The sequence below is a fragment of the Calidris pugnax genome, unplaced genomic scaffold (genome assembly GCF_001431845.1).
Source record: "Calidris pugnax isolate Ruff unplaced genomic scaffold, ASM143184v1 scaffold103, whole genome shotgun sequence".
NCBI lineage: Eukaryota > Metazoa > Chordata > Aves > Charadriiformes > Scolopacidae > Calidris > Calidris pugnax.
The window spans coordinates 5,956,166-6,028,254 of record NW_015090990.1 but is presented as its reverse complement, the minus strand read 5'-3'; the positions used below and the strand labels follow the sequence as shown (position 1 = coordinate 6,028,254).

The 72,089-nt window shown below is 36.9% G+C and overlaps 1 protein-coding gene across 2 annotated transcripts; it reads left to right on the top strand.

The window, feature by feature from the left end:
• Positions 1-32,246: 32,246 nt before the first annotated feature.
• Positions 32,247-59,472, top strand: SLC38A11 (solute carrier family 38 member 11). 2 transcript variants are annotated; one of them, XM_014954227.1, is made up of 12 exons: positions 32,247-32,483; positions 34,979-35,096; positions 36,231-36,305; positions 38,576-38,710; positions 40,123-40,188; positions 41,914-42,020; positions 42,553-42,632; positions 50,796-50,866; positions 51,850-52,011; positions 53,734-53,846; positions 54,492-54,623; positions 57,159-59,472. In XM_014954227.1, exons 1-12 carry the CDS (start codon positions 32,436-32,438, stop codon positions 57,402-57,404), a joined length of 1,353 nt encoding a protein of 450 aa, XP_014809713.1. In that variant the 5' UTR covers positions 32,247-32,435; the 3' UTR covers positions 57,405-59,472. The 2 variants fall into 2 exon arrangements, with proteins under 2 accessions (XP_014809713.1, XP_014809714.1); XM_014954228.1 differs by lacking the exon at positions 51,850-52,011.
• The last annotated feature ends 12,617 nt before the right edge of the window (positions 59,473-72,089 follow it).

Sequence of the window (72,089 nt, the reverse complement as noted above, 5' to 3'; positions counted from 1 at the left end):
TGTGAAAAAAAACAGTTATGCATTAACTAACATGCAATAAGTCACATCAGAAATCAAAATAACAGAGGATAATTAACAGTCGTATTCTTTGAGAATAAAACAAATCCCAGACAGATACTAAAATGTATGCAGAAATCCACAAGAACAGTGGAGGTAAACATTTCAGGGGACTTGGTTGAGTAATTCCTTTCAAATCATAAATCACATAAAGGAAGTATAATTCCTCAGAACATTCTTCAAGTAAGAAATAAGCTCTGAGCTGACGAACAAAGTGACCTGTATGAAATTTGGTATGGAATTCCTTAAAAATCCAGGCACTCAACTTGGAACAGAAAAATGCTTCATATGAAAAGTGATTTTTAAGCATCAGTAAGCACTTATATAGACAAACATTTTTCTCTTTTCTTCTATTTGTAATTTTTTTTTCATTGCACTTGCATCTGTTATTATTTAATATTCATTTCAGGATGGATTAACTGTTTTATTGAACATGTTACTTATTACAAGTGATTACACAAACCAAAACAATTTCCCTTCCAAAGAGCTTTTAAACCAGATAAACACAGGGAAACAAAGGAAAACCTGTCAAAGGAAGGGGCATTACAGCACCCTTTTTTCAAGGAAGCTAAAGAATCAAAGTCATTTATAGCTCTTTGGTGTCCTGAAAAACTTTCTGAATGACAGAGGTGCCAAAACTTATTGTATGTTAGTTATACTAACAAACTGAGTAAATTCAGCTCCATCCCTGTCACTGCTCCAAAGGATGGCTTTTTAGTTGAAGCACAAATGCTGAAGTCAAAAGACCTATATTCTGTTACCAGCTCCTCCACAGAACTGCAGACTTTTGGCCAAGACTGTTACATATTTTCTTTACTTCATTCTGCATGAAGAGTCCAAATGCCACCATTTATACAAACGTACTTTAACATCTACCTAAACAAGTGTTCTAGACTTTTCCCATTAAACTACTTTTTTAGGTAAGGCATACAAACTGTTTTGATGACAAAATCTGGTATCCTACAGACAAATGCACAATAATATGAATGCTTAAGATTTCTGCTCCCACAGACTATGGCATTCATAAAAGAAATAATGGATAAATTAAAGATAAAGGATGGGAAATCGAGTAATCACAGGAAATGAATTCTCCTCTAAAATTAAGTATACATTGCCATTCTTTGTGAACTTACATTTAAAAGCTCAAATACTATTCAACATATAAATAAATTATCCGATTATATAAACAGCTTATCTCAGGTGCATTAAAGGAACATAGAAGAATAGAGGCTGAGGTTGCCATTAGTGCAGAAATGTCAATATTAGTATTTCCACATTGTACATTTATGAACATTCCGTTCCTTATATTTGTCTTAAATTCACTCTTTTAATTGTCCCGATTTCTTTATTTTTAATTACAAAACTCTTTGGCCTTTTTCTCTTACTAATACAAAGTATTTTCGAAGGACAAACGAGAAAAGCATGTAAATATATGCTGGTTACTTCGACACTAGTCCTGGGTAAAATAGAATGGAAAATAAAGACTGCAATCAGTTTAGAATTAGAGATGCCACAATAACTGATGAGCACCAGAACAGCTTTAGAACTAAGTTTTGCCAAACGCTGCTTTTTTCTGAATACAGGTTTATTTGATTAAAGTAACTGTATTGACATTAAATGCCTTGCAGAAGCCTGTTAGTAGGCTTATATGACATTCTGAGAAAGAAAAAAAAAAAACCAGTACTATGAAAAAAAAACCCGTATAGGGTCTGAAAACTATTGTATCTACATAAGTTACAGGTATCCATAGGTAAATGTAAATGAGATCCTACTAATGCAAGGGAGCATTCCCATGTAGCTCCTATGTGGCTGGTTTTGGCCAACAGTAACACAGGCATTTTTATCGTAGACTAGAATATGGTCTTGCATCACATTCTGCCATACTCACTTGAGAAGAAAAGGAAAAAGTTGACAAACTGAAAGTTAGCAGAAAAAAAAAAAAAAAAAAGAGTCAAGGAACAATTTTATACCTTAAATAATGATAAGTGAAAACTGTACTTCACATAATACTTTATCCAACTGAATACTGAAGCAATGTGATTATCATCTACATATTCTTACATGCAGAAGAGATTCCTTTTACGTTTTTAAGATGTAAAGTGTTATGAGATCATCGGATTTGCACACTCTTCTATTCAGTATCATAATCTAGTAATAGATGGAAAGCCTAATACAGAATCTTGGAATTCTTGTAGAATACTTGCAAAAATCACCCCTTTCCTTCAAGTATGATTTAAATAACTTCTTGTACTCTCACAAGGAGCTATTAGAATTATTCCTAGAATATTAGATAAAATACTACAATCAAACCCCCTTCAAGAAATAGCAAAACCTAAGAATTAGAAAGAAAACCTACAAAATTCCCCTTGCATTCGCTATATTATCATGCACCTGATATTACACACATTGGAATTCAAACTGCCCGATTCCAGTATCATTTTCACCATTAGTACAGCTTTATATCTTAAAAAGATTTTTTTTAATCAAATACATCTTGTTACTGAAGAACTCTGCCTTAGTGTGACTTATGTTTGGATTTCTTCTTTCTACCATTCCCTCATTCTCTTAGGTAATTCATTTGCTTTCTGTACCATCTAAGAAAAGATTACAGGTTAGCAACCTGGAACCTATTAGCCAGGGGACTGTTTCCCTTCTAGGAGAGCACCTCTGGGCAGGCGGTCTGGCAGGCCAGTTCACTCCATCCTGATTCTCCCCAGACAGGGAGACAAGCGATTCATCCCTCCTGGCAGATAAGCTGCTGACATTTCCATCTCTGTTTACTGGGTTAGCTGACAGATTGTTGACATGATCCTTTAATTTCCTCCCTATTCTCTTTACATTAGAGCTGAGAACTTTAGCAGGTGAACACTCACTTTCTGCTGCGGTCTGGAGACACCACATTACCCGTAGTTTCATTTTCAGAGTATAGAAGTTAAGCACGGGTATTACAAACCTACATTGCAAAACCTAGTTTGACAAAAAATTAGAAGGTCCTGAGAAAAAAAAAAACGGTACTGCAAGTCATATGACACATATTAATTTCACACACAGATGTTATTTATCAAGGAAAGCAAAGACTTTGCAAAGATTTCTGAAGGCACTGTAAAAACAGATCTTGCTCCATAAAAAAATTAAATCAGACCTCTTTTTTAATTTAAATGACATGCAAAGAATCAAAGAAAGCTAAAGAATTTTAAATTCAGAATTTCCAAAAGGAAATGCACCTTTTTAAAGCAAACAAGTGACTTAAGTAACTTCAGAAGTGTAAGAGTCAGATTGAAAAGTTCTATCTAGCTATAAAGAAAGGATATATTACTCATTTTAATAATGCTTGGCAGATCCATAAATTTTAAGCAAATTAATCTTGAGGCTGCTCAACTGTAGAACACACAAGAAACTTACTTATATAGAGCATTACACAAATAAATCTTCCTAGACTGGAAGCTTATAAATCCTACAGGATATGGAGAAAGAGAGGACAGGCTTAGCAGAATAAAATTGGACCACTGGTGCTCTAACAAGCAGGGAAATCGATAACTAACCACTCTAAAACATGGACCTATAAACTTCCAACACCAGTAGACCTCTTAATATGGCCCACAAAAACATGGAAAGCCATTTGTTTAGTCATTGTTTACTAAAAAGTCACTAAATTGTGATTCTGTTTTAATAGCAAAGAAAAAAAAAAAACCCTAAAAAGTTTTGCATCATGATTTATTATTTCTAAGTTATTAGGACACATTAGAAAGGTAAAAGCTGACAGGATATTTAGCTCTGGATTCTTGCTTCTTTGCCCTTTGCCACCACCAGCTATGCTTTTATCTTTGAGCTCTGCCCTCTGCTTTTTTGCTGTTGCCTCTCTTGCAGAAACACAATTGCACTTTTTTTTTTCTTAATGTTTATGTGGTGTGCTTCTTTAAAATTGCTAAACTGGAATATTTACATGTAGAAATAAACACTAAGTACCTCTGAGGCTGAATAACTATTTGGTCACATTCCCCGGCATCCAGGGTGCTTACTGCTGTAACATTTTTGCTGAATAGCTTCAAAGTACATAGAAACTAATTCTAACGCCTGTGTTTTGGATTTGAGTGATACCTGTAATCAATCCTGATAAAGAAGAAAAATACCCTAAGGAGCACACAAATTATACTTTCACTGGAGTCCAAATCTCCAAGTATTTTATTTTTGGCTTATAAATAAGAAATTAGACTATACAAATAATTATTGTATCAACGTTGATCAAACATTTCTTGTGCCTTTAAATGATACATTAAACTGTTTTTTTTCCTAATTCAAGAACCTGTAGTTGCCGAAGAAACAATTCAAATATGACCTATGTCAAATACCTTTTTCCTATTCACTATTAGTGATTTAAATCTCCTACTAGCTTCTGAAATGTCTGAGACACACGAAAAAAATATCTTCAGATAATCATAACAGAGAATGGAAATAACTCTTATCAGCATGTTTTCAGTGATAGTAAGAGTGATGCTGAAAATCTGCCTCTCTTTCGCCCAGTTTTCTGGACAATAATGTGGAAGTCACTATATAGATGGGAAACATTTAAAAGGGAATCTGATTAAGCATTTCTTTTCCAAGTCTGTAGGACAGGAATTATTTAAAATGGGAAGATTTATAAACATAGAAATTAGCATTAGACAAAAAAAGATCAGGGGACACCCCAGAAAACTGGAAGAAGACTAATGTCACCCCCATCTACAAGAAGGGCTTAAAGGACGATCCACAAAATTATAGGCCCATCAGTCATAATTGGGAAAAGCCAGCATGGATTCACCAAGGGTAAATCATGCTTGACAACCCTGATCACTTTCTACGACAAACTAACCTGCTCAGTTGATGAGGGGCAAATGGTGGACATTGTCTACCTGGATTTCTCCAAGGCTTTTGACATGGTTCCCCACAGCCTCTTCCTAGAGGAACAATGCATTATGGTCTGGACATGTGGTCTTTGTGGTGGGTGGGGAACTGGCTGAAAGACCACATACAGAGGGTGGTGGTAAATAGCTCCTTCTCAAACTGGCATTCTGTCATAAGTGGGGTTCCCCAGGGATCAATATTAGGTCCAATGCTGTTCAATATCTTCATAAGGGATCTGGATGATGGAATCAAGCATACCCTGACAAAGTTTGCCAGAGACACTAAACTCAGTGGGGAAGTGGACATTTCAGAAAGGAGAGCCACTCTGCAGGAAGATCTGGATAGGCCAGAAAAGTGGGATAAAAAGAACATTATGAAGTTCAACACAGAAAAATGTAAGGTTTTGCACCTGGAAAAACATAATCCAGGAGTGCTGGGATCCACCTGGCTGAAGAACAGCTCTGTGGAAAGGGACCAGGGGGTCCCAGTGGACAGCAAGCTCAATATGAGCAAGAGTGTGCTGCAGTGGCCAAGAAAGCCAACAGGATGCTGGGTTGCACCAACAAGGGGATCACCAGCAGAAATAATAAGTTATTTAGTTAATAAAGTTAAGAAATAAAGTCGTTATCTCACTCTACTGAGCTCTTGTCAGGCCAGAACTAGATAGAATACTGTGTCAGTCTGGTCCCCGCTATACAGAAAAGATGTGGACAGGCTGGAGATGGTCTGTGGAAGGGACACCAAGATGATAAAGGACTGGGAAGTCTGCCATATGGTGAAAGGCTGAGAGAATTGGCTTTCTTCAGCCTTGAGAAAAAAAAGGCTTAGGGGAGACCTCATCAGTATTTAAAGGGTAGCTACAAAGAAGATGGAGACTCTCTTTTTACAAGGAGTCATACGGAAAAGATGAGGGGTAATGGGTACAAATTGCTGCTGGGGAGATTTCAATTGGACACAAGAGGAAAATTTTCCACAGTGAGAATGATCTCCCCAGGGAAGGGGTGGATTCCCCATCACTGGACACTTTTAAGATTCAGCTGGACGGGGGTGCTGGGCCATCTTGTCTAGACTGTGCTTTTGCCAAGAAAGATTGGACAAGATGTTCCTTGAGGTCCCTTCCAATCTGGTATTTTATGATTCTATAGAAAAGCACACTGCTAAAGAGATTAAAAAGCAACAATAAAACAGAGCGCACAATATATATAACACCAGCATCAGAGCTCTAAAACTTTGGGTATATACTTATTTTTAATGATTTAGAGAACATTTCTGAAAAGGTATCAGCTAAACAAACAGATAGAAGATTTAGCTAAAAATTACCTCTACAGCTCCCAAAGAGATAAGTCTTGAAAGAAAGATTCATTTATCTGTTCAGGGCTTTCGTTCTTATCATTTATTGCTTTTCATTCAGCAGAAAACAGTATTTTTTATAAGTTTCCCTTGAAAACCACTTTGGATACATCTATGATGAAGTACACTTGGCAAAGTATGTCCTTGAGTCGCACTGATTTATCTGAATCTGAGTTAAGTTAGACTCAGACTGCTGTAAATACAGTATATTGGAAAATGGAACTATGGAAAAAAATTACAAAAAGATTCAAGTTTTGCAAGATCTCAGTAAGAGTCCTGAAGTGAGCTGGAATAGTATCATAATGTTATTAGAAGTATATTCTCCTTTGCCATCATGAAGAAGCTGGAATAAATAATATTGTCTCCTGAAGTGGAGAACTACAAAAAAAGTTTGAAGGATTTCTCCATCTTATCATCCATGGTTTAGCATTACAGGGAAAATCTTTGAAAAGTCTAACTGACTTGGTATTATAGAATATCTTAGTATCAGGAAAAAAATTCTGAATCAACAAGACTTCAAAAAGCTGTGTTTCTTATTATTATAGCATCTCTGAATAATAAAATAAAAATGAAGTAGAAGTTGTCATAGCTCTGTTAAATATTTCCTCCCAATATTCCTAAATCACACAAGGAAAAAAAAAATCCCTTATTTTCCAGGTAGATTAAATTACTTCATTCGAAGGTGAGAAAACACCTAAAACCAAAACACAATTCAAAAATCTATGTTGATACTCTTTGGCAAAGAGTCAAGGAACAATTTTATACCTTAAATAATGATAAGTGAAAACTGTACTTCACATAATACTTTATCCAACTGAATACTGAAGCAATGTGATTATCATCTACATATTCTTACATGCAGAAGAGATTCCTTTTACGTTTTTAAGATGTAAAGTGTTATGAGATCATCGGATTTGCACACTCTTCTATTCAGTATCATAATCTAGTAATAGATGGAAAGCCTAATACAGAATCTTGGAATTCTTGTAGAATACTTGCAAAAATCACCCCTTTCCTTCAAGTATGATTTAAATAACTTCTTGTACTCTCACAAGGAGCTATTAGAATTATTCCTAGAATATTAGATAAAATACTACAATCAAACCCCCTTCAAGAAATAGCAAAACCTAAGAATTAGAAAGAAAACCTACAAAATTCCCCTTGCATTCGCTATATTATCATGCACCTGATATTACACACATTGGAATTCAAACTGCCCGATTCCAGTATCATTTTCACCATTAGTACAGCTTTATATCTTAAAAAGATTTTTTTTAATCAAATACATCTTGTTACTGAAGAACTCTGCCTTAGTGTGACTTATGTTTGGATTTCTTCTTTCTACCATTCCCTCATTCTCTTAGGTAATTCATTTGCTTTCTGTACCATCTAAGAAAAGATTACAGGTTAGCAACCTGGAACCTATTAGCCAGGGGACTGTTTCCCTTCTAGGAGAGCACCTCTGGGCAGGCGGTCTGGCAGGCCAGTTCACTCCATCCTGATTCTCCCCAGACAGGGAGACAAGCGATTCATCCCTCCTGGCAGATAAGCTGCTGACATTTCCATCTCTGTTTACTGGGTTAGCTGACAGATTGTTGACATGATCCTTTAATTTCCTCCCTATTCTCTTTACATTAGAGCTGAGAACTTTAGCAGGTGAACACTCACTTTCTGCTGCGGTCTGGAGACACCACATTACCCGTAGTTTCATTTTCAGAGTATAGAAGTTAAGCACGGGTATTACAAACCTACATTGCAAAACCTAGTTTGACAAAAAATTAGAAGGTCCTGAGAAAAAAAAAAACGGTACTGCAAGTCATATGACACATATTAATTTCACACACAGATGTTATTTATCAAGGAAAGCAAAGACTTTGCAAAGATTTCTGAAGGCACTGTAAAAACAGATCTTGCTCCATAAAAAAATTAAATCAGACCTCTTTTTTAATTTAAATGACATGCAAAGAATCAAAGAAAGCTAAAGAATTTTAAATTCAGAATTTCCAAAAGGAAATGCACCTTTTTAAAGCAAACAAGTGACTTAAGTAACTTCAGAAGTGTAAGAGTCAGATTGAAAAGTTCTATCTAGCTATAAAGAAAGGATATATTACTCATTTTAATAATGCTTGGCAGATCCATAAATTTTAAGCAAATTAATCTTGAGGCTGCTCAACTGTAGAACACACAAGAAACTTACTTATATAGAGCATTACACAAATAAATCTTCCTAGACTGGAAGCTTATAAATCCTACAGGATATGGAGAAAGAGAGGACAGGCTTAGCAGAATAAAATTGGACCACTGGTGCTCTAACAAGCAGGGAAATCGATAACTAACCACTCTAAAACATGGACCTATAAACTTCCAACACCAGTAGACCTCTTAATATGGCCCACAAAAACATGGAAAGCCATTTGTTTAGTCATTGTTTACTAAAAAGTCACTAAATTGTGATTCTGTTTTAATAGCAAAGAAAAAAAAAAAACCCTAAAAAGTTTTGCATCATGATTTATTATTTCTAAGTTATTAGGACACATTAGAAAGGTAAAAGCTGACAGGATATTTAGCTCTGGATTCTTGCTTCTTTGCCCTTTGCCACCACCAGCTATGCTTTTATCTTTGAGCTCTGCCCTCTGCTTTTTTGCTGTTGCCTCTCTTGCAGAAACACAATTGCACTTTTTTTTTTCTTAATGTTTATGTGGTGTGCTTCTTTAAAATTGCTAAACTGGAATATTTACATGTAGAAATAAACACTAAGTACCTCTGAGGCTGAATAACTATTTGGTCACATTCCCCGGCATCCAGGGTGCTTACTGCTGTAACATTTTTGCTGAATAGCTTCAAAGTACATAGAAACTAATTCTAACGCCTGTGTTTTGGATTTGAGTGATACCTGTAATCAATCCTGATAAAGAAGAAAAATACCCTAAGGAGCACACAAATTATACTTTCACTGGAGTCCAAATCTCCAAGTATTTTATTTTTGGCTTATAAATAAGAAATTAGACTATACAAATAATTATTGTATCAACGTTGATCAAACATTTCTTGTGCCTTTAAATGATACATTAAACTGTTTTTTTTCCTAATTCAAGAACCTGTAGTTGCCGAAGAAACAATTCAAATATGACCTATGTCAAATACCTTTTTCCTATTCACTATTAGTGATTTAAATCTCCTACTAGCTTCTGAAATGTCTGAGACACACGAAAAAAATATCTTCAGATAATCATAACAGAGAATGGAAATAACTCTTATCAGCATGTTTTCAGTGATAGTAAGAGTGATGCTGAAAATCTGCCTCTCTTTCGCCCAGTTTTCTGGACAATAATGTGGAAGTCACTATATAGATGGGAAACATTTAAAAGGGAATCTGATTAAGCATTTCTTTTCCAAGTCTGTAGGACAGGAATTATTTAAAATGGGAAGATTTATAAACATAGAAATTAGCATTAGACAAAAAAAGATCAGGGGACACCCCAGAAAACTGGAAGAAGACTAATGTCACCCCCATCTACAAGAAGGGCTTAAAGGACGATCCACAAAATTATAGGCCCATCAGTCATAATTGGGAAAAGCCAGCATGGATTCACCAAGGGTAAATCATGCTTGACAACCCTGATCACTTTCTACGACAAACTAACCTGCTCAGTTGATGAGGGGCAAATGGTGGACATTGTCTACCTGGATTTCTCCAAGGCTTTTGACATGGTTCCCCACAGCCTCTTCCTAGAGGAACAATGCATTATGGTCTGGACATGTGGTCTTTGTGGTGGGTGGGGAACTGGCTGAAAGACCACATACAGAGGGTGGTGGTAAATAGCTCCTTCTCAAACTGGCATTCTGTCATAAGTGGGGTTCCCCAGGGATCAATATTAGGTCCAATGCTGTTCAATATCTTCATAAGGGATCTGGATGATGGAATCAAGCATACCCTGACAAAGTTTGCCAGAGACACTAAACTCAGTGGGGAAGTGGACATTTCAGAAAGGAGAGCCACTCTGCAGGAAGATCTGGATAGGCCAGAAAAGTGGGATAAAAAGAACATTATGAAGTTCAACACAGAAAAATGTAAGGTTTTGCACCTGGAAAAACATAATCCAGGAGTGCTGGGATCCACCTGGCTGAAGAACAGCTCTGTGGAAAGGGACCAGGGGGTCCCAGTGGACAGCAAGCTCAATATGAGCAAGAGTGTGCTGCAGTGGCCAAGAAAGCCAACAGGATGCTGGGTTGCACCAACAAGGGGATCACCAGCAGAAATAATAAGTTATTTAGTTAATAAAGTTAAGAAATAAAGTCGTTATCTCACTCTACTGAGCTCTTGTCAGGCCAGAACTAGATAGAATACTGTGTCAGTCTGGTCCCCGCTATACAGAAAAGATGTGGACAGGCTGGAGATGGTCTGTGGAAGGGACACCAAGATGATAAAGGACTGGGAAGTCTGCCATATGGTGAAAGGCTGAGAGAATTGGCTTTCTTCAGCCTTGAGAAAAAAAAGGCTTAGGGGAGACCTCATCAGTATTTAAAGGGTAGCTACAAAGAAGATGGAGACTCTCTTTTTACAAGGAGTCATACGGAAAAGATGAGGGGTAATGGGTACAAATTGCTGCTGGGGAGATTTCAATTGGACACAAGAGGAAAATTTTCCACAGTGAGAATGATCTCCCCAGGGAAGGGGTGGATTCCCCATCACTGGACACTTTTAAGATTCAGCTGGACGGGGGTGCTGGGCCATCTTGTCTAGACTGTGCTTTTGCCAAGAAAGATTGGACAAGATGTTCCTTGAGGTCCCTTCCAATCTGGTATTTTATGATTCTATAGAAAAGCACACTGCTAAAGAGATTAAAAAGCAACAATAAAACAGAGCGCACAATATATATAACACCAGCATCAGAGCTCTAAAACTTTGGGTATATACTTATTTTTAATGATTTAGAGAACATTTCTGAAAAGGTATCAGCTAAACAAACAGATAGAAGATTTAGCTAAAAATTACCTCTACAGCTCCCAAAGAGATAAGTCTTGAAAGAAAGATTCATTTATCTGTTCAGGGCTTTCGTTCTTATCATTTATTGCTTTTCATTCAGCAGAAAACAGTATTTTTTATAAGTTTCCCTTGAAAACCACTTTGGATACATCTATGATGAAGTACACTTGGCAAAGTATGTCCTTGAGTCGCACTGATTTATCTGAATCTGAGTTAAGTTAGACTCAGACTGCTGTAAATACAGTATATTGGAAAATGGAACTATGGAAAAAAATTACAAAAAGATTCAAGTTTTGCAAGATCTCAGTAAGAGTCCTGAAGTGAGCTGGAATAGTATCATAATGTTATTAGAAGTATATTCTCCTTTGCCATCATGAAGAAGCTGGAATAAATAATATTGTCTCCTGAAGTGGAGAACTACAAAAAAAGTTTGAAGGATTTCTCCATCTTATCATCCATGGTTTAGCATTACAGGGAAAATCTTTGAAAAGTCTAACTGACTTGGTATTATAGAATATCTTAGTATCAGGAAAAAAATTCTGAATCAACAAGACTTCAAAAAGCTGTGTTTCTTATTATTATAGCATCTCTGAATAATAAAATAAAAATGAAGTAGAAGTTGTCATAGCTCTGTTAAATATTTCCTCCCAATATTCCTAAATCACACAAGGAAAAAAAAAATCCCTTATTTTCCAGGTAGATTAAATTACTTCATTCGAAGGTGAGAAAACACCTAAAACCAAAACACAATTCAAAAATCTATGTTGATACTCTTTGGCCTTGTATGTTTGAATAATTTGAATACAGAAGTTCTACAGAGATTTCAAATCTAATTGTCTCCTTCCCAACTTTAACACTAACAATGCACTTTTTTTTAACATATAATATTTATATTATCATCAAATACAACTTTATAGTACTTCTGATATTTTATAAAACCTTTATATTATTTGGCCACTATTTAAGATGCATTTATTTTCAGAATTTTGTGTACATAAATTTTAGTACTTTTAAAAAATATTTAAATTCTTGTTTGCCATGGGGACATTTGCAAAAATAAAATACTGTGTTACATTCTTGTTCTGGATTTTTATGTTTTGTGTATCAAAAATGCTACTCCCCTTTAAGAAATGGGAGGGTCCGCAAATTTAGTAATTTATAGCAGGAACACATTTAGTTAATTACTGAATTAAACAATAACCTATCTGAAATGTTTTCAGATGACATCATCTACAAAATAATTGAACTAACATGGAAAGACATTACTATCATTGAATGTTGAAAAATCCTTACAATTTCTGTTTCCCGGTATGCCCTTAACTTCCTAGTTAGTTATTCTAGCGCAGCAAACAGAACAAAGCTATACTGATACCAGTGTTTCATTCCTGTTACATCTAAAGGCTGTTTCCTGGAAGAAGAAACTTTACCCGCTGTAAATTGGTTCACGAGATGTATTCACTCAATGTATTTATATGAACTCAACACTGAAAAGGGAAACAGTTTCTTCACAAAATTTTCTGACTGCTTATATACTTGACCTCCTCCAGGGTAAGTGCCTTTTCCCTTCATTTTATTTACATGAATATACAGCCAACCATTTTAAGATTTTGCATACATACGTACCCGCAGGAAGCATGCTCTGTCTGATGACTTACTGAAAGGGCAGCTAGGCCATTTTACAGTGAAGAACAAATCACCGTTAAAAACAATAAATTGGTTTTTTCCAAAGAATAAAGTATCATCATCAAAAAGCACCATTTTGCATACAGATTTGTCTGACAAGGATGGTTAAAAAACCAAAACATTCTGCAGCATCCTAATACAAGATAAAACTCACTGCCTAAATTTTAACATACTCCTGCATACACTGCATAAATTTTAACAGAAATTCACAGAATTCTGATGTGGTCACTTCCTACTCTGTAGGCTAACAGTCCCTTTTTTCTGTTTCTTAGACCTAACAAGTGCTGCATGCGCGGTTTAAAAAGTGTCTGTAAAAAATGTTATTCGCAATACCCTCTGAAAATAAACCAAAATCAACTTACTCTGCTGAAGCACTTCATGAGCTGCATTGTTTCTATGCATCCTCTCTTCTTTTCTCAGTACATTTATTCCTTGTCAGTTTTAATAGAGACGGTGGTGAACGGCACTCAGCCCTGGGCCCACCAGAACTTCACTGTTCATCATACAGCACCTCATGGGACAGTAGAAGAGAGACAGAATAATTTAATAAAAAAAAAAAAAAAAAAGGGCAGGAGAATTATCTTGCAAAACAAAAGCAATTTTTTATTCCCAACAACTTCTAGGTTTTAATTCTACCTGTTTGTGAACACAGACTATTTGTGGTGAAATTGAAAGATTAATTCACAACACGTTTGAGAATTACCTGTACTGAAATGGGACACAACTATTGAAGGGTAAACTACATGAGTGAAATCTTACTAAGATTATAGAAGAGTTTAAAGATTTGAATCTAGTTAAATTCCATATTGAGCAAAATTATGAACATGAATTTATTACTAAGCAGTCCACTGAGTTTCTAGTTTCTGAAAGTCTTGCTTATCACTGCTGGTAAATTTAGAATCAACAAGAATGTTGATCCCAGTAAACTAAAGACCTGGCTACACCAAGATATGCAGGGAATTTGACACATGTAGGACCTTCTTTTAAGTCTGCAGAGGTGGATATTCCATTGCACTATAAATGATTATTTGCAGATGCTTACATGAACAAAGCTGATTTCTTCGTTTTTATAGCATATCATGGTTTTCCACTTAAAAACAATGCTACAGATCCCTCCCTGCTCACTCCCACCCTGCCCACCCCACCACCCCTGCCAAGGATTCATCTCCCATATTTTACCTCATTTTTTGACAGGAAATCAAGAAGGATTTTTCAGATTCAAAATGCCTTTCAGCTTATCTTAAGAAGAGAGACTTTAAAACACAAAACTGAATTTGGCAGAAACAGAACATCTTTTTATATTTTATAAAATGGAGAGCTGCAAGTAAATTCAATTTGTGGTCAAAAGAGACACAATGTTTCCTTCAAACGCATGGTAGGATAGCTCAAAGTGCCTGTAAAATGTGCTCACTGATGCAAATGCTTGAAACATTATCTACTGCCAGTAGCTGCACCACTGGCAGTAGATTACAACTGCAGAAAATTTCTATCTACTATAGCAGAAAACTGACACTTTATGCATGTTTACAACTAGGCAGAAAAGCTTAGCAAAAAGAATTAAAGCATTTTTAATAATATAATGATAAAAATAAGGTTTTAGATAAAAAATTTCATACACTATAAAACCTTATTTCATTGCGTTGGTGCTGAGGAATAAAAACATTTAACAAAATTATGGTTACTCTAGGTTTTTACCTATGTCTGTAAGAATGGGCCTTTAAAATCTGAAAAAGAGACAACCTGAGATCTATAGGCTTGAAAGCCAAGAAAGCAAGTTATAGAATCATAGAATAGAATCATAGAATAGAATCATAGAATGGTTAGAATTGGAATGGACCTTAAAGATCATCTAGTTCCAACCCTCTGCCATGAGCAGGGACACCTCCCACTGGACCAGGTTGCTCAAAGCCCCATCCAGACTGGCCTTGAACACCTCCAGGGATGGGGCATCCACAACTTCCCTGGGCAACCTATTTCAGTGCCTCACCACCCTCACTGTAAAGAATTTCTTTCTGATATCTAACCTAAATCTCCTCTCTTCACATTTAAAACCTTGTCCTTGTCCTGTCACTACACTTCCTGACAAAGAGTCCCTCTCTGGCTCTCCTGTAGGCTCCCTTCAGATATTGGTAGGCTGCTACAAGGTCTTCTTGGAGCCTTCCCTTCTCCAGGTTGAACAACCCCAGCTCTCTCAGCCTGTCCTCATAGGAGAGGTGCTCCAGCCCTCTGATCATCTTCGTGGCCCTCCACTGGTTCCGTTCCAATAGGTCCACATCCTTGCTGTGTTAAGGACTACAAAGCAAGACACAGCACTCCAGGTGGGGTCCCACGAGCGCAGAGTAGAGGGGCAGAATCACATCCTGTGACCTGCTGGCCACGCTTCTTTTGATGCAGCCCAGGATGTGGTTGGCTTTCTGGGTTGCCAGTGCACACTGCCGGTTCATGTTCAGCTTCTCATCCACAAGCACTTCCAAGTCCTTCTCCTCAGGGCTGCTCTCCTGTCATTCTCTGTCCAACCTGTATTTGTGTCTGGGATTGCCACGTCCCAGGTGCAGGACCCTGCACTCGGCTTGGCTGAACTTCATGTGATTTGTATGACCTGTCCAGGTCCCTCTGGATGGCATCCCTTCCCTCCAGCATGTTGACAGCGCCACCGAGCTTGATGTCGTCGGCAAACTTGCTGAGGGTGCACTCTATCCCACTGTCCATGTCTCCAACAAAGATGTTGAACAGCACTGGTCCCAGTACCAACTCCTGAGGAACAGCACTCGTCACTGGCCACCAATGGACATTGAGCCCTTGACCACAACCCTTTGAGTGCAGCCATCCAGCCAGTTCCTTATCCACCAAGTGGTCCATCCATCGAATCCATGACTTCCTCATTTTTAGACCAGGATGTCATGTGGGACAGTGTCAAATGCTTTGCATAAGTCCAGGTAGATGACATGTGTTGCTCTGCCCTTGTCCACCAAATTTGTGGCAGTATTGTAAAAGGCCACAAAATTTGTCAGGCACAATTTGCCCTTATAGTGGCCACCTAGCTGTTTTGACTAGTATAGTTCTTAGTTTTGAATTCCCCAATGCATTAAATCTCAGATTGTCTGTAAACGTTTCCATTAAAGCTGCTTATACTAAGTGAAAATTATGTTGTGCGAAAATTTTATTAGGCCATTCTTTCTTTTTACTGTCACCCCTTAGTGCCAGATGAACACTTCCCATCAACTACTGACAGACTGGACCTATGAAAGCTGAAACTGGAAATTTCTTTTCATGGGTCTGTACAGAGCAGTAAAGTCCTGGTGGGAAAGATACCAGAACCCACCGGTCCAAGCACAATTGAATAAGTTTATGGGGAAGCACACGAGCACAGGATGCACTACTGCTCCAGTGATGGATTTCACTGCAGCTTCTTTCCACATTTCATTGCATCGAACACACCCACCTGATAGTCATGCACATACACAGATAGTGATATTTTTTTTGTTCACCATATTATCTAAAGGTAAGAGAAATCACAGAATCATTTAGGTTCAAAGGGACCTCTTGAGATCATCTAGTCCAACCCACTTGTGCACACAGGGTCACACAGAAAAGGTTGTGCAGGACCATGTTCAGACAGCTTTTGAATATCTCCGCAGATAAGATGGAGACTCCACAACCTATCTTGGCAATCCATGCTAATGTTTGACCATCCTCACAGTAAAAAAGGTTTTCATTTTGTTCAGAGGGAATTTCAAGTGGTTTAATCTGTGCCCACTGCATCTCATCCTATCAGTAGGCACTGCTGACAAAACTCTAGGTCCCTCTTCTTCATTCTCTCCCAGCAGGTACTTATACACATAACAAGATCCCTGCTGAGCCTTCTCTTCTCCAAACTGAAAGTTCCAGTTTTCTCAGCCTCTCTTCATATGACAGATGCTCCAGTCCCTTCATGGTCTTTGTGGTCCTTCTATGGACTCACTCCAGGAAGTGCACATTTTTCTCAGAGAGCTCAGCAGTCGAGATGATATATTACTCCATATCTGACTCATCAATGTTGAATACAGAGGAAAAGGATCACCTGCCTCAACCTGCTGGGAGTGCTCTTCCTAATGCAGACCAGGATGCTCTGATTTCTTTGCTGTGAGGGTACATTGCCAGGTCTTCTTCAACTTGTTGTCCACCAGAACCCCGAAATCCCACTCTGCAGAACTGACTTCCAGCCGGTTGCCCCCCAGCGTGTACTTGCAGGACTTGGCACTGTCTTTTGTTGAACATCATGAGATTCCTCTCTGCCCAATTCTCCAATCTTTCCAGGTCCATCTGAATGGCAGCACAACCACTTGGCGTGTAGTATTGTGTAGTAACTCCTCAACATTTTTGCATTGTCTGAAAATTTCCTGCGTGCGTTTGCACTCTGCCTCATCACCAGGTTATTAATAAAGAGGTTGAACAGTACTGGCCCCAGTATCAGCCCCTGGTGTACACACCAATTAGTGACTTGCCTTTAATTGAACTTTGTACTATAATGTTATTCTTCAGCAATTAACATAAGAACTTCGGTTTGTTTGCTTCAAATTCATTATTTATATTTTTTTATTGGTTCAACAAATTCCATTAATATTAATACACATGCTATCAATTAAATAACTTGAGTACAGTTTTTCTATTTGACCATCTGCAGCAAAATGGAGAGGAAATCTAAGTACTACAAAGCCTAAGAGGACATGGATTTAAAACAGACACTATCTAAAGACAGGTTTAAGTCACTGTGTCCTCAATCTGTGGCACCAATTTCTAAAGATGTTTTTATACTGTGTTGTCTTTGTAATATTAACAATACTATGCATATTTTATCACCATTTCCCTTTTGACAGAACTAGGTCTCCATAAACACATACAGATCTGGAAGCAGAGAAAAAGTGTTTGAAAGCAAGCATCCCAAATGTTGGGTAGCATATAAAAGCTACAACATTATCATTCCTTTTACCATTATCAGCCTTCTATTATACAAGGAGGTTATGCTGGATTTTCTTTTTGATATTAGTACCACAACAGGAAGCCAAAATTATAAGACCTTTTTTTCTGAAATCAAAATTGCTGTTAAATTCTGTCACAAGCCACTTTTTCCACTTAGAACTGGTAGTAAAGCACGTGGGGAACATCCTTGAATTCAGACTCCATAGGCTACGGGACCTTTGACATGAGACCAAAGAGTCTTACTATTCATAATCCCACATTTTAATTCATTTAGTTACACACAGTCCTGATTTCTTTAAGTCACTGATTTATCAAGATCATTATCCAGAGGAATACTTGAAGTTTTTGATAACACGTTTCTGGTATCAGGATTATTTTCTTCAGCTAAATTCAGATGCTCCAACACCATCAAGGTCTACTAGAGTTTCAACTCCATTAAGCGCCCTTTAGACCAAGAAAATCTAAAGGTAAACTCAATTAAAAAACAAGCCAAAACAAACCAAACACCACCACAAACAATCACAAACACCCTCACTGGTCCTTCAGGTTGGGGATATGAAGGAGAAATTAAGTAACAAGCCAAGAAATATTCTTGTAAAGGAAGAACCAAACTCAGAGACTGGATTATGCTTGGTCAGCTCCTACAATACTAAGCAGACTTCTTCTATGAAGGCTGTATTACTCAAAAGGTCCTCTCAATACAGAGAATTTCATTCCATTGAGTCCAATGTATGCAATCAGCAGGGTGAAAGTAGTGTGTGAGCTATACTTCTGGAGTCAAGGTTGCCCAATAACTAGATCCATATTGTATAAACTGATTCCTTGCTATACATAAATGTTAAGTGCTTTGATCAATACTGAACCATGCATTTAGCCCATGTGTCTAGCTGGGTGTTATTCTCTGCCCACTCAGAGTATTTATATCTATCTATGTTGCCGTACTTCAGTAAATTACTTAACACTTTAAAATGCTGTACATAAAAAAGCTACTGTTATTTTAAAGGAAATAAAATTATCAGAAACAGCTATTCAAAACAAAGCCATCAAGAAAGTGTTTTTAAAATTTGTCATGTTAAATACTTGCTTTGTAGATTATTTACTTACATTATTAAACATCAGTTAAAATGTACTGCAATGGAATGTATTGAAGCACACAGATAGGTGCAAAATATGTATGGAAATTATGACTGAAATATCTTACAATTTGAGAAGAAAGAAAGGAATAAAGTAACTTACTTTTAAAAAGATTGTATACAATACGTGCACAAAACACAAATTAAGTGACAGGTAAAAAAAAAAGAAACACTGAAGAACTTTGCTCATGTATAATATCTACTGAGAAAGTTTTAAATAGGTTTCTCATTATTTGTAAAGAAACTGTTGAGGCTCTTGCACCTAAAATTAGACTTACTATATCAGTTATGTTTCAATTCTTGGCTGCGACATTCTTTCCGCCTGCCCTTACACTGCACTCTTGTGAGCTAGTGTGGTAGTGCAGCAGCTGAAGCTGACTTGTATCAAGGGTCTGCGGTTCCTGCACTACAGGGATGCACAATGGGAAAGGAATGATCTAGCAGCTGCACGCATGGGAAAACCCCTTGGCCTTAATTTATTGCTGTTGGAAAATTCAGCAAGAAGAACATTTTTAAGACACCTGCAAGCATTCTGTAGACCACTCTAGGTACTGTAGATCAGGACTACTAAATATTTATTTTGCAGATAAAACTGACAGAAAAGAAAGCAGTCAGACAAGCTTTTAATATTACGATTTAAAAATAATTATTCGTGAAATAATCATGAGAAAAAAAGTAATTGATTTTAAGTGGAAATAACCTGCTGCAACTCATTATGCAATCCCACGTCTTAGCTGTAACAGGAATCAAGATATTCAACTCCATAGGAAGGCGTGTTTCTTAGCTTTAGGCATACCCGTGCTTATCCTGCCTGTAATGACTGTGACTACACTAACACACTTCTGAATCAAATCTGGTGAACTGTACCAATAACCTGCTGCCCCTACCTGGGTCATGCAGATGTTTCCAGTTTTATAATCAGTTGTGCTTATGTTTTTAAGGTAACATCAGTAATCTTAAAATCATCTTTAGAAGCATTTAAATAATATGATATTTCTGTCAGGAAATCAACAATTGGAAAGGAATTAATGGAGGATCATCTTAAATAGCTAGAACCACAATAGCACTAATCCATAACTATAACAATGGAAACTCTAGCTGCAGTCCTTTCTGCAATGTCACTAATGGTTGCTGTGGAAATAATAATGTCATTAATCCAAAACTGAAAGCAGGGAGTGCCTGGAAACTCAAAGCCCAGCCTGCAGCATCTCCAGTGTTAAATTTCTAATGTTAAAATTTATTTACAGGATTGTATTTCTCACCCATAAATCATATTCTCTCAATCCTCTTTTCTGCCTCCCACCCAGCTGCACCTCCACCCACCCTTCTTCAAGGCTGTACTGTTTGTGCAAGGTAACGTTCATCACTGCATATAGTAAAATGATTCTACCTTCTGTTACCCAACAGTGCTTCTTTTTCACTCCATATCATTAATAGTTAGTCATAAGCTATTATTCATTCTCTGAACTCCTAAAATGAGATACCACTGATAGATTTATATCCTTAGCAACCGCACATAATATGGAGAACTGTATTTTGCTCAGCTGTATCATCACATGTTCCTATTTCTGCTTGCAAACAGACTCTTGTTGTTGTTGAAGAATGTGTGTCAACAACAGGCTTCAACAAGATATTTCATACCAGTTAATATTTAAAACATGTTTTTATATCCCCAGTAATGTTACTAGTTTCAGTTACTGCAGTCTTTCAGCCCAAAAGTAGATCTCTCTGTCAGCTAGTACTAAGCCAGGTACCTACTAAACCTCGGTTCCAGTATAAAAATATACATATGCATATGTATCTATGCATTATGTAGCTAGCCTTAAATAATACTGCCTCTTGATACATAACAGCATGGCAGATATGTTAAATTGCACTAAATTTTCACTAAAACAGTGGCAATTATTCCCATAAACATAGATGCTGCTTTTTATTTTAAGACTTCATATTTACTATCTTTTACTCAAATCTGTCTCCACATACACAGCTAGGAGTGCCCCAAATAGAAGATGTAAGACTGTGAAACTCTTGAGAGCAAATGAAATTCTTTCAACTATCACAATCAAATTTTATAATCATTAGAAAAAAGTGCAGGATATGTAAGGACTTTAAAAAATAATTTATCTAACTTTAGACACATGTTTGCATTAGCATACTTTCATATAATAAAGGAAGGTGTGTTGGAAGACCACCTTTTGTTATGCTAAGCATGAACTGGATTCAGTGAAGTCAGCTGGTCTTTCAACATAGACCCAACCTGAACAGACCCTCTATCATCTGCAATTTACCCCTTTCTTAAGACAGTAACAATGTTCAGAAATGAGGAAAGTTACAAGGTCAGAGAATATACTACAACAGCAGGAATATTTTAAAGGTGATATGTCATAAATTCTCCATTCAATAAGGAAAATACATCTACTGTTCAAATCCCATGTCTTGTTTCTTTGTTCATGTAGTACTATAGCAACATCTTCTTCCATGCACAGAGACGGCAGGTATGACCTGCTTCACTTTTCCATATACACAACCATGTTAAAAAAACCACACACACCCCAAAAAAAACTCCACTTTAAAAATAATTTATGCAGCCACGCATTACAAAATACTACCAGTTTTCCTCATTTGGCCCTCTTTTTGTTATTCTTTTGCCAGAGCCTCACTTTCTAAAATCCTTCCAACAACATTCAGAGCCACTGCCTCTTAGTCACAAATACTTTACACCCAAACTGGACAGAAAGTATGATTTGAATTTTGAATAAGGGAAAAGAAAACTTCAGGGACCACTGTTGTTCCCTCAGGCTCCAAAGACAACCAGAAAAGCCCATTACCCACTTTCTCCAAGGGTATTATCAACTCAGACTCAAGGAGGTTTTCAGTTCCACTATGAAGTAACCTGTTCCTTCTGAGGTCCGACCACGTTTCTGCTTACCTTGCTATGGAAAAATAACTACTGTTCAACAATTTTGTATTTCTCCATGTAAGTTCACAGTTCCTTCAGCAGAAGGCAGGCAGAATTGAAGGAGCACGTAAAACACTGTTTCTTGAGGAGTGGAGGATAAAGTCAGGCTTCTGAAGGGACAGCAGTAATAGCAGCATGGGACTAAGAGGTGTGGGGAAGTACTTAACTCTTAAACCAGAACTATTTTTTTTTTAATCAAATAAGATCAGATTACAGAGGGGGGACAAATTAAATAAATACAGCTGTTGTATTACATGCTACCCCTACGTCTATCAAAGAGATATTCTCAGGTAAATTATGCACCTTGTATGCCAAGCTCTTCAAAAAGGTGCCATTTTAGTATTTCACATAGAGAAAGTATGGTTTTGGCCTTGAGATGATATTTTGTAATGCCTTCAGCTGAATTTGTCTGTTGAACATAGATATGTGTATATATCTCATGCATATATTCACACAATTGCAGACACAGTTATCAACATTTCCTTTTCTTCCTCCCATTGAAAATGCTACTTTAAGTGTTAAATAAGTCTCTCCTGTCAGTTTTTTGTACTGAAAATAGAAAAAGACTGTTTTTATTAGCAAATACTTTATTGTTATAATTGTATGCAGTTATCCATTCCTTTAGTTAGTTAGTATTGCCAATGGAGATGATTCTTAGTCTTTCCCCAGTGACGTTGTATTTGTCACTATTCTGGGCATTAATCCAAGTCCAAAGATAGGAATGAAAATTATAGGCTCTTCCTACATAGCTTTCCTTTTTAGCAGCTTCATGCAGGCTCCACATTAGCAACATCTAACTTCTCTCAGATTTCTTTCTACATAAGTCACTCTCCAAAAGGATCAAAAGTGAAACAAATTCAGCTCATTGCTATACGGGAATTTATTCTTTAACTTCTTACTGAAAATACACCTCTTTTTTTCAAATACAAATAAAGCTAGCAGTTTTTTGTGGTTGTTTTCTTGTAGCATTTCCTATAGTATCTACCACATGACTATCTAAGGAAAAATATTACTGGAATTTTCTTCACAATAGTTCTACAGAATGGAAAATATCATTATCCTCATTGTAACAGTAGGGAACTCATGCACAGAGAAAATGTATGGCATAGTCAGCATCATAAGAGAAGATTAGGCTGAAATCAGGAACACCTTTCTGAAAATACAATCTTTCTCATTCCCAATTCTTTCAGTGTTTTGGAAAATATTCTTTATATTTTCTTAGCACTGTTCCATGCTAATTAAACGGAATGCCGAATGCAACTTTTTGATTTGATCTTAGGTATCACACTGCCTTAATGAGTAAGAGCCCCAGGCACAGGTCAGGATTCATTCTGCCAAAATGTTAAAAAACTACCAAGTTGGAAATGCTAAAAGTACTAAGTATTAACTAACTGAAAAAAATAGATAACCAAATTTAATTCACTCAGTCTGAATTAATTGACAACAAGTCTATTTTGAAGCAGGAGACAGAACTAAGGTGTCACTGATACCATCTGTCATTTATGCTTTGACACAGAAGAGAGATTTGTAAGGCATCCTTCTGCTAATGGAAAATCTCTATATTCAATTATATGGAGCCCCTACATAGTAGTATGGGTATATTTGGCTAAACATTGCTCTCTATATGTTTACTAAATCCTTAGGATCATATCAAACACTTTAAAAGAGATTTGCTATTTCCCTGAACTTTAAAAGGACATATTGACAACACAACACTAGGTCTCTCTTCTCTTGAGACCCTTCCTCTTTCTTCACTTCTCTTTATTTATAATAATGAAATAAGAAGGAAACCATACTTGCATTTAGCTCTTCAACCTCACTCTAAAATAAAATCAAGAACTGTTGCCTAAAACTTCTTGGCTGCCTTTCACAATGAAATGTATTCATTTAGGGTTAAAATGAGCTATCGGATATGATTACAAATTGAACGGTGATTGGGAACCACTTAATCACCTAACCAAGATAAAATCTTATAAGTGGAAAATCAGAAAATACTTCTGAAAGAAAAATCTGAGAGGATGTAAACACAATCAAAAGAAAAACTAAATGGCAGAGAAATCATTAGGAAAACAGCATCTGACAAGCCCAATTGCCTCCTACTTATTTTTGTCCTACCATTTAAAAATCATCACTTCCCACAGTCCATTCCTAGTTTTCTCCCTCTTTCCTCCCTTCCCCTTGCTAGCCCTTTTGGCAAAATGAAAACTACTGTTCTTCTATTCCTTCTCAAAACACATCAGTCTTTCACTTACTAACCCCCTCCAAACCTGGATTGCTGTAGGACCTACTACGGGACTTCACACAAGCATATCTGGCAGAATTGTTTGTAAGTAACAAAAACACACAAGAAGCATAGCAAAATAACCCATTGCATCCTACAGGTGTATGTAATTCGTTAGCTCTTATGCTACATTCATACAATACCATAGAGCATTTAGGAGTTACGCCACTGACTTCACTTTGTCCAAGTTTTCATCATTAATACTCTATCCATAAATCAGATTTTAAAATAACAAACAAACAAAAACTTATGGGGAGTTCACAGTTTCCAAAAGCATAGCAAAAATATTCAGTCACTTGGTACATCATAAATAAACTATAATCTGTTTATTGCTGGTAACATTTCACACTGCAAATATCTTAAATACTTACATAGCTTGTTTCAAACACCAACTTTCTTCGTCACATTTGCAACATCTTATCTTCTCACCCTCTGCATAAAAACAAAGAGAAACAGGAGTTTGAAAATGACCAAGACTCATAAATGGACAAACATTTGTAAGAAATCCTAAGTTACTAAGATTGTTATGAAGAAGCCAACAAAAGACAGCAGGGGTTTGACTAATATCTGACACAATCGTCATTTACTGTACTTAATTTTTGTCATGTTTTTATAATATGACACTCTCTTTTGAGAAAAAGAATTGGAACAGTATCACTTGATCTTATTTTAATTTTCCTTCCCTGACAAATCTTTTCAAGTGTGTCAAAATGCCCACAATGGATTCTGAGGTTGGGCACTGTTTTCACCATTTGTTTTCAATTATCATTGTGTTTGTAGAAAACTTTCCCACTATAGCCTGTATAAGCATTCGCTGCAGTGAGTGAGGATCCTGACACTGATTTCAGTGCCTACCACATACCACCTACATTCGCATGTCCACAGCTCAGTGAGGGGGCTCCTTAGGGCTTTGCAGCACATAACCAAAAGAAATCAAATATTGCCCCCTAGTGCCTGCAGGACAAAGCATGTCATTTACAAGGCACTGACTTTTAACATTGTCTTAAAAAGAGAATCTTTCTATGGGAATTTGCAGCAGAAGCATGGAGGATTGCAATAACGCATAATGCCCTACAAAAAGCTGTGCTCCTTAACCCTTGCTGAGTGAGCTCATCACAATATAGCTCAGAAATGAACTGTGTGAGTATACACCTGAGTAAGAACCACTCAGCTCTGCAAAGAGGAATTAAACACATTAGCAAAGAACTTCAGAATAGAATTAATATTGTGTATTAGGGATACAATGGATATGCATATCAAAATATGAGGAAAATGGGTCTTTTTACACTCAAAGTATACTGTGTTCTTAACTGGAAGAAGAATACTGAGTAAATAGACATTAGTTTTCCAAACAAGCCCATAGCTTATCATTTAAAGGCAGCATTTTTTAAGCTACTACAGGTATATCCACATCAGAAAACACAGAAGAGATATTCCCTAAAAAGCAAGGGAATCATGCCATTGATTAGAATTCATTCTGAAGACATTTGACAGAAATGTGTTGAAAGACACAGAAAAGCAGGGCAAAGCCAACAAGCGTTAGTAACAGAAATTAATACAGTAACACCAATTTTAATCCTTTGAAACAAAAGAAGTAGTAATCAAAGCAACTTTTATTGCATAAGGTCTGCTAAGGCACTGGAGAAATACTATAGTAAAAGCTTTACGATTGCACATGGCACATGCACATGTCATCAGTGAATCACAAACATTCAGCATAATACCAGCACTTGCAGCATCATCAGCTTTTGCTACAGTTCAGAAAGAGAGTTGAAGCAATTAAGCTAACCAACTGGTAACCACAATGCCATTACTCTCAGCATAAATCAAAACTATGCATGTAGCAAAGAAATTTTAGCACACTTCACATAAACACCCTGTATACATAAATACATGCTCGCCAAACATGTCTCTCTGCCTTTACCTTCCATTCTCTGAACACTGAAAGCCTTCAGGCTGGCCGCTGGCTAGCATGTTATCAGTCATTTGCACCTTACTCTGCCTCCTTGTCTCCTACTTGTCTTTATTGCATCTATATGCTTTCATCTAAAATAATTCTACAGTATTATATTTTTATGTCTATAATCCTGTAGTCAGAAATGTAAATAAAAAGCCTAAAGATCCCACAATTCAGCTCCTCATTACAATATCCCTTTATTTGCTATTGCACATTAGTAAGTAACCTATGACACACACTGTACATTAAAATTCCTTTAATCATTATCACGTCAGCAATCTCTACCATCTAGGAAAAAAAAAATATCTGACATTAAGGGCTCACAGAAAAATAAATATTTAAGAAGAACAACAGAGATTGTTATAAAGTAAAACTAAGATCCAGGACAAGAGGAAAAGTAGATACTAAAAGCTAAAGTTTCTAATGAAGAAGCAGGGCAAGCCATCTTTATAATCCAAGGCTGTAGTCAAATACCATTGTCTCCATTTAGTCAACACTGAAGGGGCACAGAGTGACATAACTGAGTAAGCTGGTTTTATTATGGTGACAGCTTCAGGCAGCTACCTCAACCCGTTCTTATATGTCTTTATGAATTAAAATAGCTTTAATATTTTTTTCCTGACAACTAGTCAACTTTACCCACCAGACACCAGAACAAAAATTTATCTCCTGAATATGAGGCATATTCAGATAATTTGTTTATATTTTTTGTTAGACCTAGCTGAAAATACTGAAAAAAAAATCCTACCTTGTCTTTTGAAACCAAAACCATTGCAGAAGAAACTGTAAAAGCCTTCTCAAGAACATTCCTTTTCTACAAAACTGGCTGGTTTGTGGAAAGCAATGCCTGTTACCGTTTACTTCCAGCTCCAGACAAAACTGATCATTTTGGTATGAAATAGCAAAGTAAAATGGAAGGAAAAAATTCTAAACTGACACTTTGCCTCACTAATTTGTCATTGCAGAACACAACTCTTCAATCCCAGCACTCTTCCAAACTTCATCGTAATTTATCAAGTCCTCAGGGATAGTCAGACTGTTTCTCTCTTATGCCTTGCTCACTGCTACCCAACTATACAGTTTGTTCCTCCACATTCCCGGCACCAGCCTCAGTGAAAGCTGGCACACTTACTCTGGGGGATAGTGGGAGAAGGGAAGACTTTTCACATACTTTCGCTTCCCCCAGATATTTTCTGCATTCCTGTAAGCAAAATGTGATAGGTTTTAGGCATTTGTTGAAAAGTTCTGTTTGAAAATTTCACAATCAGTTCACAGTTCAAAGTACCCTTTCTTAGGGTGTTTTTTTCCCACTTGCAGATTTTATATTAAGTTCTATATTAGAACCATAGAAATATCAAACTTTCTTATAACTCAACAGCCCTACTAAAAAAAGTACTGTGCCCTCAGTAAAATCAGTGCCCTCAATGCCCTCCTTCATATGTTGAGGATCATAGTGTAGAGCGTATGGAAAACAAGTTTCTTGTAGACCAGGCAATATCTTTAATCTTTCTCACAATTTACAGGTATCTACGTACCCAACACTCAGATAGAGAGGGAATTAGCCAGGTGTAACCATCCCTGAGAAAGCTCTACATATACATTAACAACATAACCTTGATAATGATACTACATTGTATCTTTACATAGGCAACAAGTTTGAGACACATGGCATAACTATTTCACTGCTATTGTTATGATTTGTAAGAAAGTCAGATCTGTTCAGATGGAGGATGAAAGTTAATTTTTTTTTTTAAGCAGTGAAGGCTGACACTTGGCCTGCTCTCTGCTACCCTTTCAAATCTGGTCAAGCAGCACAAAAGGAGATACCCGGACCTGCTACAGCAATACTTCAAGCAAATCCCAATTTTTATAACCTCCTCCTCATTCAAAGTCTCATAGCCAGATAAACAATCAGGTAGACATAGCTAGCTTCTGTGTTCAGTGCCTCTTTTTTCCCCAGGTAGGTAGTTCACCAGGTAAAACTATGTTATTACCTTCAATCTTAAGCCCTTAGCTAAGTGAGCACAAACACAGTTAGCTGCTCTCGCACACTGTTCACTTAGAGTCATCAGAATATGAAAAAAAACATTTATTCTCTTACTTACTCTCTCAATTAAACAACCACCAGTAGAGCTACTTGGAGTTAAAAGTACACAAAGAGGAAAAAAAAATCCAACTTCCAAGAAAGATGAAAGAAATATCTAGGAAAACAGATAACTCGTTTGTTTTTGGCTCATACCGTTTAGCTCGGTTTGACTTCCAACTCAGTTGTTTAGCATTTGTCCACTAACTTCACAAAGATTGCAGGTTATTACTAAGACCAGGTTAGAATTTTTAGAGTGCAAACGTTTTCCTCGTACCATAATTCTTTTAAGTAGTTTCTCTAATGCTCTATATACTCCTCATGGAGACCAGGTGCTTGGTGTTTACTAATCTTGTCAACTAAGCAACACAAACAGACTGGTTACAGCTGTAACATTAGAAGGTTGCATTCCCCTGACCCTTCTTGCAGGAGTACCCAATTAAGCTGGGCAGTTCTCACTCCATCTTATTCAGATATATCACCAGGGCACGTTTCTCAACAAAATCTTTTTTTTAAAGTGGTCCATGACCATTCTTACTGGCAGACTATAAGGTATCTTACAGCTAAATTAATTTACTGTTGAAAACAGTAGTTATTTTTTAATGTGTTTGCCTCATGGACAAAGACACTATTAAGAAGCAAAAAGTTACTGACCTTTTTAGGAAGGACTAACAAGTCTGACACTAAAGTGTCATGTGATTATAATAATCACTCCCTACCAAAAAAAAAGCTCATTTTTTTCTGATTTATTCATTCATTTAAAGAAAGAGATAAAAGGAAATGAAATCTCTCTTATGTCAATTCTCATCACATGGCTTTTCTTTTTCTAGGTCTGCTTTGTGTCTAATCTTTCTTACATCTTTTATGTCATATCTTTTCAGATGATCTAGACCACATCCTTGGAGTACACTATGAGCTTGTAGTAGAGTTTTCTCTGGTTTTTTAATGCCTTGTTTGCTTTAATATATTTAATGCTTGTGAAATATGTCAGAGATTTAGTCCTCAAGCGGTAATACTAGCAAAGCAAAAGTTCTAACGGGGGGGCTTCTCCACGAAGCTTGGCCAACACAGCTCAGTGCCATCTCATCCTACTATTTATTACAGTTTCTACCACCTTGCCCAGTGGAGATGTCAGGCATATTGGTATGTAGTTTCCTGGATCATTCATGGAGTACTTTTAGGCAGTCATATTTATGTCACCTTCCAATACGACGTAGTATCACTAAATAAAAACTTAGCACTCCCCCTAGCTACAAATTAATTTAAGTTTCCAAGATGAATATATCTGATCATCCCAAATCATTATTGCTTATCTTTTCCATTCACTCTATTGATAATTCAGTTTAAGATATATTCTCTGTCTGGTCATCCTCATGGGAAGAGTTCTGCTGTGGAATTCTTCCCAAGATACTCTCCAGTGAACAGAAAAAATCCTCCTTACTTTCTCCAGTTTTATCACAATTCCTCTTCCCACCCAACCTTGATTCTCTGTGGATCCTCAGGATTCTCTTCTCATAAATATTAAAGTTATTAATATCGAGTCCTTTTTGCTAGTTGTTGCTCTAATTCATTTTAGCCTGCCTTAATGTGTTTCACATTTCACAAAGATTTATGATCCTTTCTGTTTCCTTTTTTGGACACAACTTTCTTTGTGTCCTTCTTTTTGGAAGATGCCTTCTTTTTTGACAATTGCCCTACCTCTGTGTATTAACTATGTTGGCATCCTTCAGAGCTTGGCCCTCCACTGATACCACAGGAGTACAAACAGTCCTGCAGCAAAGTCCCAAAGAATATAATGCAAACATTGGACTACGGACTTCCAGTGGACCCTGTAATTTTCATTCACAATGTACTACTAGTCTCATTGCTATGATTAAAACCAGCATCAAGCTTTTTATACAATATCCACATCCCAAAGCACAGCAAGGAGTACAGAACAATTCAAATGATCAAAGACTACTCTCATAGTACCGGAAAAAGACCCTCTACACAATCTTTTGGGAACTGTTAATTCCTTTCCCTAGTTCACTGCTGGTATACTGAATTAAAGCTTTTAAGTTTACAAACACTGCTTGGAATTGTGCCAGCGTGACTGATGCAAGTAAAATTCTAGGACCCCTAAATAAGTGGGTGTCATATTCAGACACCAGCCCCCTCACATATTAAGAGCTGTATAGTGGGAGCTTGACTTAATTTGTGTCAAATAAATGCCTGAAGAATGTATCTGATTAATAACAAGGACATAACAGGAGAAAGCATTGGCACAAAACAGAAATTATTTTCTGAGGTAACAAATGCATACTCCAAACTGGAATTAAAACAAAATCGCAGAACTCAGAGGGACTATTGTAGAGCATGTGGGTGTTAGATAAAAAGGCTTTGTGAGGAACTTGCTACAGTACTTAAACATAGAGAGTCTAGTAGAATACTGCCATGAAAACTGACTACACGCTTTATTGCGCTCTGCTTGAAAACAGCTTAATGCCCTGCTTTTTCACAGAATTCTTTGTACAGTCCAAGGGAAAAAAAAAAATGTTGCTACCAAATGACAGGAACTTTGTCTGCACTTTAGGCCTCTAAAATTTTCTCTGCTGAGTCATGTCATCTGACTGGTCACACAAGAATACATGTCAGCTTGTAGCTTGTCATGGAGTTGATTAGAGATTTTTTTTGAAGGAGCTGAAGCTAATGTGCTTAAGCTATTGAACAAAAATGTCATATATGCTTTTTATGTGCACTTTGTTCTCCACATTAAATTATATGCATCATAGCTCTTTAAGGACAAAATTATTGATGCACAGCATATGCACTCCTTTAACCACCGCAGTTTACCCTAGCAAAGTATTATCAAATGTAAGAGTTCATAAGACTATAGAAAGGAAATTAGCATGCTCTATTTTCTTCTGCTATTTAGTTGTGATCTCTCAGATTTTTTTCCCTAATGATCTAATCTTGTTGAAAATTTTGGGTCCGTGTTGTATTGATGGGCCCCTCTGGTAATTGGAGTAAGTTCCCAAAGTTATTTTTTGGCTCTTGTAGGCCCTACATTTTATGTCTAGTAACACTTCACAAAATTACTCTGTCTCCAATTTTTTATTATTGCTTCCTATGTCCTACATGTTTTCATTTAAGATGTACATTTCTTGTGTGTCTTATGTTTACAAAGCATGTTTCTGCTGGAGGCTGCCTGGTCTCAGCCCAAGCTAACAGAGGTATTTACAGACTTTAAAATTTCAGCACTGTACTTTCATATATTTTCATTAGTTTGGCCTCTTCTTATACTTTCACTGCAACCCCAGTATGTTCTTTATCTGACTTATCTTCAAACTGAAAGAGGGGAGATTTAGATTAGCTATTAGGAAGAAATTCTTTCGTGTGAGGGTGGTGAGACACTGGAACAGGTTGCCCAGAGAAGTTGTGGATGCTCCATCCCTGGAGGTGTTCAAGGCCAGGCTGGATGGGGCTTTGGGCAACCTGCTCTGGTGGGAGGTGTCCCTGCCCAGGGCAGGGGGGTTGGAACTAGATGATCTTTAAGGTCCCTTCCAACCCAAACCATTCTTATCTATGATTATCCCCATTTTGCAGACTTAGCACTCTTTACCACAGTTTGCCCCCCCTGAGGTGAAAAATCTGTGGCTGGAGTAGCGAGGCCTCGTAAATAACTCCGACATCGAAAAACATCAACAAATAAGCAAGTGCGACATGGGAGGCAGTTTTCGCTGCGCTCCCTACAGAGAAAAGTCTCATAAATACACGGCAGCAGCGCTTACTTTCTGGGCAGTTTCAAAGGAAGGCCGGGCCGGAGGAGGGGCCGCCGCCTCACAGCCCCGGGGCAGCCCCCGCCTGTCTCGTGCGGGGCCCCGGCCGCCTCGCGCTCCTCCCAGGCCGGGTCCCAGCCCCCCGCCTCTCTGTGGGGACTGGCGCCGGGCCGGCTGCGGGCGAGCCGGGCCCGCACGCTACCGCCTTTCCACAACCCGCGGGACCCTTCCAAGCCCGGCCGGGGGGAGCGGCAGAGTCTGCCCGCCGTGCCTCTCCGCACCCTCTCCCGGGGCCCCGGCAGCAGAGCTGTGAGGGGAGCGCCGCGCCTCCCCCGCGGCAGCCGGCGATGGAGCGCGGCGGACCGGAGCCGCCGCCGGCCGCCGCCGCTCACCAGGTAGGGAGGCGGCAGGGAGGGGTGAGGTGGGGAGCTCTCAGCGGCTCGGCAAGCCCGCCGGCATTCCCCTGGCTTCTCCTTACCCTCCTCGGACCATCATCGCGGGACGCTGGAGGGGATGGGGGCTATGAAGGGCACCGCGGCCGCTCTGGGTGGGCTTTATAGCCGCCTGAGGCGGCCGGGCGGGTGGGCGCTTCAGCCCCGGTTCCGCTGATGAGCTGACGGCAGCTGCGGCTATTTAATCTCTCTTCAACTTCCCCTGACTCCTCTGAGGAAGAAAGAGCCACAGGTAGCAGGCAGGGGAAAAAAATGCAGGCTCGGGCGCCTTATTCCTGTGGGACACAGTGCGGGGGACACTCTGGCTGCTTGGTGGGGCTAATATTCAGTCTGGCTTGAGGAGCAGAACTCGGGTGCCCGGATCTCCTGGTGGGCATGCCGTTATCAGTAGAGTAGGGCTATATCAGTACTTTATCAGCCGTAGTGAGCAGCCTTGGATGTTTCACAGCATGACTTTCCCTGGGAGAGGACCCTGCAAGAGGCAAACGCATCCCATTCACCTCTTCTGCAGCCTTCCAAGTTGCATAGCTTGCTCAGGCTGCCTCCCAACAGGCATTTCTTCCCCCATCCACCATCCGAGTGCACCTTCCAGAGTGCTAGTGTTCACACAGGAGCTGTTTGAACCTGTGTCACAGTTTTTTGCCTTCTCTTGTCCCTTTTGCCAATTCAAATGTGTTTCTTTCAAGTGGGGAAGGGAGCAGGGGTCTGGATAGTGTCTTTGAGCTGGACAACGCACATTGTGTTTGTTTTCTTGTATCAACTGAGAAGAGGGAACTGGACTCTTCTAGTTCAGTGCAATTTCACGTGCACTGTGCTGTAAGTAGCAGAAAGCATTAAAATTTCAAGAGACTATGGCAGTGATGCTTCTGCTGCTCAAATCAGTGGTGAAGTAAGATGTAATGCCTGTTAAGTCTAGATGAGAAACAGCTGAGGGATCATGTTACAGATAAAACAGCATGTGATATGGCAAAGATAAGTAGGAAGTGATCATTGGGTTTTCTGTGATGCTAGACAGATTTTTTGGGACACTGAGTGGAGCTGCTTAATGGCAGGTTCAGATCAAAGAAGAGCACCTGTCTCTTCATGCAATGCATAATTAAGATGTGGAACTCACAGCTGCAGGACATTGTAGATGCTAAAAATATATGTGACTTCAAAAAAGGGCAAATTCAAGGAGCAATCCATTAATGGATGTGATGCACCAAGAACATGCCTGTTTTGAGAAGACTGGCATAGGCAAACTGATGAAATCTGGGACGGGAAAGTTATTTGCTAGCTATCTATTCATGTTCTAACATTCTTCTTTAGGCACCTTTCATGGCCACCCTCTGAAATGGGATACCAGGCTATACTGGCCTTTGATCTGAGCTAGTCTTACTATTCTTGTGTTAGTACTGCTTAAGGATTAAAGGTTCCACTTAACTATGTAACTGTCCTTAAGGCACTCTTATGCTTGTCAGCTTATACCACTATCTACAGATGATTTAGATTTATCAGTCATTTAATTTTTTTCCATGAGTATTAGTGACAAGCATCAGAGTTTGTATTACCTGCTATATATGTTAAATAGGCTCCTGCATCCATGAAATAGTGGTTTTATTTTCATGGTAAGTACAGAATGTTTTACTTCTGTAGAACACAGATGGGCATTTTCTTCACTAAATGTGTGTTCCTCTTTTGAATTACACAACTTCATTTAAAATACTGGTCTTGTAATGAATGATTCTAAAATGTTCTCTGACAGCAGAGTGGTGATCTAAGGATAGGACCACTGCTAGCTTATGAAGAAATGCTTTTTGAAGATAAGAACTTTAACTTTTGAAGCTACTGGCTACAGACTGTGCTTTGAACTTTGGTTTGTACCAGACCTTCCCACAGAAACTTTCTGGGGCTAGCCAGTTTTATAGTGCCATTAAGTATTCATAATAAACTAAACCATTGAATGACACAGAAATATATAAATGCTGGATAAAACCTTAAATTAGAGCACCTTCAGCTGTTAGCATACTTTACTAGTAACACTTGAAATTGATTTCATTCTTCTGATTCAGGGGCCTATTTTTACTGACTAGTCATTTTAGCCAAAATATTTACAAAAATACTTGATTCACATTTCTGCCTTTGCAACATGACTAAAAAGCTCTTTGTTTAACAGTCTGCCTCTCGATTTATGCAGATTTCTGTCCCTCCACTTTTTTTTCAGAGAAGAATTAATTACAGAAGATTATAGGTCAGGCTTCTAAAGGAATTAGATGCCTAACACCCCTTTGATTTCTCACTGAAAAAAATGGGATTTAGTTTTCAAAATACCTCTACTAATCTGAGTCTTTTCTTTCTTTTTTTTTTTTTAATTCTAAATGGACTATATTAAATGTGTCAAATCCTTGTTCTCACTTATTTTTCTCATGCATAATGTTATCATTGTCTTCTTTAAATAGGTAGAAACAGATGACCAAACAGCCCTCGTTAGCAAGCCCAGGAATAAAGGAGGAAACAGTGATCTGGCTTCAGCTGGTTTTAACATTATCAACTCTATCATAGGATCAGGCATTATAGGTAAGCATACTTTTCTTTAGTATCCTGCATTCAGCCTGGTTTATGCATGCATGACTATCCACTCTGGAAAATAACACTGTGTTCTTACTTTTTTCTGATGTTCCTAAAGATTTTTCTCTATATTTACTTGCTTACTATGTGAAAATGCAGAGATGTCAGCTGAGATCATGTCTCAGTGATAAATACCCTACAGCCTCGTTTGCCATAGTCACAGAGTCATAGAATGGTTTTGGTTGGAAGGGACCTTAAAGATCATCAAGTTCCAACCCCCCTGCCATGGGCAGGGGAAACTCCTACTACACCAGGTTGCTCGAACCCACATCCAGCCTGGCCTTGAACACTTCCAGGGATGGGGCATCTACCACCTCGCTCGGCAACCTGTTCCAGTGTCTCACCACCCTCATAGTGAAAAATTTCTTTGTAATGTCTAGTCTAAATCTACCCCCTTCCAGTTTGAAGCCATTACACCTTGTCCTATCACTGCATGCCCTTGTAAAAAGTCCCTCCCCATCACCTCTGTAGGTCCCCTTTAAATACTGGAAGGCTGCTATAAAGTCTCCCTGGAGCCTTCTCTGCTCCAGGCTGAACAACTCCAACTCTCTCAGCCTGTCTTCATAGGAGAGGTGCTCCAGCCCTCTGATCATCTTTGATGCCCTGCTCTGGACTTCCTTCTTATGTTGGGGGCTCTAGAGTTGGATGCAGTATTCCAGGTGGGGTCTCACCAGAGCAGAGGGGCAGAATCATCTCCATCTCAACCTGCTGGCCGTGCTTCTTTTGATACAGCCCAGGATGCAGTTGGCTTCCTGGGCTGCAAGTGCACATTGTTGGCTCATGTTGAGCTTCTCATCCACCAACACCCTCAAGTCCCTCTCTTCAGGGCTGCTCTCAATCCATTCTCTGCCCAGCCTGTATTTGTGCATAATGATTAGAGAGAACTGATGGGGCAGGTGCTGACAGAGCTTTATACTGAGCAACACTTTATTCACTAAAAATAGTCTTTCTTAGGTTATTAAGCATTCTGTTCCAATTTGGGAGATTGAGATTATTATTTTTTAATCTGAATATATTTTTTTTTGATTGTCAGCAAATAAGTACTTGGAAAGGTTCTATAATCTCTCCTTTTCTTATTTACAGGATTGCCATATTCAATGAAGGAAGCTGGTTTTCCACTAGGAGTATTGCTTTTACTTGGGGTTGCCTTTATCACAGGTACTCTAAAAGCAGTTTCTATTGTAAAGTGAAAATTAGTCTTGGAATGTTTACCTGATCTTGAGCTTAATATCTTAAACAGGTATATCTATGACAAGAAAAATGACAAATTTTTTCCTTACCTCACTAATCTCTTGAGCAGATTATTAAAAGTAGAGAATTATACTGTACAGCATATAAAGCTGCTTTTTGTGTGCATTTTATTCTCATAAAGCCTGGTTTCTTAGACTAGGTCAAGGTGACATTTGGAAGAATAGCTCTTATTTGTGCCTCATAATCACCTGTTTTAGTCCACGGTTTTTACCCTAATCAAGAGACTGATCCTTGAGTGGGTCGTTTATCACTTTTCTTAGGTATACCACAGAACAAAAACACAGTACAACATGGTTGTACTATGATTTTAAATATTTTATTTAATTATTATTTGTCAAAAAAATAATGGATTTACCTTCAGCAAGAAAAGTTTTAAAGTCACATAGTAAATAAACATAAGTAAAATCCATTGGCATCAAAAGAGAATTTTCATAAAGACTCTGTGGATTCAAGTCTTAAAACTACAATCCAAGTCAACGTGAATGGCACAAATTCTGTTACCTGCATGCTGAGCAGCAGTTGATGCTTTTCAGTGCTTGAAATATCATTTCAGGATCTGCATAAATGATCAAGGTTTGCCTGGAGAGCAATATAACGTAAGGAATGTGTTCCTTACGAATGGAAATTTTTCTCTATAGCTGATAGCAAAATACATTAATTAAATCATATCATAAACATAGCTCAGAAATTTCAGTTACTTTTCTGTAGGAAATCTGATTTGTCCTTTGAATTTCTAAGTATTTTGAAGACTTTATAGCCCTAGGCCCAGAGCTTGTGAATTAAACTTAGTATTTTAATAGGTTAAAGATGTGACTCAATGTATCTTGCACAAGCAAATTATAACTATAGTTATAGCTTTTTTACTTGTAGCATTTAAAGTACAGGCTAAATGTCTAACATTAGCATTTATTTTCTATAGCTTTTTATAAAAAATTGGCAAATAGCTGTAATTTAGCAATTTTCACCATATTTCACTTTGGGGGATGTTTTTGTGTTATATTGGGTGTAGTCCTAGATTGATAGAGAAACACAATTTTATGTCATTGGACTATAAATCTTTTTCAAGTTTTGTGGATCTAAGATTCCTTACTATAAAAACTTAATGTTTCTTGTACAAGATCAGCTCAGTGTGCAACATAATGGGTAATGAACAATTCTGTGTTTCTGTTTTTGTCTGCTCCCAATTAGTGTGAGTGAGTATATATGGTCTAAGAATTGTGTATGCTCATGGGAATCTCTGGATTGGCTTACACATTAACGAACAGTAGAAATCGCCTTTCTAAAGACTGTGAAAATTTCATCATTTTTAGTCATCCCCAGAAGATAATATTAACACCGATACTGTTCACAGAAAGGAACTGTTCCTATCACAGCATAGATTACAAGCTAAGTGAAAGCCAGATGAGGAATAGACGAGGTCTAGCTACTATCTGTCAAGACATCTGCACTAAGGTAATAAATTCTGTGCTGTAACTAATCTGGACTGGAAAATCCCATTGTGCTCAAATGAATACTAAAGCATAGCTTGGCATAACAGCAATATTTTTGGACTGTTCTTCATAAAAAGTTGAGATTCAAGCTGGGAGTAATTCTGCCTGTGTCATCGGCTCTGTCTCAAACTGCATTGCTTCATTAATTTCCAGATAAATCACTGGATACTTTTAAAACGTGCACAATAAAAAAGTTTAAATATTTTTATTGTAAATGGAGAAAATATGAGATACTAACAAGGTTTTACCTTTCTCAAACTTAGCTAAATAGCAGAGTAAAAGGATTGAGAGTTATAGCACCCTGGCACAGGCAGTTCTCACGTTTTACTCATTTTCAGGATATAATCAGATGCTCCATCCAAGAGCCCTCTGCATTATTAATTGAATTTTCCTTTTTTGGTGCTCATGACAGTTCTTGTTCCCTTTGACCATACTGAAAACCAATGAAAATGTCTTTGTTTCTGCTGTTCCTAGTCAGGAAAGCTGGAATTTCCTTCAAATATGAGCCTATAACTCCTGGTTTCGGTGAATTGAGGTCCTTTGTGAGATTTGTCATGCCTGCTCTTCCTACTGCCACTATTTGCCTTCTTACAGACTATTTTTTTTTTTAAGGAGTGAAAAAGATGAGCCGTAACCAACCACAAGTTGGTTCGTACTGTCTTTAACAGTAATTTGATATTTTAACAGATTATTCCATTATATTACTGATCAAAGGAGGAAACCTTTCCAGTACCAACACCTATCAAGAGCTGGTCAGAAAAACATATGGTCTTGTAGGCTATCTAATTCTTTCAACTCTTCAATTTTTGTATCCATTTATTGGTAAGATCACATAAATTATAAATTTTTAAGTTTTATAAGTAACTAGCTTTTTCACATTTATTCTTTCACTGGTTAAATATTAAGAACTCTTGTGAAGAATATACTGTATATGCCTCTTTCCTGTAAAAACAACAAAAAAAGAAAATTAAAAATTACTTGTTGTGTTCTGAAGAATGACCGAGGAAGAATTCGATGAATTTGGGGACCAGAATAATAGAAATGAACTGAAATGTAATAGCAGAGAAATTCATGATCACATACTTAAAAATTAATGACAACAGTAGCTATGAGAAATAGCAAAGAAGAGATTCTGTTCTAGAATGAGTAACAGAGCACAAATTTCATGTGCCTCAAACAAAAGGAAAATATGACTTCAGGAGTATATTGAATTAATGTTTTTCTAAAGATGTGGCATTGCTGCCATTGGAGAAGCCATTGATCAGAACTTGCTTGAATGTTATGTCATTGCTCTTCAAAAACATTAATTCAGCCTCATATCCAATGAGTTGAATTTATTACAGGTAGCTGAGATTTTTAAGGGGACTTGAGTTATTGTTACTGCAGGCAACAACGTTACACATGTTGACTTAAAAGAGTATAATTACTACTTCATAGAGACTGCGGAAAAGAATTGTAAAGATCTCAGTCCTTACCATGGAACTAGTTATGCATATGTATGTGCTTGCATTTATTTCTGTAAATAGTGTTAATGACTTATAATTTTGCAGCAGTGAATATTTATGCTTTAGTTAAGGTCAATACCTATATATATAGACTGTCTAAATGGTGAAGGCTACATGAGTGTATAAGTGTATTTTGCATGTATGTATACATATATGCACACTTCTAGTGTAGAGTAAGATAAGAATGAAATATGAATGTTAAGGTCCCAGTTCTCATTAATGAGAGGAAGGACTGGAAGTCCATATCTGATATCTTCAACTATTTTCTCCTCCTTTCTTCTGGTTTAAACATTTTGCTAACTTTTTTTACATGAGCTAGCAAGTCCTTTGCATCTCACTGCAGGACTGATTATTAGACTAACTCAGGAACTTTACTAAATAGAAACAAGAATTTAAAAATATACTGATGAAGAATTACTGTTAAAAACAAACCATTTTTAAAAGCCTGTTTCCCCTTTTCTGAAGTAAGTTTATATGGGCAGACAGCACAATGGCCATACTTCTCAGACCGTATTCATGCTTAGATTGTACCTGTTTAAAAAAAAAAAAGATAAAAATAAAGGTGAGCATTAAAGACTTTTTATTTTGTTTTAAACTTGAAACTTAGAAATTGTTGGTGCCAGACAGACAGTGGCATGTAATCCTGACATCTACAAAATATGTGTATTAAATATATATCAAATATTTCATATTTGAGGTATACTAACAAAAAATTTTATTTTCTTTAAGCTATGATTAGTTACAACATAATAACAGGAGACACTTTAACTAAAGTTTTTCAGAGAATTCCTGGAGGTAAGATTCATTTAAAAGATTCCTAATGGGGAAAATGTATTGAAAGGAAATATAGCATAAGTATTTAGGAATTAGCATCCTGTGTCAGTCTGAAGTCCTACCTGGTACTTTGCTTCTGAATTACTCTGAAATATAGTACAAGTTAAGAACTCGAAGCATATTTGTATCAGTGGTGGTTTGTGGTGGTGGTGGTTTTTTTCAATAAGTCTCTCTGAAATAATAACTATGAATCTTAGTCCTTGGTTATCATTGGACTCAGTGTCAGTGAGTAGACCACATGCTTCAATGAAATACTAAGCAAATAGAAGTAGTCTTCCACAGTAGTATATTTGTAAGGTCATCATATTTTGTCATCTTTTTAGATACTTGCTATAATAATCATTTGAATACTGAAACTGCACATTATCTAGTGAATAATTCTGGATCACTTGCAAACAGATTTAATGCTTACTTAAGTGTATCTATCATAGTTGGTCATGAACTGCAAATGTAACTTTCAGTTCTCTTAGATATTCACTGCCAAACCAGATGTGATATTTTGAGATATTAACTCATGCACTTGTTACCCTTTCTCTGTTGTAAGTTTTCACAGCAGAATCAGAGAAGCATTTGTGTGCATGTTTGCTGGCTTTGTGCTAAGGCAGATAGCTAAGTTAAAACATTCTTCACTGTCAAATTAAACTAAAGAGAACATGTCTGCAATGAAGTAGAAATTAAAATTTGTATGAACTGATTTCTGTAGGAGGACTGTAATTTTCAGCAGATGAAGCCTGCAACTTGTGGATGCAGTTTTAACTGCCACACTCTGTTCTTCTGTGAATACCTGATCAAGTTGATGGTGACAGTGAATACCTAATCATTTATATGTAGTAATACTTCTATAATAGGAGGAACGCCCAGCATGGCACACCTTTGACCTGGCTGGTAGAATGCCTGCCTGAAAAGAGGTGGGAAAGTATTATAATCTCCCAAAGAAGAGAGGGAACTGAACACAGACTGTCCCTGTCAATTGCCTGTCACTTTCCAGCCGTAATTATTCAGCAAGCTTCATTCAAGTTCATGATTCATGGTAGCCTGACTGAAACTGAGATATGTTTTGTTTTAAGTTATCATTGGTTTGAAAACAAAAACACCAGTTAAACAAATAGATCCCACTGATTATAGGGATATATTATAACACTGGTGTTGCCTTCGCATGGTAATCTGTATTTTGCAAGTGGAAGATGGCTGACAGCAAGAAAGGAGGTGCTCAAAACCCCCTGAAAATTAACTTAGGTGAGGATTGTTCTTTACAAATTTGCTTATCTTTAACAGCACAGTAATTGATGTCAACACACAGTGTCAAAAAATCCTCAAGAGTAAATGGCAGAAAGAAGTAGTAGAATGTTTTACTTGCAGTCTGCCAACATTGACCCAGGCATGATGAAAAATAATAATAATAATTTATGTGTAGAAACACCAGACTTCCAAAGTTTCTTATAATATATTCCTTATATTACGCATTTGGTTTAAATTTGCAGAATTCTTGTGATTCTGCACATGCTGTATACGGTTTCCTCAAGGTTAATTAATGCCTAGTCTTTATTTCAGTGTTACTTAGCTTGGATAAAGGGGATAAAAACCTGGTCAACATCAAAATTTGTTACTCCTAACCTTTCAAATATAACTGATCTGTTCCTATTGTCAGTCTCTTAGAGAAATAATTGTTTTCTTTTTTTGCTTTAGTTGCACCAGATAACATGCTTACTGACCGTCACTTGATAATTCTTCTTACCACCATCATCTTTACCTTGCCTTTATCTTTGTATCGAGACATAGCAAAACTGGGAAAGGTAAATCAGAATAGCAGCTGGGGTTTGGTTCACTTTTCTATATACCATTAGAAAATAAGTGCCAGTCATAACTTTGTCTTTGAACTCAGTTACATCGGGCCAGAGCATGTTAAATATTTTAGAAGTTTTGACCGTCCCAAGAAACATCAGAAAACTTGCAATAGTTTAAGAAAAACTTTAGTCTCCATATGAATCACTGGAATTTTTCCATCTACTGCTAGTAGAACTCAAATCTTGTAAAGTACTGGGTGATGCAGGCTTAATCTTGTAAATGCTGAGCACTGTTGATTAGAAATGTTTAGATAGGAATATCACTTAAAATTATACAAATAGTTGCAGTTGGCTAGTTACTCAAAAAGAATAACAAGTTAAAAGATGATGATACAGGATAGGATTTCTAATTATAGATATTTGGCACGTCATGTTTAGCACTTTACTTGGTTGTTAATTTATTATTTTTTTTTAAAGTACATTATTCTGCTAAGAGGACAACCTTTCAGCAGCTTACTGACTGAAGTTTTTACTTCTACAGGTATCTCTTATTTCTCTGATTTTAACCATTGTCATCCTGGTTATTGTGATGGTGAGAACAGTAACATTGAGTCCACAAGTGTAAGTATTTTCACACTTGCCTCAAAGAGAATTTTTGATCATATGTAGTCTGTAATTTCATTATGACATATATATGCGTAGTTTTGGAACATGACTGTTCTGGGACAGACAAATAATTGAAAAAATAAATATGAATAGCAGTAAAGAAACTGTTAAGATGTACTGTATCCTTTTTTTTTTTCTTTTATTGCAAATGAGCAAAATTAGAAAAAGTGTCCAAAAACTACAGATTAATTGGAAATTACAGGTGATATGGCTAATAGCAGGTGGCTCCTGAATGGACATGTGAGGTTGTCTGTCACTTGAGAAATCTTTAATTTTGTCCATTATTGTCAGATGGCCTATATTTGCAATCTTAAAATAGATAGCATTTTAGGAATATTTCTTTTTCTATTCATATAATGATTTTATAATAAAAATAGAATAGAAATAATGAAAAGAAAAAGAAGACGACAATAATAAAAACTTTATTCTGTCATTTGAGAAAGCTACAATGTAAGGATGCAAAGCTGTTTTCCAGCACTCATACTTTGAAAGTAGTATTTAACATCACAGTGTTCTAGGCAATTTAATTGATGTGAATGTATGTTACAGCAATATTTTATAATTATATTGCAAGAAAGTGTTATGGATCTGTTATCTTTCCTTTATGGCCCAGAAGGTCTGCTTTATTCCTTTTTCCTTATCCTTTAAATGTGAAGATATATTAATAAAGATGACAAACTCAATTTCTGAATGTGCTTTTTATTTATGGGAATAGTTTTATATAGTATTTCCAATGTTCCTGTAAGAATTGGATTCTTCCACCATGATTGTTGCAGCAGTGTTACACATAATTGTTCATTTGTCTTATTGCTGTGGAACATGGGTTAATGTCAGGGCATTCATGTTTAATGCTAGGAAGATCGCTAGAATAGCAGCTTCTGAAGTTGTACCAGATGATGTTGTCTATCATCTATAAAAATGATGCTCTCGGAACAGTGTGGGACTTCCTCCCCCCACTGTCTTTCTGAAGCAACATGTTTTTCATAGTGTCTGTTAAAGGAGTGTTTGAAAGGGTAATCTCAAAATCCCCTGTCAAAAAAGGAAGAAGCTATATATAATGGTTACTGATGACCTTGTTACTATGGTAACATTTATTCTCAACAGTAGCGAGGCACTGAAAAATGTGGAATGTGTGGCTTTATTTTTTCTTATGATAAATAGTATTGGGTATTGGGTAATTCTTGGAGTTTTACTTTTTAATTTTTTTTAAGACTGCCATTTTTGCCTTTACACTTGTTGTTTTCAAAGATGCATTTAGCAAGTTGGTAAGCTGTTAATCAGAATTTTTTGCTTCGCAAACATTCTATCAATGTCTGCTTTTACTATTTGTATTATACAGTCGGAAATAGAGATACACTTTAATTATTAAAACCCTCTTCTAATATTTTGTTAATGGTATGATGGTATGCTATCTCTTTTTTTTTTCAGTGAGAATAAAGCACACTAATATATTTTAATATGGTCCCATCATAGTATTTTTAACTAGTGAAACAAGTAAATAATGCATTTTCTGGGAATCCTTATTAAAGTAAAATAGAAGTTGGAGTTTTCAGAGATGTGAAAAAATCAGTCCTCGGATCTGTCATGTTGGAAAATAATTTGTACAATCCCAGGTAAAGGTTTGATGGGACCAAGAGAGAATATTTAATCCCTACCACTGTCACACAAGCAGAATTGATCGTATGCCTGTCACCTGACAGGTGATTGTCTAGTTTCGTCTTGGCAATTCCATGAGTTCCCATTCCAGTTCTTAACAAGACTTTTTGTACAAATTCTTCATAAATATGTATCCTATATCTCTTTTACTGCATTTCATGTTGCTTGCTTCTTGGCTGAACCACAGTGGATATGGGCATCAAACTGTTCATTCTTTTTCAAACACAGTTCCTTTCTGTCATTTCCTGTGCTATTGATAACTCTCAATGGCTGCCTTAAGTTCTCTGTGAATTAAAGGGATACTGTGGTGCCCCAACTGCCTGTGGTATTCCCACTGAGGAGCAGAGAAGAAAGATCTTACATGCAAAATGTCATGAGATCCCTTTCAACTGTAGCTTTTGGGAATTGCCGCTCTCCTGTTTACGTAACCTAGTTTGATGTTTGTGTCTTTGGAAAATAGCTTGATGTGGTGGACATGCCTTGAGCTTTCAGTCTAATAGAAGCACCAGGTCCTTCTCTGCAAAACTGTGAACTGGCAATTTTTCCTTTCTTTCACTCTGTTCTCATGAAGTTTGGGGGTATAAACTGTTCTCCCCTCCCTGTTCTTATTAAGCCTTTTTTGCTCCTACGTAACTGTAGAATTTGTCATTGCAGAATTCAATACATCTCTATCAAATGATTTCTCCATTTACCAACATATTTATGATTTTTCTTTTTTCACCCTGTTCTCTAGCATGCTTGTGTTAACTGCATATTTCATACTTCCTGTTAAGGGTGCTTCTTACTTTTTGTTCCATCATTCAAGTTACGGCTGGATACATTGAAAAGTGCTGGATTCAGGTCAGGTTCCACTGGAATCCCGTTCAGATATCTTCCCAGATACTCCGCTACTCTTGAGTAGTAATCAGTTTTCACTTACATTTGGATTTTTCAAAGCGAAGTTTGCTTACCTTTGAGAGGTACAAGAAACTTATCTGGGGATGATAAAACTGTCTTTTTGTTTAAATGAAATCTGTATTCTAGTTGAAAATTATATGTTATTTAGACAACAGAGAATATAATTTTTCCCTGAAACCTTCTGCAATGTGTTAGACCATCAGCAAAACAACACTATTATTACTGTTTTACTGTTTTTAATGATTTGATGTGCATGAAACTGTAGGCTGAAAAACAGCAATTACAAATCTTTGGAGTGTTGCATTTCTATTTTATTTATTTTTTGGTTACTTTTGGAATGGAGTGGGTTGTCCGGGGACATTATAGGAGTGTTATTTTCTTGTTCATTTTCAGGAAAAAATTATTGTATTTATCATGAGAGATTACTTAGTTTACCTTATTTCCTCTTCTTACAAATATGTGAAACTGAGGTACACTTGGTTTTTTTGCCTTTCCAGTTTTGCTTTTGATTAGTGTAATCCACGTGATTACTTTTGTCTGAAGAATATAATGAACCTGCAGGTAAAATCTGGTGTTCTGGGCCTAGTGTCTACTCTCAATAGTTTAAGATGTTGGATAAAAATACATTTCAATAATCCATTCTTTACTTTATTTCCACCTGCTTATAGCAGGGTATTTTTCTACTGTGATCAAAAACAATGGTTTAGAATTATCTCAAACTGTAAATGTGCTGTATGTTAATACTGCATAAACTAATTTCACTCTTCAAAGCTGAAACTAACATTCATAGCTGTAAAAAGCAGTATTTTACATAGCATATAAAGATGTATCATTTTAATTCGGTGTTTCTTTTGGAAAGAACGTCATGATGTCAGTGTCTGCATAATACATAAATCTCTAGGAAAATCTTAAAGAGCATCTGCTACACATAAATAGGATGTGAGAATTACTCAACTGGCAGCTGATCACAGGATTGAAACACCAAGTGTTCAGGAAAATAATTTGGAAGTAGAAAGTTGATTCTTTCCTTTATATAAATAATCCAATAGTAAGCAAAGATAAACTTTAATATGTGATGAAATTAACAAAGAAAATAAGCTACTGTATATTTACAGAGCTGCTAAGTAATTCATTAAGGAAGAAAGAGGTGTTAAAGCAGCTGTAACTAAGTGGGACTGACGTACAGCTTTGCTTTGTCTATGTTCTTTAACAATCAAGATGACTTTGATTAATATAAAATTCAAGGCTAATCTAAGCATTTCTCATTTTCTTTCCATTGTATTGATTAAGTTATATTCAGTATCTGTAAACTTTTTCAGTATCTTTAAAATTTTTAAATTTTAACAAAAACTAAAAAGGTATTTTGCCTTAAAATATAATTGAATTGAAACATTAAAATTAATTCCCTAAATGTCTAAATCATTTGATTAAACCTGAATTAATCTGCCATGTGTTCCTAGACTATTATGATAACTGCTGGTTTGCACCTAAACTTGGTGGTTTGTCACTGATCTTCAGTCTCAAACGATGGAAGTCATCTCATTCCAACATGTAGCTCCTCTTTCAAACATATGACTTTGCTTCAAGCTGGGTTGAGATCAGGGGCATATGTTTCTTTTGCCCTCCTTAAAGATATTTTGTTTCTGATGCGCTCTGCTGCTCTACTATTTTTGTCAGCATTTTGACAGCAAAGTGACAGAAAAGACTTTTGCATAGCATGGATCTTAAGATGGGGAATATTATACTGTAAATGTTTTACAAGAAGTAGAAGATTGCTGGTTTAGACTGCCAAACAAAATTGCCCAACTCTAACTCATGATCCGGATGTGAAATGCCTTTTACCCTGTTAGGAGGTCCTAACCTTTACCTGGTTCATTTGTTTTTCAGTTTCCCCCATTCTTACGTAGGTAAACATAAGTATTTTCAAAACATTTTAAAACTCACTAGCGTGTTTACTTAAGGGAAAGGATAGCATAATATACTAAAGACTAAGTAGAGTCTTACTTTCTTAACCTCTAGGCTTTCTTCCTTACTAGACTTCACTACATTCCTATGGACAGTTCTTATTGTCATTCTGTCTTGCAGTTATCTTACTTTCAGCTGAGACTTTTTCCAGTCTGGGAACCCCCTTGGAACATCTTTTTGTTCGATCTTTTATTATTTTAGTTCCAAGGATCACAGTTATATTACCTCTCAGCTTTTGCTGTGTGTTACAACTTCTACTATATGTGATAGACAGTAGAGCTCTCAGCGAATGTATTTAGTATCACTAATGTATTTCCTCTGTTAACTTTCATTGTGTTTCATCTGACTGCTTCTCCATCTCCAGCATGAAAAAAGCTTTGTGTTTATGCAGGCATGGCCTGTGTTTTTATACACAGTGAGGAGCAGTAAGCTGCCTGGTTTTGTCTTTTATAGATATTCACAGCTACTGCTATTCTCGTATTAGCAGCAGTTAAAATCTTGCCCTTACAGTTCCTAACAAGAATGTAGGTCAAACTGGTCAGAACAAAGGCTGTTCACAGAAAAAAAAAAAAAAAAAAAAAAAAATCTCGTTTAAAGGCACACTCCTTCAGGAGCGTACAGTCTTATACAACTTGTTACCTCACTTATTTAAAAAAAAAAAAAAAAAAAAAATCCATCTTGAACAGTAGCAGCAGGATTGAAAAAGCAGAACTGGTACCCTGTTACCTGGTATTCTTCTGATAGACTCTTTCAGCCTATGTATGTACTTGCTTACACAGATGCATGTATTTATATGAATGTATGTATGTTTACTTATGGCACTTGATATTTCCATCAGGTGCCCTTTACCTTGTAAGTCATTTTAAGTGATTATTCAGTGGTTGGCTCTTCCCTAACTAACAGCTGCTGCTTCCTGACAGAGTTTTCTCTTTCCCAGTCTGTCATCTTATTTTATATAGACACTTTCGTGTCACTTGCACCCTTTTCCAGCAGCTTTGCATAAGCCTGTATGTCCTGCAGACTGGTCTTGGGGTGATTTGTTGTTGATATGATCAGAACTCTAGAGCTGTTAACTCTCAGTTCTAAATGCTCAGAAATGAAATTTCTTACTGTGTTGCTTTCACTTCTTAGTTTACGTATGACATCTGTGTGAGATTCCTTAATTCCCAAGGTATGGAAAGGTTTTTTGAAACCCATGCGGTGGTATATGACTTACTGTAAGAAATAGTCATGTACAGTTGCATGTCACCTGTACCAATGTGCATTGTATGACATTGCAATCTGCTGGTAATGTTTAAATCATGGATCTGAAATTCTTCTTCCATACTGCAACTAGAATGGAAGGAACTTATCTTCTTATGCTGCTAAATAAGCAGGATTTTGTTCTCTTGAATTTTTTCTCCCCAAATAATTCTCCTAATCTGATTTGCCATTTATCCATAAAGCAAAGCTATATTTTGTTGTGTAGCTTATGCACTAGCAATATGCAAACACTGTCCTGGGGGAAGACTAGCTCCTGTGACTTTTTTTTTTTTTTAATTTATTATTTGGCCACTTTACTCAAAATGAAATGAAATTCAACTGAAATTCACATGCTTTCTACATTCCTTTTTTTAAATACCTATTTATAGGAGTTTATAATATAGTTATACTGTTGCACAGGATGTACCATTTTCACAGAAATTAAATGTGTTTCAGACAAGGGCATTCTTTATTTCTGTGCGTTTTTGTAATATATTGCTTTGTATGGTATTAGATAACCTAAGTGTTAATTATTTGAGAAGGGGGTAAGGAGGCTTTCACAATTTCTTTTGTTGAAGGATAATAAAATAAATTTTCATTCTGTATATTTGATATCAAAGCTGACCTCTAGTGGTTATGGAGTGGAACAGTTGTGATGTTAGCTTTCTATATCCCATTTTTTTCTTTTGGAATGTTACTGATTTTTTTTTTTCCATTTAGATGTGAATGTTTTCCTGAAAAATAATACATTCAAAATTATGAACATGAATTGTCCACAGACATCGCTAGTGATTTGAATCAGTGACATCAAGTTAAGGGAGGCTACTTTACGTGATGAACTACAGTAGCTATAGTGGGTCGAAACTCCTGTGTCACAAGACAAATTCCAGATACCTCGATTTCATCCATAGTATTTATTACCTCTATATGCTGAGTCTGAGAATGTTTTAGGAGGGCCACATTCAGCTGCTAAAGACTAGAAGCAGTATGTTACAGTAGTCAAGACAACATACTGCATCTAAGGACAAAAAAATAAACTTGATTTTGATACTCAAATTCTGTTCACTTCACAGCAAAGCTTAGCAACCACAGCTTAAGAGCTGAAAAGGTGCTCTATGTCTGAACTGAATGTGCATTGGGTAGTGTAAATCTGGGGGGTTTTTAATATGGAAAAGGAAGGATTGGCTATTTAAGCTTTCAAGAAATAGTAAGATATGAGTTCTGGAAGAGGAAACAGCAACATCTTTTTTTTTGTCTGTCTTCTTTTTTTATTCTTCTTAGCAGGCGGGGGTGTGGTTTAAACATTTGAAAGCAATGAAACCTGGCATGGCATATGCCACTATGGCTGTCAAAACCAGCTAGTTATCACCAGATAGAGGGAGAGACAGAGCTGCTTGTTACCTTCATGGAACTGGTGTGTCTTACTGCTTTCTAGGGCAGTAGGAAAATAGCAGCTAAGGCCTCAGGTGGCAGCAGCTTTCCTTCTAAATAAAAACAGAGCAGTTAGCAGCAGCCAACTTTTTAAGAGCAAGCTCTCTGTACTTTTGCTTTGTCTGTGCTTTGCTATTACAAATGTAATGTTCAACTGGATTGTGAATTTCATTTTATATTTTGTGTCCCTCCCCTTAGCTTCATTTCGGCTCTTTATTCAGACAGCGAGTTCATGCATCAAATCGATTTCAATAAAGATCCCTGATGGTTTTCTGCGGTCCTTCTTTAAGAATTACAATTACCACGAGTCCAAAATGTTGGGCATATCTTAGAAGAGCAGATGTGGGGAAAATTAGATTCTTGCCTGATTATAAAAGTCTCCATATGCTCTCTTATACTTTATTTTATCGCTCCTTTGGGAACTCGATTAATCCTTTTACTATGAGGAATAGTTAGAACAAGTGTAAATAAAGACAAACTGCCTCACTTGATTTGTAGCCCAGGACAAAAGTGTCTCTAGACTGCATGGATTGCACGTGCAAATTCAAAGGAAGAAATTGCCTCTAAATAGTCAGAAGAGATTTTGGGTTGAGATAACCTTAGTCAGAATCAGTAACAGCTTTCACCTTCCCTGTTGCCGTTTCTTGGTATACGATGACTTGAAAAGTTTATTTACAAAACTGGTCACTGAAACAGGCTGACATTTTGGGCTGTAAATACTGGTTACAGAAATACTTCAATCAAAACAAAGGAGGTGAGAAGGGTATCTCCCTAGTTTCAATTTATTGTTGTTGAACGCTCTGGCCTACTTCGGAGAGTTCTGGACATCTGACTAGCAGTTCTGTATTACAGCACTGTACTTTAAATTATTTTTAATAACTGATCATTGGAAAGAGAATAATCTATTAAAACAAATGTCTGTTTTAGACCCAAATCAGAAAACGCATGGATATTTGCAAAATCAAATGCAGTACAAGCTGTTGGGGTGATGTCATTTGGTAAGTAGTTTTTTCTGTATTTTCAATATTCAGATCAACTGTTAAGAAATTACTTCATTTAATATTTTGGACCTAGAAATTACATATTTTTAATTGTATTTTTTTATATTAATGTTAAGCTGGCTTAGAAAAAAAGCGAAGTTGATTTTGAGTTATCCATAGGTGAATTTAGTTGTTATAGCTTAAGATGTTATCCCCATCGGGCCAGATGAACAATAGAGAGGCTGTTGCCAGCATAGCAGAGACAGCAGTGTGTCATGTGAATGCAGTTCAACTCTCCAGGTCATGTTAAAACACCTGCACCAATAGGGTTAGTCTGATAGGTAAACTGAGGCAGCTGTGATCGTTCTGTGTGCTCTTTGATAACCTCTAACAGAACAATCTTAGACTGCGATGCATACATTTGGTGGAGAGTGCCTGTTGCTTCCCTTGTCTTGCAGTGAACCATTCAGGTGAGTCTCAACTCACCTCCATTATTCTCATTCTAAAATCTGTTTCTGCCTGGAGGATCTGGTATATTACTTCTTGTTAATGCTGTGATAATCTGAGGCCTCCCAGTGCTTGCTGCTGTCTGAAATGGATGTTGTAGGAAGCCTGAAAGTAGCAAATGGCCCTGTGGATTTAAAAAAAAAAAAAAAAAAAATTTAAAACCCCCCTACTGTTGGGTTCTTAAACAAAAGAAGAGCAGGAAGACGAAATAGGGGTGGAATGAAGGTGTGCAGGGTGGGAAACAGCGTGGCATTTTAGGGTAATGTAATCGGAATCATCTCAGCAGGAATATAAACCTCTATCAAATCAAAGAAGTAAAAGTTCAAGCCATTCATCTTTGCCACTCATTGCAAGTTTAATGTTTTTATTTAAAACTGAGTGGATTCAAACTGTGCTGTGTCTCTCGTACCTTGAAATATACATCCTGTGAATTTATTTTATATGCATATAAGCATGAATTCATACATTTGCTTTAACTGTCATGCGTGTTTCAGCATTCATCTGCAACCATAACAGCTTTTTAATATATGGATCTCTGGAAGAACCTACATTAAAGAACTGGTCTCGAGTCACACATGTGTCTGTCTCACTCGCTTTTGTTATCAGTGTAGTGTTTGCTGCATGTGGATATATGACTTTTACAGGATACGCAGAAGGTAAACTACTCTACCCCTCAATTTTGGTGCTTGTTGTAATCCTTACCTTCCACCCTTCTGTCTGACTTCTGCTGTTAATGTCTTAGTGATTGTAAAAATGCCAAAATCGTACTATGTTTGAATAGAAGTAGTTAGGATGTTGCTTGTAGTTAGCCTACAACCAAAACAGGATACAAAGATGTCAGCTACAGGCTAGTAGTTGTCAGATTCCAAAGTGTAAGCCTCATTGGTGAAAGTCTCCTTTGAATACTTCCATAAACAAAATACTTCTGAGGACTAAACATCTATAATTTAGCCACATGGTCCACCAGCAGAGAGCAGTAAGAACAAAAATTGCCTTGATTTTTCTTCAGGGTGCCTGACATCTTTCTGTACATTTTCCCATATCTTTTCCTATCTGTGCTAATATAGCATCCTAGCTCTGACTCAGATATTTCCTATCTTCACAACTGTTCTGCTGTAACTAATCTTACTGTCACCTCTGTGTGTATGAATATACATATAATTGTATATAATCAATGTTACATCATACTATTTAACAACATTTTGTTGAAGTGAAAAAGGTGCTTTCAGAAGAACAAGGCATAAATTTCCTCAGTAAAAATACACATTTCATAAGCAAGCAGATTCTGTTACTTAATAGTGCTGTTTCAAATTGTAGTTGAAGGCTTCCAACCTTTTTCCTTTCCTGATGAGCAGCATCATGTACTTGAGAACAGAGGAATTGTAAGATGGGAGTTACTGGTTGATCTGTCCTTTTTTCCTGCCTCCAGTGTTGTTTATACAGAATAACTTAGTGTCCTAAATGCTGCTGTAGCTAAACTACACTTGAAATATCTCAGCCAGTTTGCACTTAGAGAGCTCTGACTGCAGCTATCCCTCAGCATATAACTCTACTGTAAGCAGGTTCTGTCTTACTTTCTGTCTCCCCTGTCAAAATCTTCTGGCTGTTTTCTCTGAAGTACACCTTATTGCTTCTTCAGTACCATCGTGATTCTAAAAAGTAGTAAATCATAACATAGTACAGTAATCGGGTAGAAAAGACCTGATATTCCATCTGATCACTGTCTTGCTGTGTCTCTTGTGCCTCAGAGATCATTATTCCAGATGCTTTGTGGTAAACAGTAAGCAAGATTATTATTTGAATTCTCTAGCAGTGCTTTTGTTGTTAGATGTAAGAAGATTTGCTAGGTAATAATCCATATGTTTATAGTAGGCTTTTGGGGTCAGAATATTTGAAATTCTTCTCTGCAGCTTACCAGCTATGATTAGATACTATCAGGGAAATGTAATTCTCCAGGTGTAACTCCCTAATCTTCCTTGTATAATTGTTGTTCTAGGAACTACTTTTTTAAAGGAAATGTATCTTTTATATAGAAATTTACTTTTTGAATCTTTCACACATTTATTCAAACAAACACCAGTGTCTCATGCAAAATCTGTGCTGAGGGGAAGATAACAAATGACAAACTCTGATGTGTATATAATAAAGTATTTTTGAAAGATAAATGCTGCTTTAAATAAAAGCACTGCTACTCGTAGGATAAGGTGAAAGTTCCTCCTGAATGTAACTTGTGATTGTAACTAAATATTCTTGATATGTGTTAGGAGAGGGGATCAGAAAGTCTCAATTGCTACAGTAACTCCAATAATTTACACTTCAATTTGCAAGTAGGCAAATGACATGAAGTTCAAACTAATTAATGTTTTGCTATGCCTCAGGAGATATATTTGAAAACTACTGTAGAGATGACAACCTTGCTACATTTGGAAGGTTTTGTTATGGAGTTACTGTAATTCTGACCTTCCCCCTTGAATGTTTTGTGACCAGAGAGGTAAGAATTTATTACATTCTCCCTTTAACAGTGTTGATATATACTAATAATATTTGAACATTATTAATACATATTGTAGCTGAAGTCAATGGTTGGTCTGTAACAAATATCAGCATATCCAATCCTGCTGCATGCAGTGAGTAGGAGATGCTAGTTGTAGTGTTTAGATTCTGGCAATATAATGTATAATGTATTAAATACTACAGTAATTAATAATATGAGGACAGCTTAAATTTCCACATTTGGCATAAATGCCACTGTTTTTATTATGTTGAGAATAGCCAAAAATAACATTTATCATGCTTACCAGTTTTGCTTTGTGAAAGTGTCTCCATCTAGGAAATCCATCTGTTCAATAAATAATTGTAAGTGGGTTTTATTCTACAGTGGGCAAATGAGAAGGAAGTATACTCTAAATCCTGCAGGTATAACTGGGTCAGTCTTGCAAGTGTTCTGCAATTTAGTAATGCTACTACAAGTTATTTTTGGAAGCAAATGAAGCTGTTTTCTTGAGGTAAGATAGGTAAAGTTGTGTCAGTGTATTCTCACCCGTTCTTTTAGTTTCCAAAGGTTAGAAGATTTGGAATAAGCTGTTTGCTAACATAAAGAACAAACTCAAGATTTAAAACTGTGGTTCTGTTTCAGGTGATTGCCAATGTGTTTTTCCATGGGAACCTCTCGACAGTTTTCCATATTATTGTGACAGTAGTTATCGTTACTGTGGCGACTGGTGTATCATTAGTGTATGATTGCCTTGGAATAGTTTTAGAGCTGAATGTAAGTGAACCTATTTATTCTTTTATTTATTAAATCACTTTCTTATAAGTGGAGGGGGTGGGGAAAGAGAAAGAGAGAACCAAAAAAACAATAGTAACGAGACCACAGAGGTAGTAACTGGAATTTTCCCCTGCTTTGGGCTTAACAAGGAGCAAAACTGAGTAATTTCATAACCTGAGTATACGATTTTTAGGAGGAGACTCCTTTGTTTGCGAGTAAACATTCCTGTATCTGGTATCGCCTCATAGCAGAGATGGAGCTTGCCGGGCAGGCTGTGCAAGGCAATTACTGACTTAAACCAGTTTTAACACATTTATGTTACCTTTTTGCTTGGTTGGAACTGCATACAGTCTACTGGAATCCTAGACTACTAGTCAGCAAAATAGACTCACCAGATGAAGTCAGTCTGTTTTGGCACAGGATGTACATTTAATCAAAGGAAATGCAGAAAAAAAAAATATCCGATCTACATTTATGATAAACATTGTTTATCTTAATGGCTTACTTTCAATTTCAAGTCAGCTAATTTTAATAAATAAAGCAGATGTGGAAATATCATACCTATCGTATATAAAAGTTAGAAGGTGAAGATAACTTTTTAAGGGCAGCCTTTGCTTCTTTATAGAAATATTTTAGAATTACCTCCATATGTCCCTGTCCGTGTGGTCATTGACAATTTTGAGCCACATATTGCATGCTTACCTAAATGGAGGGAGTTGTTCTTTATGCTACGCGTGATACATGTACTTAAATGTACGTTATGATACTGACCCACAGTGCAGTTTATCTGGTCACCAAGCAGTAATGAGTGATTTCGTAGCAGTGATTTGGCAGGTCATGATTGCACTAATATTATAGAACAGGTCTGAATGTTCAGATAAGCTATCCAATTATCCTCTAGGTAAAATAATTACCTACATAGTTTCTTCTCAGTTAATCCTTTCCAAATTAAAATTATCTCAAAATAAACAATTTTCCTATTGGTTTGGTCAGGATGCATGTTTCCATTAAAATTTCTCATTCATGGCATCTGTTGGCAATTTCTCTTTCATCTTATTTCTCCTTTATTTTTACATTACAAGTGCAGAAAATTCATCTGTGTGTGTATATACACGCACCGATAAAAGTATTTACATGTGCACATACAAACACACATGCCTATTCCATCCAAATATCCAAACACTTAATGAACTGGATTAACTATCTGTGCCCATGTACATCTATATATCTGTGTATGTGGTTTACATTTATTATATGGTATAATATGTTAAGAATAAATTTACACCAGAGAGCTGCCAGTATTTCTTGCATGAATAAATATTTGTGATTCCTATTTGGAATTAAATTGTTTCAAAATAATCACTCAAAAGCAAACATTCCATTGATGCAATATCTTTACCCAGAGAGGCCTAAGCAGTTACTCAATAGTCAAGCTGATAGCTTGATTCAGTTACAAATACAAGTTGATAGCCAGGCATTTGGGTGGGTAGCTCATACCTTGTGATTTTGTTTTTCTCCTTTTTAAGAGAGAATTTGACAATACAGTTGTACATAGTTATTAGAAGTAATTGCCCTTAGAAAGGTTGTTTGCCCTGTGGTAATTATTTGCCAGGGAAACCATTCAGTCATTTAGTAGTCAAGGGTCCATGGATTTTGCTGTGCTATTCTTTTACTGGGATGCTGATTTGTGTTGCTTCACATACTTAAGAGTCTCAGGTTTTATGGAGAAGATACTCTGTGTATGTACCTATTTTTGATGCCTGTACTTATAGCTGTTAGCAGCTTCTACCATAAAAATATACAAAAGTTTGTACAAACAATGATGTGAAGGTTCTCAGTATGCTGGATTACTACCTCACCATAATTAAGTTGAAACATAGTGTTTAAGTATATGACAAAGTAAATGTTCGAAATTTCTGCATACAAATGCTTTCTTCTGGCATGTAACTCATATGTTATTCTGCAGTGGCTTTACTATAGAAAACATTTAAGCAGGTGCTTTTTATCTGTCCCTATCTAAGAGAGCGTTTAAAGAGGAGCTGAATTTTGAATAAGAGGGGGTGTTCTACTCTCTCAAAGGGAGCTTTGCTTTCATAGGGAAGAGGGGGTGTTCTACTCTCTCAAAGGGAGCTTTGCTTTCATAGGAAAGTCAGTGTAAATCAGGTCATAAATGTAGAAATTGATCAAAATTCTTTGAACTCCTACATGATATTTCCACTTTTTTTTAAGGCAGTATTATATCTAGATTGCTACATGGATTTAATAGTACTTGCAACATAAAATATCATTCTGGATCAGCAAAGCAAAAGCATTTACATAAATATGAATTATTTCAAATAGTTTTACAGATATTTTTGCAAGTTGTTTGTGATTTTGAAACGAAAGTTTGCCATATAGCAACACTGGAAAAGGTCTCTATTCTCTGGCTTTACGGTTGCATCAATCAGTCCCAACTGTTTAGAAAATTAGGGGTTTGTTCTTCATATCTAAATATATGTGCTTATGAGGGTTTTTTCTATTGTTTCCCACACACAGGGAGTTGTGAGTGCTACCCCACTTGTTTTTATCATCCCAACAGCGTGTTATCTAAGGCTGTCCAAAGAACGATGGAACCATTCAGATAACCTCATATCCTGCCTGATCCTTGCTGTCGGTGTGTTAGTGATGACAGTTGGGTTTGTTATGACTCTCTTGCATCCCCAGGAATGTAGCCATGGAAAAGAAATGTTCTACTGCTTCTCTAGTAATGTTTCTTTTCGCAACAGCACACTTCCACCATAGGTAGCAGGTCAATCTCCAGACTTGATCAGGTACATCTCACGAGCCATATATGTCAGTTTGAAGGAGAGTGGAACAAAGAGCTTTTATGTTTTGATATGCACTGAGAATTTTAAACTGTATAACTGTGTTTGCATACATGGTTTTATGCTGCCATTCTTTTCCAGGTAAGACTTAAGATTTAGTTGTTGAAATAAATTTTCAGAGACTCCTTTCAATAGACATTACTTGAAAAATGTGCAAACCTATCCAAAAAGGCTACATTTTTTTAACTTAGTCTGCAATGCTGTTTAAAGGCTGGAAATGAAACATTTGGGAGTGTAAACATCTCCAGTGTTTCATTGCTTTTTTTATTAATTTTATGATATTTTAATCTTTTAATGTATATTTATTAGCACACAATAGTCTGGAGTTTTTTTGAGGTGCTGAAAAAAAAAATTATGTCTGAATCTCTCTCTGTGTATTAAATTTCTGCTGTTAAATTGAAGAACTTCTATTGATTCTGTCTTTGATTTTGCAGTTAATTCTGGTTTAGTGCTGAAAGCATCCCTTGTACTGGCTCTTGAGTCAAGGGCAACTTTGTATGTGGACTGAACTGTAACTGATACAATTTAACTGTAACTGTTACAATTTGTGGTCTTCTAGTTAAAAGATTTTTTTGTAAATAAATCCACATGGGTGAACTTGGAGATTCCAGTAAATGGTCTTTGTAAAAATATCAAGATTGACAGAGAAGAAAATGGCATGTGTAACAAACACAGCTTGATTCTTACGTTTATAATGCTATTTATTATTTCTGAAATTGGATTGAAACATTGCTATATGCCAGGCATGTGCAACTTGAGCAAATTGTGTTAGAAAACATTCTAAACTTGGTTGTCATTCTAGTCCTCTAATTCTTTTCAGTATATGGTGATTGATTTTATCATGGTTTGTTAAATGTTGGTGATTTATTATGTCCTCCAAAATTAATTTAACATTAAGGATTCATACATGTGTATGTACATATATACATGTGTATATATAAAAACACACATACACGCCTATAGCATATGAGTAATTTGAAGTTGAGTAATATGAGTATCCTTTATATCAGTGCTGGAATTTTGAAAATGTTTTGTTATCAAATCAAACTGTGTACTTTTGAGTTAGACTTTGCATTATTGTGATCATTGTGGTGCCCTTCCTTCACAACTAGATACATAATGCTACTCCATTTTTGTGCTGCTAAATGAGATGGTGATGGTTTTTGTCTTCAGTTCATCCTGCATGACAAAGCTATTTCATTCAAGACTTCTAGCTAAATAGATTGTTAAGCAAGGATTGCTAGATGGTGATAATACTCATAAGAATAACACACATTTTAAAAGCAGTGCTTTCATAATAAATGTTTTAAGTATTATTGAGGGCTTTTGGGGTGGTGGAGATTTTTTTGTTTGTTTCTTTGTTTCTTTTTAAGTTGTAAAACTATGAGTGCTGGGAGTGCTATTCTACTTCAATTTTCCTACAGAGTCAGCTTTGGGGGTGATAATTTATCTGCTGTCCAAGTACCTGGTACTGTTGATAGAGAATATTTTTCACCAGTTCAGACCAAGCAATGCTGATTTTGTCTTAGCCATGAGTGAGTAGTCACTGGATGGATTCCCTTTCTTCTATGCCGAATGGAGTTAAATTATATTTTTTCATGACAGCTAATGAGAACTTTCTGATGAATCAGAAATCTCTCATGAGCTTTTCTGTTCCTTTTTTCTTATTTTTTTTAAATTTATTTTGTTGAAGTATGTTACCCTATTTCAAGTACTAATTCTAAGCTACCCTTGCTTTAGAGTGTCAATGGAATAATTTGTAGGATACATTGCAGTATTACTTGTTCAACTTAAAGATTCTACTGAGGCTGCGTCAATATTAACTCATGTTTACCTGTCCTTTATGAAGGACAAGTCTTTCTATGCCTTTCTACTGTGTAAATGCAGATTTAAAGAAAATTTGTTTCATGGTGCTTTATAATTTGAAAAGTGTAAAGTCTGAGGTAGTAATGGTCAATTAAATGTTTTCATTGCTGATAAAGCTTCTTTTGCTCTTAAAAGTTTCTTTTGCCAAAACTAATTGCATTCCTGTAATTAAATGCTCAGTGTTTTTGTTCATGAATTTCTGAGGTGACAGTTGGACTCACCTAAGCATAAGTATGCTGAAAAAGAGATGTCAGACGTCATGGGTGCCAGAATTTGAAGTTTAATGCTATTTGGCTAATGGCTTTATAGCAGCTATGGTTCCTTCCTTTCCAGTATTACATAGTGTAACTTACCTTTATTGAAAAGGCAAATAACAATAACCTGCTATATGCTTTTTTAGGACCTAGGAGTCTGAATACAGAAAGAAGCACCTTTTTCTTTCATAATAAAAACTGTGATAGCCAGTGTTTTTTGGAAACAGTGAAGACTCCCAAAAATAGAGTTATAGCTATCAACAAATCAATCCAGAAAGCTTTTAAGGATATAAACTAAAGCTGTTATAAATATGACAGTAGGTGAGGCTTGATGCAACAAAAAGGAAATATAGGTAAACTTAAAAGGAAACATTGCAGAAAAGAAAGTACAACCACACTAAAGAATTACCAGCAAATAAGCATAATTTAAGCCTCTAACAGAAGTGTCTTTCTGTGACTTAAAAAAAAATAAAATACAAGAGCAGCAATTTACAATCTGGTAGTTTTAATGGAGCTTACTGAGAATGAAAACTAATCACTGCCTGGGTTATGCTGTTGGAGAGATTTTGCACTGAAGAGTATACGTTAGATTTGCAGTTATAAAGCAAGTTAGTTAGTGAGCTAGGGGTTTTTAGCATTGCTTAACTACTGAACAAATCACAACTTCTGGCTCTTTATGTTTCAGTATAATAAAATTTTCTTTTTCAGTATCTTCAGATTTTTATCTTGGTTTTGCTTATTAACAGTGCAGACTGGGGCTTGTTCTAGCTTTGTAAAATCCATGGGCATGCTCCTACTGGCCTCAGAATGTGCACGACCTCACCGCTATCGTAGTACTTCAGGCAGAGATGCGCTGTGCACAAAAGTGGAAGGAGCACTGGAAACAGCAGTATCCCAAACTCCAAATGCTCTGTGGTAGCAGGACTTCACGGAGTCCAGGTGGAGGGAGAACAATAATGTTCCACAAGCACTTTCTGGCAGGTGTTTGCATCAAAAGCCGGTAGTGTGACTCACTAATTCCTCCAACTTCCTCTCTCCAGCTGAGAAGGCATTTCAGGACACCAGATGGATGGTTGCCATTCTTATAGGAGCTAAGCAGACAGTTTTCTAACTTTCTAGAGCAGTCTGCTTCTTATCAATCGCAGACTTCTGCACATTCACAAAATATTTTCTCCTGAAAGTTTGTCAGATGAGCAAACCCCATGTACTACCATAGACTCCTTAGAGAATTTACCAACCTCAAGTTTCTCTATGGAAGGGGGGCAGAATGGCTCGGGTTTGCTAAATGGATGTAATTCTATATATTTTTCACACACAAAGTCTTTGTCTTATATCATACGCATTATCTGAATACAGGAAGGATACTTATCTATTTAGTAGATAAACTATTTAGTATTTGTGACTCAGTAGCAAACAAAACTTAAGTGTTGTGTGAGGATTTATTTGGACTCTGTCTCGTGTGAACACTAAATAGAAGTTAGGGACAAAGACAAAAAAATAGCAGACTAAACAAATGTATGTGAGTGTAAAACATGAGACTGAACACGTTCCCATAGCAGGAATGAGGGAGAAATCAAAAACCAAACATAATGCACAGAGGTTTTATGTTTTTATAGTAGATCTTTTACGTGGATATCTAATTTTAAAAAGCAATTATTGAGTTTCAGCCTAAAAACTGTGTTGCAACAGTTGTTATTTGGATTATTTTTATTTTTTTTTTAGAATTGGCATGAATTCTCCAAAGGATTTGAGTTCAGGTGAAGGAAATAAGTGGAAGCTTTCCAGTTTCTGTCCTTCAGTGCTATTGGAGAAGATAAGAGTCAGGTACGTGCTTAATACAAATTCAACATTTGGCTTGAAACTCTTCATGGAGAGAAATTACATTATTTGAGTATTCCTCTTTCTGCTTATTTTTCTGTTCCCTGCTAGCAAGATGTTGATTCTAGGTGCTTCATAAGACAATGCTGTATGGAAAAGCTATAGTTGCTGTAAAAATCACACACAGCAGGCATTCGAGAAAACTTCAGGAAGGTCTGAATTTTCACATGTGGTTTCCTAAGGAGGCAATGGCCTCTCAACACTAGAAATTCCCAATAAAATTCATGGTCTTGCTGAATTCATACAAGTACTGATGTAATGATCTAAAGACTAAGTTAGAAACAAAGTGCAAATGACTGTCAGGCACTGTAGGAATAAATTACAGATGTCATTCTGTAAAACCTGCATTAGGTGGGGTCATGCAAATCAGCTTTCAATGCCACAAGCAGTACACTTGACAGGCTCAGCTGTAGCAAATAGAAAGCTCTACACTGAAATAATTCCAGACAGCCTGCTCCAGTTACCTCATTTTCCTTTGACTCTTCAATGCTGTCCTTTGTCTTGATGGTGGCAGAAAAACTGACAGTGGTGATATTGCTGTCTTGCCAAGACCTAGATTTTGTGGTGGTATCTTGTACACATTTCTCATGACTTTTGTTCCTAGAGGCTTAGTACAGTGGCTTCTGATTGATTGATGACAGGGCCTCGCAGGTGCTGTGGTAACATAAAAAGTAATGATTTTACTTGGGCCATATTGTGCTGTTTCTCTGTCATTATATTTTGTCCCTATCATGAATGAGTAACTTAAATATGTCTCTGGGTGGCAGAGGGTCTCTTTGCTTTTATTTTCATTCAAATATTTTCAGGAGAAAAAAGGCTTAGATGTCTCTGTTCACTGCATTTCATGGCTCTTCTGAAAAGAACACAGTTATCAAATACCTTATTTATGTAGCCAAAGTGGTCAGTAGTTATTCTAGGTTTTTATAGTCCTGCACTATAACTCTTGTGCAAAAGCAGTGCCCTGCCTATGATACGGAATGTATGCAAATACAGGGCAGTCTTGGCCCTCTTGGAACACTAATTAGCTCACCAAAGAAGGCATGGCTGGGTTCACGTCACATTTGATGAAGTAACAGCTGTATAATTTTGGCCTTCTTTTGTATCAGCTCATTTGGAAAGATAATTTTGAGGGCGAGAGACAAGTAGTTTCTTTTAAAACCAAATCTGAGTGCTTGGATGAAATGTAAACTATTAAGATAAACATTACAGGGCAAAAAAAGTGACATGATTACAGGGACTTACGTGTAAAACTCTTACCCTTAAACTGAATACTGACTTTTTCCTTTTATCCTGCATCTATGTATCATAGAAAAGTAATGTTTCTAATGAACATCAGCAAGTAAGTTTCAGGCTCCTTTCTGTCATGTTGCAAGAGATGTGTTGGCTGAGAACAGGCAAATTCAAATACTTTCCTATGCTGTTTGACTGAAGAAGTCACTTGACTAGGCACTAACATGAAAAAAAATGGAGAAGAGATGATAAAACATGAGCATATTTAAATAATGTTCAGGTCACATAAATTCACTTCTTATTTGCTCCTTCTCTTTACACCTTTTCTGTGTTTTAGTTTTTCACAGAAAGAGTTGTCTGTCTTTTGAATCAGGTCCATTTATATCCCAGCCCAGTGCTGTGATGTGTGAAGCATGGAGTCTAATTTTCTCTTCCATCTATTTTTCTTTATGTTACAATTCTTGCATTCTACTATAGAATAATAGTTCTCTTAAAATAACATGAGTTTTCACAGAAAGATTATTCCCAGCACTATGTAGGTAGCTGTCTAGCAGAAAAGAGATAAATCCCTAAAATTAAACTTTGAAGGAGGTAAGGTATAAGACGTAATGTAGTATTTTCCAGCGTTTTAAATTAGTGGCATGCTGCATGCTGACACCAAACGTTTGTAACAGTGCTACTTTGCCTGCAGCGTGAGACAAATTATGCTCTTAGACTCCATTCATATATTTAACAGCATATATTAAATCTGATCCCATCCAGTGACAGGGCAGTGGGATGAAAAACAGATTGTTCTTTCTAATAAGACAGTGATTTTTAAGCTATCCAAAAAGATTATGGTATAGCCCATTTTGTGCAGAAATCTGATTATCAAAGAATAGTTTATAGCATCCTGGTCCTTCCAGAGACTTCCTAAACCATCATGAAGCCTGCCCGGAAAGGTGGGACAAGTATGAAGTTACTCACTAATCACAGGATAATCGACATTTTCAGTCCTTCAGGAATCTGATGTAATTTAATCCAGGTTTTGTAAAAGAAGGGTAGTCCTCAGTTGTGAAATATATAATTGATAGGATATAAAATAATTGCTGCTAGGCTCTGTTGAAATTGTCCTAACTGTGGGAGAAGCACGTGGATGCAGCAATCTTAAACCAGCACATTGGAGAGAGCATGAGGAGCTAGACCCAAGAGGTGGGAAGCACCGCCAGGTTTCTTAATTTAGGTTCAGCTACCAAAGCAGTGGGAATCAACAGATTAATACACCTTTTGTCCTTGCGAGTTCTCTCCTCAGTCCTGTGTTCCCAGACTATTGCATTAAGTGTTTCACAGGGCACTGTAATGGGAAAAGACCATGAGAGTGAGCGAGCTGGGTCAGTATTCTAACTTTGTAGGTAGAGAGACAAGAGTGTGAGGAGATTTCACGGAGGGAATAGTGTTGCTGTCAGTGCTGCGGATCTGCAGGTGGGCTGAAGACCCATGCCATTATACTTCAAGGAGAAGTTACTCATTGTGAAACTGGATAAGAGACCCTATTTCATTTCTTGCACATGCAAAATACAGATAATATAGCATAGGAAGCTTGTTATTTTAAAATAAGAATGGATACTTTCACCTGCTTTCTGCAAATATCCAACCTTGTATTGTCTAAGACTACCAATGTAAAGATACTAATAATTCTCCTTGCTGTAAACAAATTCAAGCTTTTGGAATTGATTTAGTCACCTCAGTCTACTCTGAAGTTCACTGCAACTATTGACTGAAAGGTCAGGGAAATGCAGAAAGATGCAAGGAAACTTGAATCTAGTCTTTCACTTTGGCAACATCTGCTGTTATTAAACATCAGCTGAACCAGGAAATCAATATAAATATTTAAAATGCAGGTCATCTTTAATAGATAGAAATACTGTTTCCTCTAATACACACCCAACTCAATCTGTAACAGTAAAGAACTGTGGACATCTGGGAGCAGAATTAGCTCTAAAAGATTCTCAGAGTTTTCTCTTGCATGCTAATTTATATTATTAATTGCTGGTAGTCTGTTCCCACCTTTTTTTATTAGGATGCAGTTCTTCCTTAGATGGGTGTTCTATTGTATTTTTTTTTTTTTCCTTGGAACACTGTGAAACTTGTAGGGGGCTTCCAAGAGGGCTTATATCTTGGAACTAAAGCAGGATGCAACAAGAAAAACATCCTGAAACTTTAGCAGGGCATCAAAAGAGGAGCCTCCTGGAACTGAGGAAGGAACTTTGTTGAAAATTGCAAATACACCCAAATGATGGTTAATGCTTCCAAAACTAGAGCCAAACACATGCCTCCCCCCCCCCAGCATTGTGCTTGTTGTGCTATAGTTAGATATAAGCTGGGAACTCACTAGGAGCTTGCTCATAACATCAGTATTTTAACAATGTAAACTGTATTTCATTGGACTTTATTTTTAAATTGTTGAAATAATAAGCAATAATTAGTTGTAAAACATTCTTATGAGATTTAGTAACTTGTGTAACAACTTCTAGCCATTTCCTATAATAAGTGGGATGGTGCCAATTGGTAGAATTATAAAATAACAGACCCCATGGGTCAGGATGTCACTAGGTGCTAGACAGAGTATCATGGGAATCGTACAAGTTTGTGAAGAATATAACTGTGACCCATGATAAAGAAGTTGTTAGTGCAAAAAGATGAAGAGAACTAGATACATTATTACACAGAATATACCCAGATTGAATACAGTTGTCTGGGCAGTAGACAAAGTAACTGTGGAATAAATTAATAATTCAATAGATAATTGTTAGTGACTATTCAATAATTCAATACTCAAATTAATTAAATAACTGATCAGCTTATCCATGTACCAGCATTTTATATCCAGGACTTGCAGGTTGCACCTTCAGTTTGATACTGAAACTAATTTTTGTTTAAATTATTTGATATTAAAAAATACTTCATTATATGTGTTTGTGGTATATGAGTATATTTGTCAGAAGTATGGGAAGAAAGTGGCAAGATTCAAACTCTCTCTTCTAAACAGGATGTTACGATGTAATTCAAATTGGAAATAAGTTATCTTTAACAGAAAGCAAGTACAGATTTCTTATATTACGAAATATTTTTGTAAAGTGCAAATTAAGCAAATATTTATTTAGTGTCCTGGGGAGATGGAGAATAGAATAAGGCTCCAGATTTGTTAATAGTTAACCCCATCAGAATCCAAGCTCCTAACATGGGACCTTGTCATCTTGTCTTAAGAGGAAATGAATGGAGTAAGGAGAAGGACAGGAAAAGCAGATGGGACTGTATTGCTAAGGGGCAAGAGGTGAGCAAGAAGTAATCGTGATGATATATTTGAGGGTGAGGTTCTGTCTTGGTAGATTTCTTTACAACTCTTTCCTGTAGTGTCTGAGAATCTGCAAGAAATAAAAGATGGCAGCGATATCTCTTCCTTCCTTGCTGACAAGAGTTGGGGTAGGGGTGACATATGGTACATTAAGATTAAAACAGTGGCCAAGTTGCTTTCATTTTCAGTGTACTTTAGAAACCTTTTCAGTTTATAATGATGCTACTGTGACAGGCTTATTTCAACCTATGTTAACTGCAGAGCAGCTATTTTAACCTTTCCAACACACCTCCTCTATAGCTGTCCATTATTACATGAATTCTGTTATTTCCTCTAGTATGATGATAACACATGAATTGTGGGAACTTTTAATAAATATGTAACAAAATAAGTCATAAGTCAATACAGATCTGATATGTATCTAGAAGTTAGCAGCATTTGAGAAATTTGGTTGTAGTTTTAGAAGCAGACCAGCAGATGGTGCTCAAAAATTAATCACAGCATAACTGAGTTGAGATGGTGGATTTTCAATTAATTTAATTTTCTTTTTTTTTTCTTTATAGAATGATTATTACACATATTTCTTAGTTAAATGGAAATGTGAATAAGGATGGAAGAACAGAGTGCCCAACACTTCTCAGAAATCAATCTCTGAATGCTTACTATTTTTCTCCTAGCAATGATTGTTGGGTTTAATTTCATAATTTATTTTACAATGTTACTTAATTTCAGTTGAAATGTAAAAAGTTAAAACTCCAGCTTTCCTCCTAATCAGACTGAGATGGGTTGCCTTGTAGATTTAAGAGTAATTATAATAATACCTGAAAGGGTGATGGAAGCTGCAGATGATAGTTATTAAACTTAAAAAATATATAGAAAAAGTCCCTGTCTGAACTGAAGTTAAACTGCAAAGATATACCTGTAATCTTAAGAGCCTTAGGAATTTTATACAACAATATATTAATCATAAAATCTTCTGCAAAACAGAAAATTCAATGCTAATTTTATATTCACAAAGCAAGCATTGGCCTGTATTAAAATGCAGTAAACTTAACATGCTCTGCCATCCTGTTAAGTCTCAGTTTAAATATGTGACAACCTGTTGACATGCTATATTCTAGATGCTGCGAATGATATGCCCAGGTACTTTGAAAGCTGGCAGCTTTACAGTCCCTGCTTTCTTGGATATTTCACTTGCAGACACCTTGATAAATACCCACTTCAGTTTACGCAACAGAATGTGAAAAGGAACCTAGTTTGGGAGCTTTGGTAAACCACACCCAAGCTGTATAGTCTGTTTTTAATTAAATGTATTGGCAAGTTAATGAAGCTGGTTTGTTTTAATAGTAAAAGCTTAACATTGGCAGTAACTGCCTTGGGGTAGCTGTACTGGAAAGAAGAGAGAGCTTTGACAAGGGATCTACAATGTGGCAAACAGTATACTGGTGGTGACATTTTGTGAAGGAAGAAAGAGTTAGGCTGCTCTTTGGCAGGACAGGAATGTATACAGTGCTAGCTTGCACGTCAGTGGAGACAGGCTGGAGAACTCACAATAAATGTAAGAAGTATAGGGCAAGTAACAAATTTTGGGTTAAGTAAATTCCAGGAAAATGCAAGTATGCACTATAGGGAGTTTAGTAGAAATTACATGTGCAAATGCACACACTGAACAAAACCACAGTCACACATACATTCTTTGGAAAGGAGAAAATGCAATTTAGAAACAGGAAAAACTTGCAAAACAGATAATTGGCACAGCATGCAAATAAATCAAGGTACTAGTCTTTGTCTCTTGCTGCTAATCCCATCGTTATATATTTAGCCTTACAGATAAACTTTCCTTTAGTGCTTCGACAGATGCATCAGGGGGAAAAAGGTGAAGATTTATCTGCTTTCTGTTAGGTTACACATAAAAGGAGAGGCATTAATATAGAAACTTCAAAAAAGTGTTTTCATATAATCACAACTCTCATAGTGGCTCTGTATAATCCTCAGTGCTTGGCACACCTGCAGCATCCGTGAGGAGCGTATCTCTGTTAGGTTTTCTGCTGTAAACTACTGAGATTGCTTCATTTCCAGCAGAAAAAAAATAAATTACTAAAATGTAAATTAGGATCAAATTCAAAACTGCGTAAGTGTACATACAGTGTGATTTTCATAAACCTTAAATATGACTTAAGATCTCTGATAGACTGAGTCAAACTACCCAGCGAGTCCAAAGCCACATATATAGGGAGGCTGACCGACTTTAAAGTAGCTCTAGGCATGAATAGAAAAAGAAAGGTATTTTTGTAACTGCAAGTATCACAATAATCCAGTTTGGAACTTGCTTATGCTGTGACATGTCTTTGAACTTAGAGCTGATCAAACAGTTTTCTGCTCCTCAGTTGTTATTCTGCTGGCAGTTTAGGCTTCTGTATGTAGACCGCCACTCTTTGCATTCTCAAATATAGGTATGAAGTAATTTGTTCATGTTTTTAGTGAACAGACAAGCATTGTAATGGTGTATATTGATTTTGTCGACTGTATGCATTACCTGAACTTCCATGGCAGAGTTAGGGATGCGCACAAGTCATTTGTCTATGTGGCTAGAGTCTTTGGATGCAGCTATTGCTCTGTACTGCATATGAAGTTAGAACTGCAGCTCATCTGCACCTTGAAATCAAGGCCATTCGTTACAGTGAATCTACACCAAAGCAAAATGTTTTGGACAGGTTCTCATGGAAGTGGTCAGGACCTCCTTTAGAAATAACAAAGATGATGGTGACTATTAAAATTAAGTGGCCATAGATTTTGCTTTGTCACATTGCCATCCTTTCTTGGTTTTGATTTTTAGTACTTCTGTCACTTTGTTACTCTCGTTGCATATGACCTTTACTGCACTGCACATGGTGTCCATCCGCTCTCTTATTCCGGTAAAGACTATGTTTAAAAGCCTTTTTTCCGCGCTTTAAATTCACAATAGTCTTCAAACACTTTTATTCACATTCGCCTCTGGCTAGAGGATGAGATCATTCTTCTCTTAAACTGAGTGCATATATTTATATTTTTGTTGATCTCATCCGCAGTAGACTTGTCCAATCAGAAAACCAGTGTGGATATGCTGAGATGGAGGTCATGGGGCTGAATGTCACGGAGTTCAGGCATGCAGTGGTTGCTGACTGCTCTTTTTCTGTGGAAAATAGGAGAGTGCCGCGAGAGAGGCTCTGAAACCTCTGGCAATGTGTAGCAGATAAAGACAACAGTAGGTTCAGAGCAGGCCTGTATAAGCCTGGTGGTTTAACATCTGTTTTGATAATAGCTTCAGCAGGAAGCTGTTTTCACCTGATGCTTGTGGACTATCTAACATATGGTGTCCCCCACACTAAATCAGCCCTTCTGGAAAATGCAGTTTGATTACCTCAGAACCTGGCTCTTGGCACAGGTTACTGAGGCTTCAGAGAGAAGGGACTGGTCTCTAGAACAGAGGCCAAACAGGACAGAACTGGGTATGTACACAACACGTATCAGTTGGCCCCTGATGTCCCCTGGGGAAAATATAGTACTGCTGTGACTCTAGGCATGCTTTGTGTGTGCATGCATGTGTGTGTGTGAGTGTTTTTTCAGCTCAAAATATTTAAAATTATGTGAAGAATGTGCAGCAGCTCAAGGGACTGGTAGACGCTCATAGATAACGTTATACAGAGGGTATGCAAAAGGATGCTAGCTGATACAGTCAAACCATGCCAGGAGTGTTGAAACAATTAAGCAGCATTGATGAACAACAGCAGAGGGTTCAATCTTCCTCTATGTTCCTATCTAATTCAGGAGTATAGACACAGGCTGCCTTTATGACTGGTGAAAAAGCTGTGATAGATTATCAACTGTCTATCAGTGATATCAGGAGATACCACTGTATCATTTACAATTTGCAGACAATGTCAGTACAGGCTAATAAGTAGTAATAGAGACTTGTTTATTTAGTACCTACTTTAATAAATAGGTAAACTGAAATCAATCCCAGAATTATGGTGGTTTCTTGTTCTACCTGCAGAGGGCATTCATACTATTCAGTACCGCATTTCTCTCCAGTAGACAGTGAATTCAAGGGATTATTTATGGTTATCTTAGTTAAGGGTGCATGAATCAAGAGCTTTGTGATACTTGCTTTACTGCCTTCTATAAAAACTCTGAGAATCTATAGCTGGGGATATGAAACAGATGAAAAATGTTGTTGTGAGAAGAGTTGTAAGAGATGGTCAAAAATTTTTGTAAGCAAAACTGCCATTTTGCTTGCCGAACTACTTTGCCATTTTAGTTAATGAACTTTTTAAAATTATTGTTATTACCGATTTCTAAGCCTTTGCATTTTAATAATTTTTTACACTTAGTTTGTGCACAGTGCTAAACTCTTAAGCTCCTTTTCAATAAAGCTACCTCTCAGAGCTTGCATTGAACTTGCAAAGAGCAGCAAAACTTGCAAATACAAAAATTTTGGAAACAACATAATGAAATCAAGCTAAAGTCTAGAAAGATGGTATTTTATTTTCTTGGAACCAAGAAGCATAAGAGGAAAGAGATCATTATATAAGGGCTATTAATCAAAAGATTTTTAAAAACATTTGTTTCAATTTAAAATTTATTATGAAACTGATTATTGTTGTTTTCTTGAAAGGGAGCATGCCCCTTTGGGAGGCTCAGGAAGTATCTTCATAAAGGATCTCCCCATCCTGGAAGTGGTGAGGGCAAGGAATGTAGACTAGCTGGAAGAACAGGTCTGATAAATGGTAACCCGGGCCCATTGTATCAGACAATGGCAACTGGTGAACAAACACTGGCAGGGCAGTATTAGTCTGTCCAAGAGACAGCTGAAGCACAGAACACTTAAGATCCTATTCATAAGACAGTTGTTGATCCTTAGGTGCCTCTGGAAGAGAAGATGACTGTTTGAAAGTTAGCAGTCTATAATAGTTGAGAATAGAGCTTTAAGAAACAGAGAAAGAGAGGAAGAAGAGGAGTTTCTGCCTCTTTTTGAGACTAGTCATTCTCCTTTTGGGCATTCATTCTTATCACAAGTCATAAGACAATATTCTGAGAAAGTCTGTATTCATTATGTCAAAGTGACTGTGAAGTCTATCGCTGAGAATCCAGGGCACTGAGATGAGGATAAGGTGCTTGTCAGGAAGGTCATCCTTGGCAGCAGACGCACCTGTATTGGCAGAACACAGCATCGCTAGAACTGCCGGTTCCTTTCATGTAATAATCCAGCGCGTATTCATGAAACTGAGAGTGACTGAATGCTATATTCCAACTTCTAAGTGCCTGACAGCTCTCCCCTTGGATGCATATATTTCTCTAGTCTCTTTATACTGTCACAAGCTGCTTGACACACAGCTTTCTCCTCTGAACTCTCATCAGCTCTCTGACAAAGCTTATTGATTATTCCTTAGTGGAACTTACATAATAAATATTTGAGTGCAATCACTGCAGATGGTGTGCTAAGACTTGCTGCTCTCAATCATATTTTTAATACAGAGGCCTTTCTGCTTATTCACAATTCCAGTAAAATAGTTTATGAGCCTTAACAATTTGAAAAGTCACTAGGGTTACAGTGATTGCCAGGTGGAAGAAATTCAGGAAAGCTTTTCATGCTGCCTGACACAGAGATCTCTTTCTGTAGAATCCCCCCATCCTTATAATATTTTAGAAAATTATGTTTATGATGCCTAGTACATGTATTTAGCTATGGAATTACAAAAATCACTCTTGGGCCTGCTGGGTCAGGTGTTGCTGAAGAGATTAAATTGCAACAGTTACTTGACTTTCGTATGCCTCTGGGTAGTGAAAGGGAGGATGGGAGGAGTTGTTGGAACTTGCTGTTTGTTCTAAATTTGGCAGGGGATTCTACCCATCTTATTATTCCTCTTTTCTGTTTCATGTAATGCAGATTAAACACAAGTACTATTCAAGCAGGACTGGCTGATGAAGTAGATCTTGAAGCAGATAAGGAGCCAGATTTCTAGCAGAAGTGGGAAAAGGCATTACCACCCCTTTCCTTTAC

What these genes read in the sequence shown, in the direction of transcription:
- SLC38A11 (XM_014954227.1), top strand. Translation starts at nt 32,436, where the DNA reads ATGGAGCGCGGCGGACCGGAGCCGCCGCCGGCCGCCGCCGCTCACCAG. An exon ending in TTTTCAGAGAATTCCTGGAG is followed by an intron (nt 40,189 to 41,913) that starts GTAAGATTCATT and finishes TTTTTGCTTTAG; the next exon opens with TTGCACCAGATAACATGCTT. An exon ending in TGTTGGGGTGATGTCATTTG is followed by an intron (nt 50,867 to 51,849) that starts GTAAGTAGTTTT and finishes TGCGTGTTTCAG; the next exon opens with CATTCATCTGCAACCATAAC.